The 72,089-nt window shown below is 44.8% G+C and overlaps 1 protein-coding gene across 1 annotated transcript; it reads left to right on the top strand.

The window, feature by feature from the left end:
* The first annotated feature begins 18,839 nt into the window (after positions 1-18,839).
* Positions 18,840-50,807, top strand: SDC1 (syndecan 1). The gene is made up of 5 exons (XM_024210842.2): positions 18,840-19,002; positions 47,027-47,108; positions 48,683-49,191; positions 49,493-49,613; positions 50,438-50,807. Exons 1-5 carry the CDS (start codon positions 18,946-18,948, stop codon positions 50,602-50,604), a joined length of 936 nt encoding a protein of 311 aa, XP_024066610.1. The 5' UTR covers positions 18,840-18,945; the 3' UTR covers positions 50,605-50,807.
* Positions 50,808-72,089: the final 21,282 nt, after the last annotated feature.

The following is a 72,089-nucleotide window of genomic DNA, read 5'->3' as shown; positions in this document are numbered from 1 at the left end:
GACTATTGAATCTGACAGCAGTCAAGACCTCTGCCAACCAGTCATCAGAAAGGATTAGAAGAAGCAAGACTTCCAGAGCAAGACTACTATTAGGTCACCACCTTCAGTGCCTAGTAAATTAAGACAAAAGATCTATCCTGTCAGGACCACTTAGGGCTGGTCTACACCCAGCCGCTAGTTCGGTGGCTGGGGATCGAAGTTCTGGGTTCGACTTATCGCGTCTGGTCTGGACGCGATAAGTCGAACCCGGAAGTGCTCGCCGTCGACTGCGGTACTCCAGCTCGGCGAGAGGAGTACCGCGGAGTCGACGGGGAGCCTGCCTGCCGCGTGTGGACCGCATCTGAACCGCGGTAAGTTCGAACTAAGGTATGTCGACTTCAGCTACGTTATTCACGTAGCTGAAGTTGCGTACCTTACTTCGACTTGGGGGGTTAGTGTAGACCAGGCCTTAGTAATGCTACCATTGAACCAATGAGCTTTCCTGCTCAGGTGAGGAGTGGGATTCGAGGACAGCATACAAGGTAGCTATGGTGCAGGGCGGTGCTGGTGGCCTGTGATATAGAGGAAATCGCGGACTAGATGATCTAGTGGTCTCATCTCGCCTTAAACTCTATGACCGTGACTCTAGCTCCCTGCTTGGAAAAAGTATATTCATTTTCTTTCTTCCCTTCAAAGCAGCACTGGTTTCCCCAATCCATACATCTCACTCTCCTTAAGAGCTGAGAATGGGGAAGAACACCTGCAGAAAATGGAAAACTAATTGATCCAACTGCAATATCTTCCTCCTTCCCCGATGAGACAGTCATCTCTTCTACTACTAGGCAGCCACATGACTTTAAAATCTTCCAAGACTTCTGATACATGGCAGTCACCGTGGAAATTCTGGTGGAGGGTAGTGTAAGAAAAATATAAATCACTGAACGTTCTTTGAGTGCTGGTCCCTCGAGCCGCACATGAGTGTGCATGCATGCCATGCGCCTGAATCTGTAAATTCTAACAAGCTGTGTCCGTTAGCCTTCACATGCGCAGTAGTTCTTCTCATGCCTCGGACCAAAGGCATAAGAGCAGTGTGGGCTGACACCTCTCCAGTTTCTTCTTACCACTGCATGGCCTGAGTCAGAATCCCTGTGTCCACAGATTTCTCCAGCTTTTATCCTTAAGTCTGTAAATGCGTACATAGCTAGCTTCATAGTTTTTATAATCGTATAATTAGAGTTTGCAGTATAAGGAGTTTTTTCCCCGTAACAGGGACTCCCTCCACCCAGACTGGGACTATGCCCAGAGTCCTAGGATTCAAGAACTGCCTCCCCTGCTCTCGCTCCCTCTCTGTGAGCAACAATCACCAATGTTGTTTCTGCTGCTTGGGGGAGATGCACATTGCTGCAAAGTGCAGCATCTGCCACTCATTTCCACCAAGAACACATGAATCTCATGAGCTTCGATTAAGGAAACGCTTTATGGAGAAGGCTATGAGGCCTCATTGATTCAAGATGGGGAGGTTACCCCCACTCATACATCGGCCCAATCAGACAAGCAGCGCTCCTCCAAGCACAAGCTTAGGAGAGGAGTCTACAGCCGGGCTCTTCTTTCCGGGAGCGTAGGGGGCACACTTGTGGTCGTAAGGACAGATCCCTGTCCAGATCTGCACGTAAAAGAAGGGATCCCTCCCTGAGCCCATCCATACCAGGTGAGCCTTTGTGTGTGGATCTGATGGGTCCAGGACTGCAAAAGACCCCCCAGGCTGGAGGGTAAAGCAGGTTGCTGTTTAAAAAAAAAAAAAAAATCACACAAAAAAACCCAGTATCCATTAGTGGCTCTGGCTCCAAAACATGAGGACTGACACCTGCCAGCTCCATCCAGAAGTGTTGGATTGATTCTTCCCTAGCACCAGATGGTCCTTCAAAGAACTGCCCAGCGACAATTTCCTGGGATACATTGGAACCATCGGTCCCAACCGTTGGAACACCTTTAACACCAGGTTGTATGGACATCTACACTACACTAGGGGACATTTTCCTCCTTTACCCTCAGTGGCCTCTGCTCTCCAGCCCAGACCTTCTGAGGGACATTGCCACACTGGAGGATGAAATTGCATCAGTGACACTAGAACTATCCCCTCTCCAAACCTTGGGCAGGAGCATCCACCCACCAGTACCATCAGACCCACCAATAGAGAGAGAGCAGTTCTCAGACTCAGGTGAGTCAGATGCCCCAGTCAGTCCATCTCCTCATAGAAAGCTGAGTCCTGATAGTCAAAGAGATCTGAATGCCTTCCCCAGATATGCCTTCCCCAAGGACCAAGGGTACCCAGTGCAGGGGGGGTCCTTCCTCCCCATCCTGCTGCTGCCTTATTGGGGGTCCCTGGAACCTCTATGAGATGCCCTGGATCCATTCATGAGTCATACCACACCTCTCCTACTTGGCGCCCACCAGATCTGTTGAAATATGAGAAGGAAGACGTTAACCTGGATCTCATGAGAATCTCCTCCTCATCTCTGGATGAAACTGTCACTCCGTCCTCACCATCTCCGCCAGATGAGCACAGTCAGTACCAGGAGCTGCTTCAGACAATAGTTAATGACCTCTACATACCATTGGAGGAGGTCCGAGACTCCCAACACTGGATCCTGGATATTTTGCAGTCTACAGGTCCATGCACAATGGCACTCCCAGTTAATGAGGCCAGCATGGAGCCAGCCAAAGTGATCTGGCATACTCCCACCCTATGTACCCCCTACTACTAAAAGGGCTAAGAGAGGTTATTTCATCACCGACAAAGGGGCTTAATGTCTTTTCTCCCACCCAACTCTCTGATTCTACAAGCAGCCAGAGACAGCTAGTTTGCAGCATTCCAAGACATGCTGGCTGACCAGGACACAAAGAGGGTGGACCTTTTGGGAAGACAGGTCATTTCTTCTACAAGCCTACAATGCTGTATCACTAACTATCAGGTTTTGTTAGCAAAATATGACTTTAACAGTTATTCCAGTCTGTCCAAATTTAAGGAAAAGCTTCTCCCTGACAACAGAGATCCAATTTCACTCTTTCATAGAAAAGGACCTGAGGAACAGCTGGGCGTGCTCTGCCCTTGGACAGGGGACACAAGGACATCCAGGGTGAAGGTGCAGTCCAAATGGATACTATGAGCCAAAAACAATCTGATCTCACATACGTGTGACACTTGCATGTCAGAATTGGAATCCATGTGGACAATGTACCTCGAAAACCCCCAGTTTCTGTAAGGTAAGCAACCATCCTGTGATGAGGCTTATTCCCCACCATCTGCAAGGCAAGGGAAAGAATCCCAATTAGTCATGTGCTGCAGCTGGGGGGTGATAAATAATTGTCTCGTGGCCAGAAGAGGTGGAACTCAGTTGCAGGGAGACTGCAGAGGAGACAGGTCTTCCTGGAGGAGAGATGTCCTGGGATAGAGTTTAACAGACAGGAGCAGGTTAGGCCGCCTGCAGGGGAAGCCTTGAGGTAGGGACAACAAGATGGAGCCTGAGAGGTATTAAGGGGTATTAGTTTGAAGATTGTGTTGCCCTGAAAGGGATTTAGCCTTTCATTTGACTTGGCCAGAGAGCCAAGCTACAGAATACTCTAAGGGGGAGCTGGGAACAGATGAAGGGTGGGAAAGGCCATTGCAGGGATGAAGGAGAGCCCACGAGGGAGTGCCAGAAACAAGAACCCTGTGCAATAGTGTGACTAGAGATGAGGGGTGCCCACGAGTTGAGAACACACTACTGCATATCCTTTTTCAGCACTGCAATTGTATTTATTATTTTACAACACTCATGACCGTGCTTAAGACATTCTTACTCCAACAGGACTTCCAATTATTTGTAGTGCTTGGTTCACAGGTGCAATGTGGAAATTATAGGTTCTTCTGGCTGAGTGAAAAAGGGGCAGAGGATTCATTTCTCCCCTAGTTTCCATGAAGAGCCCCCAGCAGTCAAAAAAAATCGAACAGAATGTTGAGAATTATTAAGAAAGGGATAGATAATAAGACAGAAAATATCATATTGCCTCTATATAAATCCATGGTACGCCCACATCTTGAATACTGTATGCAGGTGTGGTTGCCCCATCTCAAAAAAGATATATTGGAATTGGAAAAGGTTCAGAAAAGGGCAACAAAAATTATTAGGGGTATGAAACGGCTGCCACATGAGGAGAGATTGACTGGGACTTTTCAGCTTGGAAAAGAGACAACTAAGGGGGTATATGATAGAGGTCTATAAAATCATGAGTGGGTGGAAAAAGTAAATAAGGAAGTGTTATTTACTCCTCATAACACAAGAACTAGGGATCACCAAATGAAACTAATAGGCAGCAGGTTTAAAACAAATGAAAGGAAGTATTTTCCCCCACACACACAATGCACAGTCAGTCTGTGGAACTCTTTGCCACAGGATGTTGTGAAGGCCAAGACTAACAGGGTCCAAAAAAGAACTAGATAAGTTCATAGAGGATAGGCCCATCAATAGCCACTACCCAGGATGCGCAGGGATGGTGTCTCTGTTTGCCAGAAGCTGGGAATGGGCAACGGGATGGATCACTTGATGATTACCTGTTCTGTTCATTCCCTGTTGGGCACCTGGCATTGGCCATTGTCGGAAGACAGGATACTGGGCTAGATGGACCTTTGGTCTGACCCAGTATGGCCATTCTTCTGCATACAGCTCAGCTGTTTGGACAATGTATTGATTTATTTGACTGCTTTCAGCTGTAACCTTAATGGAAGTTACCCCAGTTATAGACAGTGTTACAAATTCTACTTATCTGAATGTCTAAGTAGGCTTAGAAGGATTCGATTTTTATTGGAAAATGTCAGTAAATGTCGATTTCACTGTACACACACAAACCCATGAACAAATATTTCCATCGATAATAGAAATTTACATAGACAAAGAAAAATGCTGCTCGAGAACTTATTTGTATATTTTGTCATGTGATGTTGACATTTTGTGTTTTAAAGGTTAAGTCTTTAACTTGTTGAATCTCAATGTTGACTGTAATTAAATAATTGTCTAACACCCTAATTTTCTGAACATTTACACACATGAAAATGTAAATCAATAAAAATAAATACTTAAAATTTAGTTTTGTGCAACTGTAAAAATTCAATAAAAATTAAAAATGCTTAAAAATAAAAATTGATTTCTGCCAAGCCTGTTTAAGTAGTTCTTAGAGAAATGTTTATAGTCATCTGGAATGCAGCTGTCTTTACATGTTGAGCATTTGACCAGTAAAATCTCACTAAGAGTCATTCTTAGGTGCCTTTGCTGCCTCCAGATTATATCCACACAAGCAATTAAAACTTGACGTGCCAAAGTATTACATCAGTGATACAGCGGAAAATAACTGTGCAATTATTTAATAATGTACAGAAACACTGTCTTCAGTTGGCCTACAGAGGGAATTTTAGGTAAACAGATTTAGTTATTATTTAAATTGGAATTTAGCCAGGATCAGTTTTAATACTCTTACACTTGCAAGAAGTGCCATAATTTTAGGAGAAGTAGATAATATGGTGGAGCAGTCACATAAAACCCATAGTTAAGGTTGTGTCAGAGAGTTGAGTTTAATGGGTTATTACTTAACTTGGAATTTAGCAAGGATGCCAGGTTTAGTACTTCTACTGTTGTACAAAGAGCCACAGCATTTTCAGCAAGCACAAGTGATCAGAACCTTGGTTTTAGATCTCATCATGGATCTCCTAAAGAAACTGATCTTGGACTCATTTTAGGTTGTTGTTTTTTTCATCCTTTACTCTTGCTGTTTGATGGTTATTCCCAAAGTCTGGTAAAGCATAATGTTTGTGCATGCTCTCTTCCTAATTATCCTAAATGATGACTCTTACCATAATTATCATACTTCATTTATAATTTGGAAGGCACCTACTCATTTCCTTTACATAGTATTGCATGGTCTGTGTGGTAAATAATGATTTTACTTATATCTTGCCCTAGGGCTGTAGAAATTGTATCCCAGCCCTTTGCTGTTATCATAATGTTGATTCAGATACTGCACATTTGGGCCCCCACCCATCCAGTTTTAGGAAAGTTTTTCTCTGTCAGCTGCTTTCCTTTTTATTAATGCCTGAATTCTGTCACAGCATCCGTTCCTTCTATAAGGATACCTGAAACGTTAAAAGCTAGTCCTGTTCTATCTGATCAACTTCGTTATGGTTGAGAGGAAAGCAGTATAATACAGAGTTTCCTACACTGTGGTCAACACATCACCGATGGTGTGGAGAGCACTTCTAGGAGATCCCTGTGGAATCTGCTTTCATAAGGGTAAGGTAATCATCAGTCACCAGAAAGGGATAGTTGCCACTAACTATGGGCCTAATCCTGGCAAGAGCTGAACACCTCCTATACCCATGAAAGTCACTAGCACTCAGCACCTTTCAAGATTGATGCGTGAACACTGCCCTGATATTACTACTTCATCTCACCAAGCACTCAGGTTGCCACTGAGACTGGTAAAGTGGGAGGGGGGAATCTTGCAAGTATGAAAAGGTTTGAGCCCCACTAATATAATGTATAAAAGGAGAGGAAAACAATTTTGAAATAAAGCAACACTTTGTACTGAGACAGTGGCCCAGATTCTGCACACACATGCGTACCTGCTAACTCTAGGTGTGTGAGTCATCCCATTGAAATAAATGGGGCAAATTGGATGTAACCTCAAGAACACATGAGTTTGTGGGACTGGGAGGTGCTGGAGTCTTGGTCAGTGTTTTAATTATGAATCTTATTTTCTAAAGATTTATAATTGTCATAAAAACATGCTCCAGGCTGAAATGTAGCTTATGTAGTTTCTGTATAAAAGTAATTTTTATTTGCATGTTCATAAACAAAATATACACCCACTCCATTTGGCTGTGTAAAACATGACAATGAAAGCACTGACACATTTCTGGAACTGTTGAATTGTTTGTGTTTCTGTGGCTTAAAAAGTAAAGGTTGGTTTGTTTATTATTTAAATCTAGAATTTTGCCTTTGATCAGCTAGTTCTTAGTCAGTAGGTACTACAATTATTAGAGCCATAGAGCTATCAATCAATAAGTCAAATATATTTGCATTTATATAGAGTATTTGATAAGGTTAGGTGTTTGTTACAGCTCTTGCTAATCCCCCCAAAATGGAATGATTAATTAATTATTTGTACTAGAAGTGCCTAGGAGCCCGAGTCATGGAGCAGGACCCCATACTGCTAGGAGCTATACAAACACTGAACAAAAGAATGGTCCCTGCCCCAAAGAGTTTACAATCTAAGTAATAAGTAATCATTACTACCTTGCACCCTAAGGCCCCAATCCTGCAATCAGTTCCCATATAGACATCAGTGAAGTCACTAGGCCTCCATATTGAGGCAGGGATGTGCCCACACAAATCCAGTTATAAGGTCAGGGTTACATAGTACTTTTCATCTAAGAATCACAAAGTGAATATATGCTATTGTCTCTATGTTACAGATAGGGAAACTGAGGCACAGATACCTGAAGTTTCTTGCCCCAAGGTTGTACAGTTGCTGAGTCAGGAACAGAACCCAGGACTCCCATAATCTACCCCCTAGCTAATTAATGACAGAAGCACTGCCCTATTTACTATATAGGATCAGTAGGGGCTAAATCCTCAGCCCAGCCCCCAGCTGCACACTGGACAGATGCATGAGGGGAGGGGCAGATGGTAGAGAACTGTTGAGCCACCCTCTGAAGACTACTGAAGTAGGCCTCCACAGTCCCAGTGTGCCTGCCTTCTGCTCAGTGAAGCCCCTAGCAGCACTGCTCTTGTGCACCTTCTGTGCAAAGCTGAATTGTGCTGTTTCATTTCCTGTGCAAATCCCAGTTTGCACTCATATTTATTTAGAGCAGGGGTTCCCAAACTTGGTTCATGGCTTGTTCAGGGTAAGCCCCTGGTGGGCCGCGAGACGCTTTGTTTACCTGATAGTCTGCAGGTACAGCCGCTCGCAGCTCCCAGTGGCCGCGGGTCACTGTTCCTGGCCAATGGGAGCTGCGGGAAGCATATGGGTATCATATGGGTGTGGAGTGCAGCTGGTCTTCTGTCAAGGAAGTTCTACTGGAATAGGAAGAGAAATGTTTGGCTAATGACATGGGAGCATATCAAAAAGTCACAACTATAATGGGGTTCAAAAAAGAATTAGGTAAGTTCCTGGAGGCTAGGTCCATCAATAGCTATTAGCCAAGATGATCAGGGACACAAGATGGTCTGGGTGGCCCTAGTCTCTGATTGCCAGAAGCTGGGACTAGATGACAGGGGATGGATCACTTGATGATTACCTGTTCTGTTCATTCCCTCTGAAAGCACCTGGCATTGGCCAGTGTCAGAAGACGGGGTAATGGGCTAGATGGACCATTGGTCTGACCCAGTATGGCTGTTCTTATATTCTTTGTCACTAATCTATGTGTCTCTGTACATATGTGATTTTCAGTGTTGACCCAGAAACTTTCTCAGTGCTGAAGGTCTCATCAGCAGGACCCAGATAAAGTCAATGGATACGTCTGAATTATCTTCCTCAGAAGATACAGAATTGACACTGTCAGGATCTGAACTCATAGTACTTAAGGAGCTTAGTTAAGCTACAGCTGAGGCTTAGCTCAGTTCAGTATGTGTAAACTGAGAAGGCTCTTGTGGGGCTTTGCAAGACATCTCTGCTTTGGACAAGAACAAAATTTTCACCATTTTCCACCAGGAAAAAAGGAACAATATTCCATCCTAGAGCTAACTACACATTCAAACCCAGGGGAAAAACCAAACAAACCTGTTTTGCACTCCCAGGAAGTGAAAGACAAGCAAGAGACAGAATTGCTCAAAGAAGTCATGACTCATTGCAAAGAGGGCTGGACAAAACAAGCCAAGGCAGGTATCACTATGGATAGGTCTATACTCCCAGCACAGGAAGACAGACTCACACTAGCTGGCCTCAAGATAGTGTGCTAAAAATAGCTGTGTGGCCATTGCAGTTCTGGCAGAGACTCAAGCTAGAGATGCAAGCTCTAGCCTACGTGGCCCCCGAAGGCTAGCCTGAGTCTCCACGGAAGCCACAATATCCACCCAGCTATTTTTAGCACAGTAGCTCAAGCCTTGCTAGTGTGAGTCTGTCTACCCAGGCTGGGAGGCTTTCTCCCAGCTGCATCATAGACATACCCTATGAAACCATAGTGGGGGGTTTCAGGTGATCTTACCCTAAATTGTGGTCTGCTGTTGAAGGAGTCAGGACTAGTTATATTGACATTACTGCACAATACACAAAAGGACCTCATTGTGCATCATTGCACAAGAGGACATTGTTGATTAACTGAATGAGAGCTGCCAAGGCATTATAAAATGCAGAGAGTGCTTAATAGTCTGTCTGGCAACCCCAACCTTAGCACATAGCTACAATAGAGCCTTGTTGGCCTGCTAAACCCAGCGTTATGAGTTCAATCCTTGAGGGGGCCATTTAGGGAACTGGGGTAAAAATCTGTCTGGGGATTGGTTCTGCTTTGAGCAGGGGGTTGGACTAGATGACCTCCTGAGGTCCCTTCCAACCCTGATATTCTATGATTTGAGAACTGTGATAGCTGCAGTCCCCTAAGAACCAGCTCCGGAACTATTTTTTAACATCCACTTTACTAGAAAGACCATATCAGAAAGTAACTACAGATCTTTTCCAGCTGGATAATGCAATCTAACTTCTAGTGATTGGCAACTTCTCAAGATTCATTGATAAAGATTAGTTGCTGACCACTACATCAAATGGAGTCATTGATAAGATGAAATCCTGGTTTAATCAATATGGAATCCCACTACAAGTCTTCTCTGATAACGGTTCTCAGTTTTCATCAGTGAATTTTGGAAAGTTTGCAAATACCTACAATTTGACCCATGTTGCATCCAGTCCCTGGTTTCCATGGAGCAATGGGGAAGCAGAACGCACAATATAATCAGTGACACAACTTTTTACAAAATCCACAGCTCCTTATCTGGCCCTGCTAGCATCCAGTCAACTTCTCTGACCAATGAATTCCACACGGCTGAGTAGCTGGTGGGTAGAAAGTTACGTCTGTGTCCCCTTCAGTGTTAGACTCTCATTGGCCTGACTTCTTGAAACAACAGAGGAAATAAGAAAAATATCAAAGCCATCTTATGAGAAATTTTGACAGACACCCACAGAATCAAACTATAGCTGAATTGATAGACACATTTGGGTATAAGACTCTCAAGAAAAAGCACAGTACAAGCACAGGCAAATAGCCCGTCATCTTACCAGAAATTGCAGGCTTGATGCAGAAAGTACTGTGTGAAATTCTACGGCATGTGTCATGCAGGAGGTCTGACTCCTGGTCCCTTCTGGACTTAAAGTCTATCAGTCTTACCTTGCTCGAGTGCCTGAGGTATCATCCATCAAAACCTGGTTGTTTCACCAGCTGAAGCATTCAGATCTCTTCCTATGATCAATGCCTCACCAACTCATGTACAGCAACCCACATGTCCTCCAGACTCCATCTGCAAGAGGACATACGCAGCTGGAGAAAGACAGCCCTCCCTGTTTCTAAAAGCTTATATCAGACCTTGAGAAATCAAATAATTCAGTTTAGCAGCTGAGATCCAGATCCATAAAAGGACAGGTGCCTAAGTCCAAAATTTAGGCACCACTGAGTTCCTCAAAACTCCTGCTCAGCTGCTACATAAACCTGTAGGTGCCTATTATCCCTTGGCACCTAAATTTTTACTCTAAAAGTCCCCTAGGTGCTTCAGTTTCTGCCTCTGGGCATGCACACTTCTGCCTCACTCCAAGTATGGGTATGCCCATCTCACACCTAAGTCCGAGCAGGATCCTCAAAGCAGTGCAGAAAGTCATTCTCCTGTGGGGCCTGATCCAGTAGGTGTGTTCAGGGCATGCCTACCAGATCAGGGCCCATTCAAAATCCAGCTGCAGGAGAAATCACCTCCCTTATAGTTTGTAGGCCAGCAATAAACCAGGATGTAGGAGACCAAGGTTCAATTCTCCTGTCTGCCTAATGGGGACAAAAGATGTGCACAGGGGTTTTCTAGCTCTCAAGACGGACCACTGAGCTATGGGATAGTTTGATGTATGTGAAAAGGCTGGAGAGGAGGTCTCTCAGTCACTCCTGTTGAAGCTGTTCCACTTTAGATAAATACTTAAACAGTCAGTGGGCTGGCGATAGAGTGAGCATGATTCTACAGTCTGGTGGTTAGAGCACCCATATAGGAGACCCAGCGTCAAGTCCCTCACCTCCAATCACTATTTAATTATTTATAAAAATGGAACAACCTCAACAGGAAAGGCAGAGCCCCACATCAGAATACCCCAGAGCCCAGGCATGCTCCGGGGAGGTGGGAGACCTCAGTTCAAATATTTTCTCCCATCAGGCAAATGGGGAAATTGAACCCCTCTTTCCCACCTGCTGCATGAGTGTTGGGCTAAGTTATATATATATATATATAAAACTTCCTCCTTTATTAGTTGCAGAAAACATCTTAGACACTTGATACCAGGAGAGACTTCATGGCTGTCAATCCCAAGCAGAGGGAGGTGCCTATGTCCAACCCAGATATAGGTGCCTAAATACCAGAGGGGGATTCGTGCTTAGGACAGACCCTCACATCAGTATCTCCCATTGGCCAGCTCTGGGGGCTCCCCACTTAGCATGCTGGTTCCCATTCTAAGGCGATCATCTCTCCCCACTCACTGTACAGGGAGCATGGGTGCCTAACTCAGGCTTTGTGGATCCCAATGGTTTTCTAGGCATCCAAGTCCCTTTGTGCATCTGTGCCCCAGTGTTTTACTGAGGCAGAATAGTCCCCTGAGACAATACCAAAGGTTTGGGCAGGCTCCTTCCTAGCCTTGTTTGTTTATATTTTGTGTTGATGGTTAATGACTGGTTGGATTAGTGTTTTATTGCTGTTGACTTCAAAAGGGAGGATGTGGTTTTTGTGGTTGCCCCAAGCCACAAGAGAGGCCACTAGGGGGCCCGAAAAGGAGAAGTATAAAAGCTCAAGGCTAGCAAAAAATAAAGTTTGCTCAGCTATAAACCCTCACCCTGATCTCCTGAGTCTCTTTATTCAACAGCTGCTACCCACACCAGTCCCAGCCCCCTCTCACTCCATCCTACCCCACCCCCACAACTCTCCCAGTGCTCCAGCCCACCCAAACTCTGGGTCATAGGAGACCACCTTCGAGCACACCGTCTTGTGGCCCGTTAAGTGCGCTGCCCTCAGCTCCCTCTGGGTTCTTTCAATCATTTACTCAGACCTGAGCACTTCAGATACCCCTGTTCGTGGGGGTCTGATGTATTAACTCTGACAGAGTGCAAACACCTCTTCTTTAGCCCCTCAAGTCCCAGCCCTTCTGGCAGGGCCCCCAGGGGGAACGATTGTAAAAGACAGGAGCGGGATCAGTCCCCAGAGCAAGGCAAGGGCCAGGGGCAAGCATAGCAAGGTGTGCGGGGAAGTCAGTCCTTGAGTGAGGCAGGGGCTGGGGCAAGCACAGTGGGGTGGGGTGGGGTGGGAGGATGGGTCTCCAGAGTGAGGCAGAGGCCAGGGACAAGCACAGCAGGGCAGGGTGGGGGATAGGTCCCTGAAGCAAGGCAGGGGCCAGGGGGCAAGCACAGAGGGGCAGGGGGTGGAGGCATACAGCATCCACCCCCCACCCTCCCGCCGGGGCAGTGTGGAGCCGGTACCTACCTCTCTCCGCTGGAGCCAGGTCCTTGGGAGCCAGTTCTCTCTCTCTCCAGCTGAGCTGCAGCACCTCTAGGCAGCAGCAGCTGCTCTTCCTGCCCTCATGGTGGGGAGGCTGATTGCGGTTACCCCTGTGACCAGACATTGCCAGGTCCACTTTTCAACCGAACTTTCCAGTCGAAAACTGGACAACTGGCAACAGGGGAGCCGGAATGCGGGGCGGGGGGCAGCGGGCCATGGTCCCTTCATTTCCCCCTGCCTTAAGGGTGAGCAACGGGGGGAGGCAGCGGAGAGGAGCAAGCGGTGGGGAGGGCTTCGGAAGGAGCGGCAGGGTGAGGGCGGGGCCTCAGAGTGGGAGGGGCAGAGCAGGGGGTGGGGCCATGGTCCAGGCACCGATTCTCCCCACCCCTCCTCCCCCATTCTAGGGAGCTTCTGGCACTCCTGCCTGGCAACCTTCCGAGTGTGGGCCTGGCACGATGGCACCATTGGCAACCCAGTACCGCCTTCTGGGGTATGTATAAGAGTTCAAGTAGGTTTTATCTCCAACATTCAGGTGTCCCCAGCCCAGCCCAGCCCAGCTCCTAGAGCTGAGTTGTAATTCAGGACAGCTAATAGCTGTGACAGATTAACACACGGGCCCATGAGGCCCAGGCCCACGGGCCCCAGCCAATTTGAGGGCCCTGGTAGGAGCACCAGAACCAGGAGCACCCGAAGTGAGGGGCCCCACCAGTGCCAGAACTGTGGGACCACCCATGCTCCTCCTCTTCCCACTGGGCCCTGCTCCTGCTCTTCTCCCCGAGTCCCCGCCCCTTGGCCAGGTGGGAAATTGGAGCCAGGCCATAGTAAGAACTGCCCAGGGAGCCCGGGCTGCTGTGGAGAGCCCTCGACTCTCCATTGGCACTGGGCAGAGGGCCGGGGGGCCTGAGAGCAGCCCCAGACCTGGGTCCCTACCCTCCCAGGCCATGCTGCCCAGGGCACGCAGAGGGTCCAGGGCTCCCCACAGCAGCCCAGGCTCCCTAGGTGATTCTGACCATGGACCGGCTTCAGCTTCCAGCCTGGCCAGGGAGTGGGGCCTCAGGGGGCAGAGGAGGAGCAGGGGTGGGGCCCATGGCAAGGGGGAGCTAAGGTCCACCCTCAGCCCCCCCACCCTGGGAGGAGGCTGGTGCCGCTAGTAGGAGCTGTGCTTCATGGTGAGGAGCTGATCACCGCCACGAAGCACAACCCCTGCCCCTGCCCCCGCCGCTCTGTGTCTGCCCGAGGCTACTATGCCCATGTAGGGCTGCCAACCCTCCCGGATTGGCCGGAAGTCTCCCAGAATCAGCCTCAATCTGCTGGTTGCTATTGAAATCAATCCAGGAGATTTAATAGGCCAAAAGTCCAGTCGGCAGCAATGCGGGGTTAAGGCAGGCTCCCTACCTGCCCTGGCTCTGTGCGACTCCCAGAAGCGGCCGGCAAGTCCGGTTCCTAGGTGCAGGGGCAGCCAGGGGGTCTCTGAGTGACCCAGGAACCATGGCCAATGGGAGCTGTGGGGCGTTGCCAGTGGTGGAGCCTCGGAGAAAGGGAGGGGCAGCAGTGCGGCCTTGGGAAAGGGGCAGGGAAAGGGCAGAGCATCGGGGAAGGGGGCAAGAGTGTTCGGTTTTGTGCAATTAGAAAGTTTGCAACCCTACCCGACTCCCCACTGTGCTTCAGGCCATCCACCCCGACTCCTCACCGTGCTCCAAGCCACCCAACCCAACCCAAACCACCCCCCACCGACTCCTCACCGTGCTCCAGGCCACCCAACGCTTCCCCCCTGTCCCCGTGCTCCAGTTCCACCCAGGTAGTTGGTGGCCATCTTTTTAGGGCAGTCTCATTTCCACATACAGAGGGTGTAGGGAAATTGTGGCCATCTGGCCTGGCTTCAGCTTCATTGTTGGCAGTCTGACTAAGGGGAATACAACAAGATTGAAGCCAGGAATAGGAAGGGCATGTGAAAGTTTGTTTTGTTTTTTAAAGAAACAAACATTTTGCAAGACTTACAACAAAATCATAGAAATGTAGGGTTGGAAGGGACCTCGATATGTCATCTAGTCCAGTCTCCTGCACTAAGGCAGGACTAAGTATTATCCCTGGCACATGTTTGCCTAACCTGTTCATAAAAACCTCCAATAATGGAGATTCCACAACCTCCTGAGGCAATTTATTCCAGTGCTTAACCACCCTGACAGGAAGCTTGTCCTAATGTCCAACCTAAACCTGCCTTGCTGCAATATAAGCCCATTGCTTCTTATCCTGTCCTCAGTGGTTAAGGGAAACAATTTATCACTCTCCTCTTTATAAAAAAACTTTTACATACTTAAAGACTATTATCATGTCCCCGCCTCAGTCTTCTCTTCTCCAGATTAAACAAACCCAGTTTTTTTCAATCTTCCCTAATAGGTCATGTTTACTAGACCTTTAATCATTTTCGTTGCTCTCCTCTGGACTTTCTCCAATTTGTCCACATCTTTCCCAAAGTGCGGTGCCCCAAACCGGGGACGCTACTCCAGCTGAGCCCTTATCAGTGCTGAGTAGAATGGAAGAATTACTTCTCCTGTCTTGCTTACAACTCTCCTGCTAATATATCCCAGATGTTTGCTTCTTTTGCAACAGTATTCCATTGTTGACTCACATTTAGTTTGTGATCCACTATAACCCCCAAATCCTTTTCTGCAGTACTCCTTCCTAGGCAGTTGTTTCCCTTTTTGTATTTGTGCAATTGATTATTCTGTCCTAAGTGTACTACTTTGCATCTGTCCTTATTGATTTTCATCCTATTTATTTCAGACCATTTCTCCAATTTGTCAAGATCATTTTGAATTCTAATCCTGTCCTCTGAAGTGCTCACAAGCCCTCCAAGCTTGGTATTGTCTACAAAGTTTAAGTGTACTCTCTATGCCATATTCAAATCATTTATGAAGATACTGAACAGAACCAAAACAAGGAAAGATCCCTGGGGGACCCCACTTGATATGCCCTTCCAGCTTGGTTGTGAACCACTGATAACTACTCTCTGAGTATGCTTTTCCAACCAGTTTTGCACCCACCTTATAGTAGGTTTGTCTAAGCTATTTTTCTCTAGTTCTCTTATGAGAAGGTCACGTGAGACTTTCAGTTTCGGCAACACTGAAATATACTCATGGGTCTATTAAGCTTTTGGATGACAGTTGTGGAAGCAGATTCTCTTTCTGTAGCAGGATACTTTTAAGAATGGACCTATTGGGTCAGACCACTGGTCTGTCTAGCCAAGTATCCAGTCTTCCAACAGTGGCCAATGTCAGATGCTTCAGAGGGAATTAACAGAATAAGGCAAATTATCAAATGATCCATCCCCTGTTATCCAATCCCAGCTTCTGACAGTCAGAGGTTTAGGGACACCCAGTGCATGCAGTTGTGTCCCTGACTATCTTATGTAATGGCCATTGATGGATCTATCCTCCATGAATTTATCCAGTTCTTTTTTGAACCCAGTTATACTTTTGGCCTTCATAACATCCCCTGGCAGCAAGTTCCAGAGGTTGACTGTGGATTGTGGGAAGAAGTACTTCTTTATATTGTTTTAAACTTGCTGCCTATTAATTTCATTGGGTGACCCTTAGTTTGTGTGTTATTTGTTTATCCCTTTCTGAAAATCAACCTCAGAGCTGATCTAAGTTGTTGCAGGCATGGCTGGGAGACTAGCCCCCAGCCCAGTCCACCCCTTCTGCCTGAGGCCCCACCCCACCCCTCTCACCCCCTTCCCCTGCTGAAGCCTAGAGCTCCCCCACACGGCCCCCAGCCCCAGAGCACCAGGCAGGCGGGTGGCGCAGCCCCAAACTCCGGAGTGCTGGGTGGGTGGTGCAGCCCCCACCCCCAGAGCACCGTGTGGGCGGGTGGCATGGCCTCTAGCCCCAGAACGCCAGCTCCAGCCGTCCGGAGTCCCTGACTGCAGGCCAGCCCCCACTAGCCCCAGCCCCAGCCACAAGGGAAGAGCCGCAGAGCACCGGTGGGAAGCAGGAGGGGGTCTGGAGGCAGTGTGTGGGCAGGGTAATGGAGGGCTGTTTGGGGAGGCTCAGCCTCCCCCAGTCTTTGATACCTGCCCAGGGCTGCAAGGGTAATTTCTCCAGCCAGGGATCCCCAGATCACAGCAATATTTCCTCCACATCCCCTTTTTCTGGCTACCCTTCGTACACACCTCCTATGCTGGGGACTGTGGATGGCAAGGGTGAGGAATTCCCCTCCTCAGTGCTATTGCCCTACCATCTCATTTAGCTTCACTTTACCTTACTGTAATATAAAATGTGGTTGTTGTGGGACCAAATTACCCTCCTTGAAATCAGTGAGTGTTTTGTTAACTTCAGTGGTAGCAGAATATTCCCCCCCCCCCACACTTGTAAATTCCTTTAAGATGCTCAGCTGAAGGTTAAAAGTATTCTGTAAAGAGACACCATCATAGCACAGTAGTAGGTTTTGGAAAAACAAGCTTTTACAAAAGCTTAATTCAGTAGAAATATTGTCATGGTTAAAAAAAAAAATCAAATGGGAAATAGGCTCTTTGAAAACATAAACATTCCCTTGCTATGTTTATGACCAAACTCTGCAATACGGTGCAGTAAACCGGTGCAGTAAACGTGACAGGGAAATTGACTAGAAACAAACTGAAACTGACTAAGGCTCCAGTCCTGCAAACACAAATAGTAAGATTAACCATGTGCAGGATTGTTTGCTGGAACCAAACCTTCTTTATTTTAGCTGTCCAAGCTCAGAAAAGTGCAATAAAATAAAATAAAAAAATACAAACAGCAAAATTAGTGACAAAATAAATTTGATTTAAAAGTTAATATTTAATAATGTACAGTTCTCGTCTTACACAGACCACTTTTTAAATATAGTTTTTGACCTGGCATTTTTGTCACAAATCTAGTATGATTTTATTATTTAAGCACAATTTTAAAATGTATTAAAAACACAAAGTGCAGCCGCACAGTTTAAAATAAATCAAACTGATGAGACTACCTAATGAAAAGATGGTAAGAGAAGACTGTCCTGGGCAAACAGTGAAAGGCAACAGGTAGTCCTCTGAAGAGCACTGTATAAAAAACATGACTTAATGAAGAGTTCTATGTGAGCTGGAAAGCTTGGCTCTCTCACCAGCAGAAGTTAGTCCAATAAAAGAGATTACTTCACCCATTGTCTCACTAGTAAAAAACAATGCAGTAGTGGCTCTCAGTTTTCGTAGGAGGAAAAAAAATGATTTCAGTTCAGCAGGTTTGTAATATCATTCGATCACATGATGTGGGAGCGACCATATATAATGACTGTTCACAATTAGATCTAAGGGAGGGGGAGGGAATTGCGGCTAAAATAAATAATTAAATTAAAACAACACATGGTAAAAGGATGATTAAATTCACTTCCAAGTTCTTAAACAGGAAATGCAAGATTCAAAATGCACATTTTAAGAGGGAGGAAGGAAATAATATTTTATTAGACTAACTTCTGTTGGTGAGAGAGACAAGCTTTTGAGCCGCACAGGGCTTTCGCAGGTACTTTCCCTCCATCCCTTGCATTAGTGTGTTGTTTCAGGCTTTGCTTCCCTATTGTTACCATGTGTCAGCTTTTTAAAAATATTCCCTAGTGTAGCATTTAAAAAGAAAAGGGAAAAAATGGGGGGGGGGGGTCCTGGAGCGTGCTGGGATTTTCCAGATTAGGTCTGAGAAACTGGGTGTGTTTGTTTTTGTATCTAGAGAATGAAATGTTTGGGGGAGAAATTATTCTTATGCAAAGTAAAGCTGGGAATGAAATAACAGGCTAACTGGGAGAACAATGCAAACGCCGATTGCCCGCAGCTAAAAGGACGTGTGAAATTAGAGGGTTGAGCAAGATCTTGCGTAGGTGATGCAGGTAATGATGAGGCAGTGATTTCGTTAGGAAACAGCCCTTGAGGAAGCGCGATTAAGCGCTGATTGCTTAAAGGTGGTGGAGCGGGGAGCGGGGAGGGGCGTGGCAGGAGTGGGCGGTGCTCGCCCTGAGAGCGGTGCCTGGAGGGGGCGGGGCTCCGGAAGAGGGCGGTGGATGGTGATAGGTGAAGGTTGTTACATTGGCCGTATTAGAAGCCAGGGCTGGGCTAGGTCGGCTCTTTGCAGCTGCGGGCGGCTGAGCGAGCACGTGAAGCGGAGAACCCGGGAGCGCCCAGCCCAGGCTCCAGAGCAGCGGCGCCCGCCAAGGAGGGAGGATGATAAACGTGTCGGCAGTGTGGTTGTTAGCCCTCTTCTTGCAGGCAGCGTGCTCGGTGAGTCCGAGGCCTGGGATGCTGGCCGGGGGGGCGGGGGGTTATTTGTTGTGCCCGATCGCTGTGCCGGGGGGGAAGGGAATGGATGTGCAGAGGAGCAACAGGAGCTGGACAATCTCTCCCCCAACTCCTCTGGGGAGGGTCAGCCCTTTTACACCCTCCGAAGCCCCCCCCGGGCCAGAGCCAGGCGCAGCTTTGGCGCTTGGTGGGGGAGCAGAGGCTGTGAGCGGGGTGGGCTCTTGGTGCTCCAGGCCCCTGGAAGCGGGCTGGGGGGGAGGGGAGGGCTGCTTGCTTCACTTCACCCCCTGCATTCAATTACCCAAAGCGGCTCCATATGTTGCGAGGCTCCCAGTCCCGCGCTGGCAGGAAGCGCTCTCCGGCTGCCTTGGCAGGAGCTGCTGAGTCTGACACCGCTGCCTCCTTTCAACAGGTTATTAGCGCCGCGCCGCACCCTCCCCTGCCCCGCTCTGCTGGCTGACACCCAGGGCTTCCAGAGCCTGCTGCAGCCCGCCCCGCCGGGCTCCGTTCAAAGCCGCCCCCTGCGCCCGCGTCGCCTGGCTGGAAGCTGCCCGCGCCGGAGCCCTTCGCTCCCCGGGTCCTGCCCCGCCTCCCGCTGGCTGGATCTTTGCTCTGGCCTCTGTTCCGCGGCGGTGACAGGCTCCCGCTGGTCCCGAGGTGGCGAAAATGCCCCCGAGCGCTAAGCCGTGCGCTCTCCGCCGCCGGGCGTGGGGCTCGACTAGCAGATGTAGGCGGCTGTAGGCTCCCCGCACGAGGAGAGACCTTGTTAACAGACCCCTCAAGCAGCTGCCCAGTTAAAAATCAAACGGAGGGGGGGAAAGCTCCGCTCCCTGCTCCCATGGGCTGGGCTAAGCGATAACCTAGTTTAGATCCTTGCTCTGAAATGGCCACTTACAGCTAGCGTGCCGGTGGGAAAACGTTCAAGAGTGCTCCCAAATCAAGTCTTTCTGTCGTGTCCTTGTGCTCATGCTGTGGCGCTAAAACAGAAAATCATGTGGCTGTGGCTTGTTCCCATGCCTAGACCTTCTTGCGTGGGTGTCTTTCTCATTAATTTTAAATAAAATACTTAGTGGCTAACATGCCTATTTAAAAAAAAAAAAAAACTTTCCCTAATCCTCACTGCTTCAGTCAATGGCCTAGTTATAGTAAACGCTCCTTCTGTAGTTCCTTGCTGACTTCAGCTTCTGCAGAAGGCTTAAATCAGGTTTCTACAGCAGTGAGTGTAGAGTTTATTTCGTTGAGTTGATAGTGCTAATCTCTATATAGATCATCTTCAATTTATCTGGGCACCGAGTATGTGCCTTCCCAATGGTGGATTAATGAAGCCGTTTTAACTAGGCTCTCCAAGTCAACACTCTCCTTACTACCCCAGTCAAAGCTTTATTTGGCGGTCAAAGAATTTTTTTAAATCTTCCCAAAAAACCTCACTACAGCCTTAAAAAGATTTTCAAAGTGGGCTCCAAATTTGAGTGGATTGGTGTAGCCACTTAGGTTCTCCTTCAGATGGCTACCCATTGTAGCCACCAGATGTCAGCACTGAATAGCAAGTTCACTTCAGTGCTGTTCAGTCTCTAGTTGGCAAAATAGTCATACAAAGCAGTTTTAAAAAGTTAAGTTTTGCGCCTGTGATGATTGCATAAGCCATTCCATAGTACACTCTGTTGGTCTAACTTGAATGAAATGGAAAAGCACTGACTCCTTTCATTAAAGTGATTGTAAACACTCACTAATCCATAAAATCCACCTCTCAGGCATGTGTACCCACTTCATAAAAGTCACTCGAGGTGACACAGCGAGTTAGTGGCAGAGATAGGACTAGAATTAAGCAATACCCGGCTCCCAGGCGCATACGTAGTCAATTATGCCTTGTATGACTTGTGTGAACAAGTGCATTATTTATTGAGCATGACCAAGCCTATGTAGTGCCCACTTTCTCCCATCCTATAAACACACGGTATCTGAATCTGCACTATTTGTGTAGTCTGTTCCTCCCCTTGGATATGCCATGAGGGGAAGGAAAGTGTAACTTTCCCTACCAGGACAGAGCAGTGTCCTTAGCTAAATGGCCTGTCCTGAAAACCAAACTGTCCCTCCCTGGTTGAATTTCAAATGTTCCAGAAATAATAATATTAATAATAAATAAATCCAGAAAGGGAAGGGAAATCTACAGTAAGGGGGTGCTACAGAAATCGTGAAATGGGTGTTTGAAAGCCCTTCAGGGTAGGAGAAATCAGAGTACACTTATGTACAGGCAAAGTACTACAGAGTTCTCTTGATTATCATTAGCAATCAAAAACAAAAGGTGGTGGTGAAGAGACCCCAGGAGCTTTTTCAAATTTAGATAGGGACAATCTCTGTAGTCCAGCTGCTGCTGCTTCATATCCGTTAACTTATGTGACTTGAACTCTAGAAATCTAATATCTGTATTAGGCCTCAGAACAGTGGATGGGCCCAAACTTTGGAAACTAAAACACTGCACTTTATTCCTGGGAATAACCAATCCTGTCCTGGCAGAGATGGCCTGGTAGAAGTGACCGGCATGACACCTCTTAACAGCACTTTTACTGTCAGACAAAGTACAGTTGGGGTCTATCCAGCTTTTGGGCCACCGTTGTTGGCGTAGGTTCTCCCTTACCACCAGGCCCTTATCTGTTTATGCATATCTGCAGATCATAGACATCTAGCATTAACCTGATAACAGGAATACTCTAAACTAGAAGACACTCAGCGTTTAAAGACAATTCACCAATAGGCAGAATCAATGAATAAATTAAGCAAAAAGCCTCAGGCAACACATTGGTGACTCAGTACCTAAATAACTTCCCTTGTAACTGTTGGCCCATGCTTGCATTTATTCTGTTTAAATTAATGCTGCTTAGAACCACAGATCAAAGCTGGCTTTCCTCTCAAGCTGCCCTTGACTCAGAAGATGAAGTTTACTGATTTGATAAGATTACCTCAGGTAATGGGTGTAGAAAGCACAGCGTTGCTGTGTAGGCCTCTGCCCGCTTGGGATCCCATCCGACATGCTTGTTGCTAGCAGTGTTCTAGCTAGTTCCCTCACCCGCTAGTCTGAGGAGTGGGTTGTGAAACATGCTTGTTGTTCACCTGATACAACTGTGCAGCCATGCAAACTGCTTGACAACTTGTCTCCTTGCCATGTTGCTGCATGAAGCCACAGAAATTCATTTCCTGTTCCTCAGCTTGTCCTGTTGGTATGTTGCCTGCTTTTTTTTTTGAGCTCTGCCCACAAGGGGAGAGCAGGGAGTTTTCCGCTGTCCTTGGAGGAGGCCGTGGTTTATTCAGGACAGTAAAATATGAGCACAACCTTCCCTGCTCACTCTCTGAAGTGATGGGGTGGAAAGTGAGAAGGGCCTGAAACTTAGGGGGACTATGGAGATTGGTACCTTCCTGGGTTCCTAAGCTCTGCAGAAGTAGAAGACTGTTCCTGGCATTGCTTAAGGGGACTTGGGCAGTAACTGTCTCTTGCTGTAGGAATGGACATGTCTGTACATGGCTCAAGAACCCAGGATGGGTCCATCTCCCCATTGGCTTTCTGAGACTGTGCTTCATGTTACTGCATGGCCTTTGCTCTGCTTTGCCTGGCCACACATTTGGGAAAAGACTCCCCTCTGATAGAGCACATGATCACAGCTGTGGTGTTCCTGTCCCGCATGCATGGGTTGTGGTCATCCAGGGTTGTTTGGGTTATTTCAATGAAGTTGGTAGCCTATGATATTTTAGCTGGTTAACATCGCCACGTGGCTACTAATCTTTAGAACTGCTGCATGAACAGTGTATCCTTACAGTGTAATACGCTTCATAGAACCTTAGCAAATCTATAGCTGTGGCTCCAGGAGGGCATGGTGCAAGCTCTCCCCAGCCTAGTTAGGGGAAACTGCATTAGCAATGTCCATTGTCTAAAAACCATGGCTTCTAAAGATGGATAGCTAGTTTTGATTGGGTCTCCGGTACAGACATGCTGAATGCTACAGTGGAAGCTAGCAAAAGACTGGTAGGGGCTGGCAATGAGCCTGGCTTTGCTTTGTATTCAGTGTTGAAAACCATTTCAAAGGTGAGATCATTCTGAGCTGCATGTCAGCTAATGTCTTATAAGGAAACTAGCTAGTCCAGCTTTCCCATTAAATCTCTGTGTATAAGGAGGAATCTCTGTTACACAAACTACCCATCGTAAATGGGGCTTTTCCATGTGAAGGTCCAGCTGCTGATGTACAACAGGTGTAAAATGTTGGGCCTTCAGTGGTCTCAAGCTCTTCCCAGGTGAGGGACACCAATGTAAGCATAGTTCTTAGTCTTTTTGTTCTAGGATGACTTACCTAGTACTACTGAATAATTAACACTTCTAATGGCAACCCTGGGAAGCTGCTGGAAGCTCAACAGTTCTCTAACAGCCTGAGACAAGTTACAGCAAGTGTAACAAACCTGTAAATCTTCTAAAATATGAAGCTGAAATTCTGTGCTTTTAAGTGCACTAACCTGAATTCTAGCTAGAACAAGGCTTGTATATAGTCCACATTAAGCATGTCTTTCAGTGTGTGGGACTCATTACTATTGAAATAATTGTCCTTAACTAAATGCTGTAGGGACTCCTCCCATACAAACCTAGCTTGATGTGACTCCTGGTGTCAAAGTGGACACTTTCCTCTCAGAGGACACTAACATTAATGGACTCCAATATTCCCTCCCTATGTGTTAAGCCTTCATTCTAGTTTAATTCAAACATTACTTTGTGACTAAGTTTTCTAGAAAAAGGCTGATGTAGGTTTCTGTAAGAGTTCCATGATAATGAACACTCTCCTATGAATGGAACATCAAATGAAACTTTCAGATTACTTCTGTGCAGAAAAGCCTAATCTGAGCTGTAAACATAGCAGTTCCCAACCATAATTAAAACACTGTTCCATCTTAATGTACACAGGACCTAACGCTAGCAAACAATGCTAGGTCTTGTAGCATGACTTCAGGAATGTGGTTGTCGTGTCTATGCACCCAGCTGGAACAGTGTTCTGTGTTGGGAACTACAGAGTACCTAACCATCCTACCCACATAATTAATATGCCGTATAGGCCAGGTCACAACTCTTCTATATCACTGAACAATCCAGTTGCAGATAAAACTTGGAGAGAATAAAGTTGACACATGAGCATTTCGCTTTCTATCATCTATCATCTGAGTCCTGGTCATAAAACTTGCCTTCATCAGAGACATATAACAAAGTAGTCAAACTTTTCCGGTACTACATGCTAACCTAACCTTTTTCAATAAAGCCTTGTGTTGACCTATTTTTTTTAATATTAGATTTGAGAGCCTCATCCACTGTAGAGCTTCCTTGATTTAAATTTAACAGTCAGTGACCAAAACTTTCAGTTGTAAGTGGTGAACACTAGGCTCTGAAGTAAGTGATCTATGATGCCTTTTGAAGTTGAGCATTCTGAATGCTGAGCACTTCTGGATATTGGGCTACCTACTTGGTGTGTAATACGGATTCCAGTAGCAACTCTTGGCCTACTGTAGAAGCACATTGTTTCCTCAATATGTTTGGTATCTGGACTGGCTAGTCAATCTGGAAAGCTATCTGGATATGCGGAGTTAATCTTTATCTGAAAAGCTAAAATGTGGCTTCTATGTGTAGCAAGATCAGCACAGATCTCTCATTACCAAGTTCAGAAGCAAAGTGGTGGAGGCAAACATTTGACTAAACTCAGAACTACAGCTGAATTTCAAAGTTCTGAAATTGACTATTGGGGTCTGAAGTGCTTACATTTACACCCCCCCCCCCCACCCCAGGATAACCTTTCCTAGTGGAATCTCTGGCTCATTGGATCAATGTGTAGTTGGGAATGTAACTTCCTGTTGAGTCACTGAAACTCTAGTCACAACTGAATCCTCAATGTTACACTTTTATGGCTCTTCATCCTCTGTCTAAAACCTGGAAACCCCTCTGGGGCTGTCCTGGCTTAAATGAAGCAATAAAAACTACTTGCCTGACTTAACATCTGGGTGTGCTGCTCTTAGTAACGTCAGTCTCCCCCCTTCTGCTTTGCAAAGTGATTCACTTATATCAAATGGATGGCTGTGTTCCCATGGCACATCATATCTTCCACTGTTATCTTCTGGTCTGTGGTGTCTGAAAGCTTTCCAGAATGAAACTGATTATATCAAAATTTACAAGAGGAACAGGACACAGCTCTGCAGTTGATGCACTGGCCATCTTCCAGTCAATGCTGGGTTTTTTGTTTCCCTTTTTAAAAAGGGTTCCAGAGGTCATCCTAACTTTAGTAGTAGGCAATTGGGAAGAAACTATAGCAAGGAACAGCATTGTGAGCAAAATCTAATTTGGGGAAGAATCAACACTGATTTTGTAAATAGTGAGGAATTCTTTGAGGGTGTCAATCGTGGATCAGGGTGATCCAATTGATTTAATGTACTTTTTTTAAGAAAGCCTTTGACATTGTCCCTCACCAAAGGCTCTTACAGAAACTCAGGTGTCATGGGATAACGGGAGTCATCTCCTGGATCAGTAACTGGTTTAAAAGACGGGGAAACAAAGGGTAGGAATAAATGGCTCATTCTTAGAATGGGGAGAGATGAACAGCTGGGGTCCCCCAAGGATCTGTGCTGTGGTCAGTGCTGTTCAACATATTTATTAATCTGCTGGAAGGGTAAACAGTGAGGTGGCAAAATTAGCAGATGGCAAAGTCCAAAACTGACTGAAGAGTTATGGGGATCTCACAAAACTGGGTGACTGGGCAAAAAAAGGCAGATAAAATTAAACATGAAGTACAAAGTAATGCATGCTGGGAAAAAATCCTAGTATACATGTATCATGGGTTCTAAATTACCACTCAAGAAAGATATAGGAGCCACTGTGGAGTGTTCTGAAAAAGTCAGCCCAATGCACAGCAGTGGTCAAAAGGCTAACCTTATTAGGAACTATTACGAAAAAGAGAGAAAATAGGACAGAAAAATATCATAATGCCACTATATCAGGGTAGTCAATGGGCAGACCATGGGCCAAATCCAGACCACCAGATGCTTTTGAACAGACCGCAACATTTTTTTATTTACTTAATATTGTTGGTTGTGGGGGGCAGGGAGGGCATCTTTCTCTGGAGTTTGGATCTTGACAATACCTTGACCAAGAAATTTGGACCCTGAAAAAAAATAGATTACTTCTGCACTATATAAATCCATGGTCCACCCACTCCTTGGGTTCTGGACCCGTTCTGGTTGCCCCATCTCAGAAAGGAAATAATGGAACTACAGAAGGTTTAGAGAAGGGCAACAAAAGATGGTCAGAGATATGGAACAGCTTCTGTATGAGGGACTAAAAAGAATATGGCTGCTTAGCTTAAGAGACTATTAAGGAGAGAGGTGATAGAGATCTATAAAATCATGAATGGTGTGGAAACAGTGAGTAGAGAAGTGATTACCCTTCTCGCCATACAAGAACCAGGGATCACATAATGTAACTAATAGGCAGCAGGTTTAATACAAACAAGAGAATAGTTTTCATAATGCACAATTAACCTGTGGAACTCATTGCCATGGGATGCTGTGATGGCCGAAAGTATAACTGTTAAAAGCTGGATAAGTTAATGGAGGATAGGTCCATCAATGACTATTAGCAAAGATGGTCAGGGATGCAACCCCATACTCAGGACCCTAAACCTCTGCCTGCCAGAAGTTGGGAGAGGAAGACAGAGTAGCTCTCTCCATAATTGCCATGTTCTGAACACTCCCCCATAAGCTCTAGTAATGACTACAGCTGGAGATGGGGTACTTGGCTGGGTGGGCATTGGTCTGACTTGGCATGGAAGTTCTAATGCTTCATCTCTTGTGGCTCCCTTTATTACTGAAACTTCTGTCTCTTTTTGAGGAGAGGGGAAAAGACTGTCGGATCAATTGGTTTTAAGTGATCTTGGTCCTAGTACACCAACTTAAGGCACTGGTGAAAGGTGGGGTACAAGCTATCTGACAGCAGTGGCTCGCTAGCAGGCTTGTAATACTCTACAAATCTATCTTTGCCTTTCACTGAGGCTCTGTCCTCTGTCAAATGCCACTCATTGCCTTAAGTGCTTAATGGCAGAAACAGCTGTCTTGAATTCTTTATGAATTAACTCCTGGGGAAGCTAAGGTGGTTCTGGATTCATTGCATGATTATGGCATGTCTACAATGCCCTGCTGTGGAAAAACTTACACTACAGATCTTGGCTCAGATTTTTGGACCAGGTGATGTCTGCATTAGATACTGCATGTTGCTCTACCAACCACCTCTCTGAAATATACTAGCCTACCCATAGCACAAAGCAGTAACTTCTCTTTAGTGGACTAGCTTTTTCTCATCCGTTCTTGGAAACCACACTTTGGCACATGGTTTTTATAAACAGGCAAAAACTGACAAAGGACCGTGTCTCCTAGACAGAGAATAGAATTTGAATTTTTTCTCTGAGGATATGCAGAACATGATTGTTTTAATGACCCCTGATTTTCCTTTCCCCACCAACTGAATTTGCACTAAGTTCAGAGGCTGCATTAGCTTTCTCTGACTTAGCTCAGAAAGCCTACTGTGGGAAAGGCTGTCCCAACTGACAGACTAATAGCCCAAGCAGCAATACACATACCAGTTAGAGCCAGGCAGTAGCACTAACTCCAGTTGCATCCAGAGATTACTGGAGGAACAGGCTATATAGAGGTCTGGGGGTGGGTAGGGAAGAACGGAGGCAGTTTACCATATGGAGAGCAAATGACTGTTCATCTGGAAACTGTTAGTGCAAGGTCTCTTGTAATGCTGCTACTTACAAAACTACAGTGACTTTGCTGGTGTCTGCATGAACTCCCCTGGGATTGTGTGTGGTTGCTAGTCCTTAGAAGAAAAATAACCTGGTTCTTTTTGGTCTCAAAGCAAATTCATAACCTACTATCTCTACTTCAGGCAAAGTAGCGTCTAAATGAGGCACTAATCTGTCAGTCCAGTGTAGTCTTCCAAAGTGTGTGGAGCAACAGAGCCAGGTTGCAAGCCACATCTCTTACTAAAATAGTGTCAATCCTACATATGAAACCTAATTTTATTAGGATTTTGGGCCATTACTAGTCTCTTCCATTAAGAGATGTAAGATGGTACACGCTGGAAGCATATCTGTTTACAGTTCATCTTGCCTTATTTCTTGTCATACCTCATTAAGTTATACAACATGCATAGGAAGGCAGTTTTAAACTTATTCAGATCTTGTGCCTGCATGATATTTGGAGACTGACACTCTCTAGTTGCAAAATAGGAGCTTGGGTAACTTGCAGCTCTGTGACAGCATATTTCTGTGGTAAGAAACAAGCTAAAAATACTTTTTTCTTTTTTTCCCCAATCTGCTTTGTATTTCTGTAACTAAGGAAGTATGTCCCCATTTCAAGAACAATGGGTCATCACAATTGGGTTTCTGTGCGTTCTTCCTGGTTTCAGTTTGCCTGGGTTAGGGGCAAGTCTCTTCCTAGAGAATAGCACACATGGCACAATTAAGTGTTGGCAGCACATGTAGGAACCTTCTGTCTTTAAAAAGCACTAAGCTATGCCCTTTGACGTCTTAACTGTGGACGCTGCTGCTTCTACACCTGTATGTAGGATGCACAGCAATAATCCAAAAGCTAGTTAGGAATGGGGCAGAAGTGTCTGAAGTGTCCTGGGGTGCCTACCTGGAGCTTAGTGGACTAAAGGGATATGTTGAGTAGGGTCACTCTTGCTGCACTCAACACTATAGTCAGGGTGGCCAAACATTGACTATCTGAGCTGCATATGATGATCTTCAGAAGTTTGAGAGCTGGGGTGTGCCAGCTGGAGTGGGGCTTCAGTCCCATGGGGCATGCCTGCCAGGGCTTCAGCCCCACTCCTGCTGAAGCCCAGCACCCTGGGAGGCATGCCATTTAGGGCAGAAGCCCAAGTTCCCTCATTGCCCCTCCCCACCCCCAGTTTGGTAAGTGAAGAACGGGGGGTGTTTTCAAGCCACACTTTAATTTTAACAGAGCCTCCTGCCAAACCTGCTATAGCCAATAATCTGTCATTGGTAGGCACTTAAATTGATGACCCTATGGGGCTTTTCCACTTAACTATCTACAACAGATCAATGTGCTTAAATGGGGCCTGTGTGAAGTGGGAAAGTATTCTGAGCTTGCATAAAACTCATCGATTAATGTCCAACATGACACCATAGAACACCAGCTTTTTAATTTACAGAAGTGGGAATGGCAAGCTTGCCAGCTGTCTGAATATCAAAACAGTTGAGCCAAAGGCTGATTCAAGATAAACCTAAATCTCTTGGGTTTTTCCATTAGAGTAGGACAATTGTATTTTGGCTACTCTTTCCACCTGAGTATGGAGGCTCAAACAAGAGGGCTGTATCCTGGAAAGCTTGGGCAGGGATGAGTGGTCTTCTAGCTCACTCTTGCATCAACTGAGTCATGGCCTTTAACAGAATAGCTGATAGGCTAGGTTTTTTTAAGCATTAAGCTCAATTATTCTTCCCACATAGAACTCAACTATGTGGTCATACCTTTCAGACCCTCTTTACAGTTTCTATTTTTAAACATTTAAACAAACTCCTTGTGCTCAATCCCCATGTCCTATCTAAATCCTGTTCAGTTGTTAGATGGACACTGGTTTTTGGCCTGTACTGTCACATCTATAACTAATAGCCAACCATCTGTGCTGTCTCAAGATGGTTGCTGTATGTAGCCATTCTAAATGACCACATCTAGACTGTGCAATGCTCTTTCTGGGAGCCAAGAATCCCATGTCTAGGCCAACACATTAAAATACTTAACTTTGGTGCTATAACTACAATATTTCATTCTAAGATTCTTGTTAACATGAGATTGAACCAGGGATAGCAATTTAATAGTGATTATGGACCTTGCTGTACTTCCAGAGCACTGACTTAATTACTGAGATGCTTGGATCTTAATTAGTCAAGCCTTGCAAATGCCTCTGGAAATTGCTTGATTGAAGCTTATAGTGTGGTCTGTTTGTGGGGCTGTGTGCTGAGCCTAGCAGCCTGCTAGGCAAGGCTGAGAGCTTAGCCTGCCATCCTTTGATCCCTAATCCTTTTAGGATCCTTGACAAGGGAGCAGAGCTAACTCCTGGAAAACAGGGATTTAAAAAGCCAGCTCCTAAGTGACCTGAGGTGCTAGCGAATAAGGGAGTCTTTTGAGGGAGTTTAGCAAGGGTACATGAGAGCCAGGTACTTAATAAACATGCTCTAAAATTAGGCCAATAAACTCCCCCTCAAAAAAACCAAACCAACAAAACCCCCAGTAAGAATGTTGCTGGACTTCTGCCTCCATTATTTTTTTCAGAGTGGTGGCTATCCAATCTAATGCACTGAATGCTGCATGTATGATTGATTACTTGTGGTGTGGGCAAGTAGTGTGTGTGGATTTGGTTCAAGCAGCTCATGGCCCTCAGATGGCATACAGGCTCTTGAGACCAGAGTGCAGAGACAGAGGTATGTAGAGACTTTCTGGGGCACAGTAGAACAGTGCCACACCCAGTCTGACAACCTCTGTGCTGTTGAGGAAAGTCTGAGGGAAGGAGAAAATCAAGCTGTAGTGGAGGGAAACTGTTATGGTATCCCTTATTGCAATAAGGACACCTCTCTGGGGGAAGGACCCCTGTTAATAGGAAGACCGTAATGGAGGATTTGATTATTAGAAACAGATAGCCAGGTTTGACTGGGAGAACTGCATGGTGAATTGCCTGCTGAAGTCAAAGCTTGTGGACTTGTCAAGACATCTTGACAGACTTGCGTGCAATGCTGGCAAGGAGCTAGTGGGTGTTACATGTAGGTATAAGTGATATAGGGAGAGGTAGGAGAGAGGTCCTGGAGGCCAAATTGGGGCTGCTAGGTCAGAGATTAAAGTCCAGGACCTCCGTGGTAGCATTCTCTGAAATGCTTCTAGTTCCACACGCAAGGCCATTTACAGGCAGAACTGCAGGGTCTAAATGCATGGATGAGGTGGTGATATTCAGAGGAGGGATTTAGGTTTATTAGGAACTGGGGAACCTTTTGGGAAAGGAGGAGCCAGTACAGGAAGGATGAGCTCCACCTAAACCAAAGTGGAACCAGATTTCTGGCATGTAAAATTAAAAATCTGACCTTTTTAAACTAAGAGCTGGGGGAAGGCTGACAGGTGTGTAGGAGTTTGTCCAAACTATATGCTCCTACCTTAGAGGGGGGGATTTATTATAGGGGATACTGTATATCGTAAGGAGGAGGGGTAGGGTGACCAGATAGCAACTGTGGGGAAAAAACTGGATGGGGGGTAATAGGTGCCTGCATAAGTCCCAAAAAACAGGACTGTCCCTTTAAAAACAGGACATCTGGTCACCCCAAGAGGGGAGAAGTTAACCTTCAAATGAGTCCTATTCAACTACATCACATGAAGACAGACCACTAAATATTGATACATTTTAGAAGTGCTAGAGTACAAATGCTAAGTCTAAATGCAAAGATGGGTGAACTTGAGTACCTAGTATTAAATGAGGATATTGATACAATAGGCCTCACAGAAACTTGGAGTGATAGTGGGACATGGCAATACCAGGTCATAAAATATATAGGAATGATAGAAGGCTGGACTGGTGGGGAAGTGGCACTATGTGAAAAGTCCTAATCAAATACAGTAATCTTAAATTAATCAAAGCCTACCATAGAATCTCTAGGGATAGAAATTCCATGTTTGAACCGTGAGTGTAGAAGTAGGAATATACTACCACCCAGCTGACTAGGACGGTGATTGATTTGTGAAATGCTCAGGGAGATCAGAAGCTACAACAACAGAACCTGATAATGGGGGATTTCAATTCCCTATATTGACTGGGAACATGTTCCCTCAGGGTGGGATGCGGAGAAAATGTCTGGACACTATAAATGACTGCTTCTTGGAGCAGCTAGTTCTGGAACCTACAAGGGGAGAGGCAACTCCTGACTTAGTCCTAAGGGGTACACAAGATGTGGTCCAAGAGGTGAATGTAGCTGAACTGCTGAGTAAAAGCAACCGTCATGTAATATCCTTTGGGGGAGGGGAATACCAAAGAAACCCACCACAGTAGCATTTAACTTCAAAAAGGGGAATTACACAAAGAGGAGGCTGGTTAACTGGAAATTAAGAGGAACAGTCACAAATGAAATGTCTGGAAGCTGCATGGAAACTTTAAAAAAAACCACCCGACAGGCTCAGATTAAATGTGTGCCCAACATAAAGTAAGAGAACCAAAAAGGCACCAAGGCTAAACAGTAAGAGGCAGTTAAAGACTTCCTTTCTATTTTCCTCAGTAGGATTTGACTTCCAATTTTTAAAGGAACATAAACTTAGGCAAGTCAAGTGTAAATGTATAATTAGGCAGGCCAAAAAACTTGAAGAGCAACAAGCAAATAACACATACTAACAGCAAAAAGGTTAAATATATCAGAAGCAGTAAGCCTGCCAAACTGGGGCCACTAGACAGATGAGAAGCAAAACAAGAACTTGAGGGGGGGGGGGGGGAGCTAAATGAATTCTTTGCATCTTCACTGTGGAGAATGTGAGGGAAATCCCCACACCAGAGCCATTCTTTTTAGGTGACAAATCTGAGGAACGGTTCCAGATTAAGGTGTTAGAGGGAGGTTTTGGAACAAATTTGTAAACTACACAGATGGTAAACTGTTTAGTCTGTTTAGTTTACCAATTTGTTGGTATTCACTCGAGTTCTAAAGGAACTTAAATATGAAATTGCAGAACTACTAACTGTGATATGTAACCTCTCACTTAAATCAACCTCTGTACCAGATGACTGGAGGATAGCTAATGTAATGCCTTTTTAAAAAAAAAGAGCCTTTAGAGCCTATCCTGGAAATTATAGGTCAGTAAGCTTAACTTCAGTACCAGGCAAATTGGTTGAAACTGTAGTAAAGAACAGAATTCAGACACCGAGAAACATGTTCTATCAACATGGCTTTTGTAAAGAGAGATTATGCCTTTGAAGGGGATCCCAAACACGTGGACGGGGGAGTGGATATAGTGTACTTGGACTTTTAGAATACCTTTTGACACATTTTTCACCAAAGGCTGTTAAGCAAACCAGTCATGGGATAAGAGGGAAGATCCGCATGGATCAGTAACTGGTTAAGACAGGAACCAAAGGGTAGGAAGGGTTTTCACAGTGGAGAGAAGTAAATAGTGGGGTCCCCTAAGGATCCATATTAGAAGCAATGCTGTTCAACATGTTCATAAATGATCTGAGAAAAGGGGTAAACAGTGAGATTGTATTGCCTGCAAATTTTGCAAAATTACTCAGTCCAAAGCTGACTACAAAGTTACAAAGATCTCACAAAAGCAAGTGAGTGGGCAAGAAAATAGCAGATGAAATTCAATGTTAAGTGCATAGTACTGTACTTTGGGGAAAAAAAATCCCAGTTCTACATACAAAATGGTGGGCTCTAAATTAGCCATTTCTACTCAAGAAAGCTGTCTTGGAGTCATAATGGATAATTCTCTGAGAACATCTGCTCATTTTGCCACAGCAGTCAAAACCACTAACTATTTGGAACCATTAGGAAAGGGATAGATAATAAAACAGTAAATATGTCAGTATATAAATCCATGATATGCTTACACCTCAAATGATGCATCCGATTCTGGTCCCCCATCTCAAACATGATAGATATTGGAATTCAAAAATACAGAGATTTGGGGGGGGGGGAATTTGTGGTATGGAACCTCTTTCATATGAAGAGGAAAAAGACTAGGCTGTCTCCTCAGAAAAGAGATGACTAAGGGGAAATATGATGGAGGTCTATAAAATTTTGAATGCTATAGAGAAAGTGAATAGGGAAATATTATTTTTCCCCTTTGCATAATACAAGAACCAGGGTAATCTGATAAAATTAATAGGCAGCAGGTTTAAAACAAAATACAGGGAAGTGTTGCTTCACACAATGTGCAGTCAACCTGTGGAACTCATTGCCAGCGGCTGTCTTGAAGGCCAAAAGTATAGCTGGGTTCAAAAAAAGTATTTAAGTTCATGGAGGCTAGGTCCATCAATGGCTATTGGCTAAAATGGTCAAGGATGCAATGCCATGCTCTGGGTGTCCCATAACCTGACTGTCAGAAGCTGGGACTAGATGACAGAATGGATCACTCAACAATTGCCTTATTCTGTTCATTCCCTCTGAAGCATCTGGCACTAACCATTGTTGAAAGACCAGATACTGGGATAGATGGACCACTGGTCCAGCCCAGTATGGCCATTCTTATAAGTGGGTTTGAAACAGTACTTTTCAGTGAAACAGCACTCTGTCAGCTAGTCTGACTAGCTTGAGTACTCTTATGCCATAGAGTTGCTTTAAAGGTAAACTATGCGAAGAGAGACCTGCACATGAGATTCTATAGTAGTAAGTAAGCCTGGTACTGATTGTGCTTAGCTGTGAATGAAAACTGAAATGGGAAAGGAATATTCCTTACCAAGATCTGGAAAAATGGTACAGTGAGCCCTGGTCTATGTACACCTTGTCCCAGTATGACTCATGCTTACAGGCGTGACTAATTCTTACACTGGTACAATATGCATCCTGATATAGGTGCCATTATACCAAAGTTCATGTTATAGCTTATTCCCATAGTGGAAGGGGAATAGTCTATACTGTAGAAGCACCTTATAATTGGGCTACATGGCAGGGTGGATACAATGGTACAATTATGTGTTGGTATCCCGTTGGCTATGTCTAGTGGCATGGGGAAAGGCTTCCTATCTTGTGTGTTCCGTCAACTACTTTATTGTAGCACATCTAAGCCTCTTTCAGCTGCACTCGTTGCCTTAGTTAAGCTAACATTTTAATTATGTAATGGAAATGCATCAAACATGGCTGTATTGGGAATTTTCAGAAAGATTAACACGTCCTTGTCAGGAGGTTAGTAGCTGCGGTATGGGATACTGAGATGAAACTGTAGGCACTGCTTTTGTTTTTTTGCAGACTTTAGCTTGTACTTCCCAGGTAACTAGTGAGATCAGTAAGATTCTGAAAATAGAGTTCTTAAAACTCTGTATAGGACTGGTAGTGGTCCCAAATCCTGCTGTGTAAGAGCAGTAGGACTTCTTCCTGTAATCAGGAAAGCCTTCCTTGTAGCCTTCCTTGTAGCTGACTGCAAACAAATTGGTTTCTCAAATGCTAGACTTTGCTTCCTCCATTTTCTTGAAGCTAATCATGGTGGAAATCTGGATAGCCGGCCTTTGCTATTGCAGCCTGGCAACTAACCGCATTCATGATCAGGTGGTTGAGTGCAAACAGTTGTCCCACAAGCCTGCATGTAAATATGATATTGTGAGGGCAATACCTTGCCTGGGTGATAATCTGAGATGCCTAAATAAACAGCTATTCTTTGAGGCTATTTGGAATGGGGCTGTGGAGGAGGTGAGGCAGGCATTGTCAAAAGACAGTGACAGTGCAAGCTGGAACTATTCTTCAGTTAAAGGCCACTGACACTTGGGTTGTATATTCAGAGATGAGGAAGTACCAAAAGGTGGCTTACCAAGCATTGGAATACAGCACTTCACTTAATCTAGAAACACTTCAACAAACTGGATTGCAAAAGCACTGGGAAGTGTTCTAAGGCACTCTAATATTGCATGTGGGCCTTGGTTAAGGGGCCTGAAGGACCCTTTATATTGGACACGGTTGGGTTACCCTAGAGCAGTGGCTCTCAACCAGAGGTATGCATACCTCAGGGGGTACACAGAGGTCACTCCTCTAGATATTTGCCTAGTTTTACAACAGACTACGTAAAATGCACTAGCGAATACATACAAACTAAAATTTCATACAGATACAATGAGAAAGTAAGCATATTTTCAGTAACATACATAAATGCTGTGACACTTTTTTGTTTTTTTTGTAAGCTAATACTTTTAAGTGCAATGAAACTTGGGATACACAAGTCAAATTAGACTCCTGAAAGGGGGACAGTAGTCTGGAAAGTTTGAGAGCCATTGCCCTAGAGATCATGATGAAACTGAAGGGAAGACTTAAGATCAGGAAATTCTTAAGATGTACTGTTGTAGCTGATGGGTAGGGCTACAGTTTTGTCACAGAATCCATGATTTCCAGAGACCTCCGTGACTTGAGCCCACAGCGCCTGAGAGCTGCAGGGTCCCGCCATTGCCCATTGTGGCAAGGAACTGCAGGGCCCTAAGCTCCCAGCTACCTCAGGCAGGGGAGGGAGTGCCCTGGGCACCCCCAGACAGCATGGGTGGCCCTCAAGGTTACCCATTTTGTCATGCATGTTTTTAGTAAGTCATGGATAGGTCACAGGGCTTCCATGAGTGGTGTGTTTTTGTTTTTTTCCTTGCCCATGACCTCTGTCACTTTGTGGATTTTTTTAACTAAATCTTAAGTCCACCCCATAAGTGAAGCTATGATGTCCCACTGCTTGAGTAACTTAGAACTAAACTTGATACTTAACTGGACAAAACACTCAACATACAATAAGTAACAGTGCTGCACGTGTAGGCTTAGATGGCACATCCATAACATTAGTGACTGAAGTTGTCTTTGGGGGGTGAAATTCTAGAATGCAGATTTAACTATATGCAAAGTTAAGTAAATTACTGGTTATATATGCAGTCTTTTAACTATGGAAACTTAAACTGATGCAGGATATCTAAGTCCTTTACAAGAAAGGTAACTACCAAAACAGTGGCTGACTTGGTTGAAGACCTCCATGGTAAACCTCACTGGCTGAGAATTTTGACAGTGTCCCTGAGGCTCAGAACTGATTAAAGGTCCTGTCTGTCACTGAATACTCTAATATACCCATTGTACAAAAATCTAAAAATAGCCTTAAAATGGTTATTTATAATCAAATGACCTGCTAGATGACTGGCAGTGAGTAAAGTAAAGGGCAGGTGAAGAGTTTGCTATAAGGTGAATTTGCCCAGAGGCTTGATAAATGCTAGAGGACCTAGAACACCCAGGTAGCCCATTTTCTCCCCCCCCCCCCCCCCCGAAGGTTACTGGCATGCGTTCCTTTTGATCTGGAGAGTGTCTCTTGATAGATTCTCTCTGCTGCCAGCTGCAGAGAGAAAGTTAGCAAGAAGAGACAGATACTGAGTCAATACTTCTAGGACCAGAAGGGACCACTAAGTTCACCAAAACTGGCCAGCTGCCTAGCACAGGCCAGAGAATGTCACCTAGTAACTCCTACAGTGAAGGGGACTTGCATGGCTGTGGCTTTTGGGATGTGTACATGGTTTCCAGCAAGGAACCAGCCTGAGACTTCAGTTCACACCTGACAGGCTACATGAAGTGATCAGGGTTTGCTACCAAGTGGACCCCAGCCTGAATTTGAAGAAATGGAGAAACTCTAGCTACTTTACCATAGACCCCTGAGATAGGAGGTCTCTGAGCGTCATGATCAGCTAAGTAGGGTAAGAGATTGGGTTAGATGGAAAAGTCTTCCACAGTATTAAATGATCGAATTCTCTGAATGTGGGTGACTCACAGCATGACTCATCAGTAGCAGTGACGCATGAATTGCACTGCAGTTGACCTAGCTGTGAGTAGACACTGTTTGCTAGGACAGACTTTCCGGGTTCTGCAATGACTAGCAAATATTGGTGGTCCTCTCGTGCTGGACATGGCATGCAGGAAGCATGGGCTGCTGGCAGCAGGAGAACAAAGAGGCACAACATTATTTGAAAGGCTGATGAATTGAGCAAAGTTGTCTAATGAATGCCTGTAAAAGTAATCTCCTAATGGCTGTAGTCCTGGATCAGGGCCCCCATTATGCTAGGCATTGTACAAACATGTAAGGCATGCCATATGTAAATTAGAGTACCTTAAATAACTCTTTCTGATGCAAATGTTACAGCTTGTGCCCATTTCAGATGGTCTCTCCCTAGGCAAGCCAGGGATGAAATAAATCCTTACAAGTCATCTTGGTCACCTTCCTCGTGCAATCTCTTGCTCGTGTCCAAGCTAGATAAATAAAAATATATTCTGCTCTAGCACTGGTAGTCTGCATGGTCTACTCTCCCTCCCCAGGGTGATAGGTAGGGGTAGTGCACTTCCTTGAGGACTTCTCGCCACTCTCCAGGGGAGAGGATGGTTTCTACGAGTAGCAGTAGCCTAACTGCAGAGACTTGATGCATCAAGGTGCGGCTTGTATGACTTGACCTGACTTATTTCACCTATTCTGTAGAAGGGGCACTGGATTAAACTTGGGTTTGGCATAAAGGTGGCATAACTCCCACCAATTTCAACAGATGCTGCAGCCATTTCAGCCAAGGCCAAGCTTGCTCTCGTTCAGAGACGCGTGAAAACCCTGTATGGGAGGGAGAACTGCAAACCTACTCCAGTTCAGCACCTGTAACTTAATGTACATCCCCTATCTGAGGGGTGGGAGTGTCTTGCAGTCCCAAAGCATGCACACTATAGTTTCAAACTTCCTAATTGCACAAAACCAAACTTCCTTGCCCTGCCCCCTTCTCTGAGGCCCTGCCCCCACTCACTCTATCCTCCCTCCCTCCCTCTGTCACTCGCTCTCCCCCACCCTCACTCACTTTCACTAGGCTGGGGCAAGGGGTTGGGGTGAGGGCTTCAGCTGGGAGTGCAGGCTCTAGGTGGGGTAGGGGGTGAGGGGTTTGGGGTGCATAAGCAGGCTCAGGGCTGGGGCAAGGGCTTGAGGGGCAGGGTCCAGGTTGGGACTCAGGGCTGGGGCAGGGGGTTGGGGTGTGGGCTCTTGAAGAGAGGGTAACAGTTTAACTGGTGCAACATGCAGTGTGAACACTGCTCTCTGGCATTTGTGGCTTATTCTGGTTTAGCTAAACCTCTTCCTAATTAACTTGTACTAAATTGAAATGAGCCATTCTTACACCAAGTCAAACTGGTGCTAAAAGCCATGTGGACATTCTGAACTCCATTGGTTTAAGTATACACTTGCAGTTATACTGATGTGGCTTTCTCATCCTATCCGAACAACCTACTAATAGGAAAAGTGAGCCAGAGGGTTATAAGAGGTACAATCGAAAGATAAAACACACTGTATGAAAGATGCTGCTGGTACTCTGGGGATGTCTTTCTAGAAAGACGTTCTGATTTCTCTTCCTTCTGAGCTACTTAAGTCTCCATGTTGCAGACACAGTTTCTCGTTCTAGTTCATTCTTAAACATGCAGGCTCTGCTGCTTGAATCTGGCAGTAAAAGGCAGCCTGCATGTCCCAACCATAACAAAGAGCAGTCCACGCCCTTCTCCTGCAACTAGGAACAATTTGGCGCCTCGTCAGCTTCGAGGGCAGAGCTAGCTCAGGCTCTTGGGTGTTGCCTCAATCCTCCCCATCTACTCTCACAACTCTCTCATATCCAAGTTTGTTGCTCTTACCCAGGCTAGCTGGCCCAACTGGGGGTATATAGGTTAAAGCCTGGGGGCTGCTTTCCCTCAGGTTGGTGACCTCCTCATTGTAGTGAGGACACAGGTTTAATTACTCAATGATGATGCTAAAATGCCTTCCTCACAATCTTGCCCACCCACCCGCCCAGGACAGAAGTTCTCCTAGAACTCACAGAGCAACTCAGCATACTGCAGCTCAGAGAACCCTGGGATGCACTCAGAAGTCCAGGTGACACACATGGGAGCATGGCACCATGAAGACAGTAACTAGGGTAGGATTTTGCATTATAGCTGCAGTCACCAGGCTAATCTGAATGCCAGTCACCCCAGTTACTCCTGTAGTGAAGGCGTACCACAAAGAAAGGCAGCGTTTCAATCACCCTTTCTGAATTAAGGGAGCAAAAATTAAAAGGTGTGTCTGTAACACAGCTGCATCCACATTTGACCTCTAAAATCCAAGAGGAATGAGCTGGGGGTGGGGTGGGTGGGAATAGCCTGTATGTGACTAAGTAGCTCTGGTTGGCTGGAAAGCCACAGAGGATCTAAAGGCAGTGTCTGGATTATGTTTATCTTGTGTGTGCTGGATTGAGGATTTAGTTTTTTATTAAAAGAGAATTCTGCCCTTGGAATCCCTCTGCTCACTGTTTTGTGTAAAGCCATGTGCCCCTGAAATAGCTACTGACTCATATGTAATGATTTGTCCGCTGGTCTGACCACCTCTGATATTGGTGCATGCTATGTAGTGTGCCACAAGTTAATCTATCTTGCGACCTAACGGCTCAGCAGTTAAACATTAAACTGGCTAGTTCTTGGCTCACTGATAATTTCCAGTAGGTAAACGTAATGCTGATCAGACCACAATGTCACGTGTAACCACTGAAGTACGATTCTGCAAATGCTGACAACCAGCTAGAAAGAGTATTTCTATTATAAGCAGAGAAGAACTGGATGGCCGGCCCATAACATCAGTTTTAGAAGCCATAGCTCATCAATTCATACCAAACTGGATGATGTGGAAAACATGACACTTTCCCTTTGCACTGCCTCTTGTTTGTAAGGCAAGCCAAATCCTACTCTCCTCTCACCATGCAACTGCAATTACTTGGGTGTCACTAGTATAAATGAAGGCAGCCTGACCCCTTTTTAGGATTAAATCACTGGTGGGCTGGCCTGCCTACATTGGAATAGGTCCTAGATCCTCTTTGCTGTCTTAGCAAGACAAAGACCACAAACCCATGCTGTCTTCTCACTGACAGAGTTGGAATAGTGAGTATATTGATGGAAACACCCCCCCCCAAAAAAAAATCAACACTGCTCACAGCCACAAACCTGAAACATGAGATGTTACTTTAAATAAGAACCTCCCCTCAATGGAAAGGGAACAGTTCCTACTGGAAGGCCACTATCAAAAATGGAGATGGGGAGTGAGGAGTTAAGTGTTTATCTGCCAGTGCAGGGGGAGGATCCAACCCTTATGCAGGGATTTCTTGGGTGACTTCCTGTTCCCAAAGCAAACAGATAAACTGCTTCATGTGGCAGTGTTCTTTTTTGGTTTGGTTTTTCCTTGTGTATTGTACAGGATAGTGACCCAAAAGAGACCTTGTCAGCCCTGGAGCACTACAGGTAAAAGTTGATGTGACCTAAAGCAGAATGACCAGGGACTCTGCAGAGGGCAGACTCTCTCCAGAGACCCAAGTCAGTAAACCTGTCTCCCTGCCCTATTGATTCCTGGCCCCATTTACAGACTCTTTACATCCACATCTTGACAGTGAAGATGCTGGGATTGTCTTCAAGAGCTTTACTGGCTTCAGCACTCAAAACTAGCTAGTACTAAATCAAGTTCTGGAGCCAAGACTTCTTATCCAGCACTTAAAGGCTTTGATTCTTCCAAAGAGCTCTTAATGCTTCTAGAATGGACTTGTACTTAACTTTTGGAAACTGAGCAGGCTCATAGATTTTATTTACTTAAGGCCAGCAGGGACATGGGCTCATCTAGGCAGACCTGCATAACACAAGCCATAGAATCTCATGGTTAAAGCATTTCTTGAAGAAAGGCATCCAGTCTTGATTTGAGATCTGTTAAGTAATGGAGAATTGCCACTTCCCTTGGTAGCTTGTTCTAATAGTTACCCTCACTGTCCAAAGTGTACTGCCATACCTGCTGTGAAACTGAATGTATGCACTATCTAGACACTTACTTCACTGTTCTCCAGTGCAAGTGTTTGTACACTCTAACTTTTTCATGGTGAGCTAAAGAGCAGCTCTGCCTTCCCCAGTAGCCAAAGTAATAAGGGGCACAGGGAGAGCTGCATGACGCCTGCCCCATTCTCCCTCCCACAACAACCCCAAAAGCAACCACCCATGGGAGCCTTGGCCTTGCCTACATGTAGGAAACTTGTAATCCATTGGTGCTAGTAGTGGTGGAGGTGCTTGGGTAGCCCAGGCATTTTTAACCTGTCTGTTGCATTATTTGGATGGTCCCCCTCCAAATGCATCTTGCTCGCTTTATAGTAGTTGGTAGAGACAAGACAAAGTGCTACAGTTGCACATGGGTTGCCTCTGAAATGCTCTTCCGCTTTTTTCTTGGGAAAACCGACTGGATTGCTAATGCAGCTCCCTTTAACCTTTTGGCTGGCCCAGATTTGGGTGTTTTCCAAAGGAGCAAACTCATAGTTATTACTACATTCACTTGCTACTAGGTCAGTCAGATTTATGACATTCATACCCCATATTGGCACTCACGTACCATCAAGCCTGTGCCATGTTGGAGCAGTCTGGCTAAAGCAACCACAAACTGGTGCAGCAAGATCACAAAATGGCCAAAACTGTCTGATTTAGACACATACCTTCACTATTATAAGTAATGACTGCACACAGACCGCCCTTAACCCCTGTGGGAATAACTTCAGTGCATAACTTTGTGTACCTTCAAATAAGCCTGAAGGTGGCTGACAGTGTTAGATGGCAGAAAAATAATCTGAAATCTCCCCATACCCATCTGAGCATCCTGCAGGCCTGTGGCTCTGAGCAGCAGGGGGTGGAGTTGGTCTCACCTGGGATATTAATTCTAACATCCACTGTCTCTAACAAACTCACACTTCTCTTAGGGTATGTCTACACTACAGGATTAATCCGAATTTAGATAATTCGAATTTGGGAAACAGGTTGTATAAATTCGATTGTGCGTGGCCACACTAAGCACCTTAATTCGGTTTTAAACCACATTAATTCGGTGGTGTGCGGCCACACTACCCCATTAACTTAAACACAGTAATTCGGTGGTGTGCGTCCACACTAACCCTAATTCGAATTAACAAAATCGATTTAGGCTCTACTCCGTTCGTCGAGGTGGAGTACAGAAATCGATTTAAAGGGCCCTTTAATTCGAATTAACTGGCTCTGTAGTGTGGACGGGTGAAGGGTTAATTCGGATTAAGGCAGCTAAATCCGAATTAAAGTCCTAGTGTAGACCAGGCCCAAGTGAGTGGGGTGAAGATAGTCTTCCACTAGTATCCATGTCAAGCTAAAAAGCTTTTCAAATGGCTGTCGTACAAAGCCAATCCTTCCAATGAAGTTATTGCCCCCAGCATTTGCGGAGGAATGACTGATCCACTCTTACTTTCATGCAAGTCAACTATTTTTGTGAGTTATCTGGAATAGATTGAACAGTTAACTCCTTTGTGATTAATGTCCAGTGTGCAAACTGGAAACAGCTAATAGCAAATGTTCCTGTCTGTTTCCTCTAGCCTGTCTGATAAGATAGGAATTAATGGTCTTTGTGTCAGTAATAGACTAGCTGGGTTTTTCAGAATACAGTGGGTGCAAATGGGACCGCAAGGTGGGAAGCCACAGTATGCAGCAGAATTATAAATTGGGAGAAACAAACATGTCAACATAGCAGCATTACTCCAGGTAATTAGGCCTGGCATAATTTATCTTTTTGTAGTTGACAGATATTAAAAATAAGCATTAATGTCTTATTAATGTAAACTTTCACAGTTGTAGGAAATTATGGGGAGTGTCAAATTTAATGACAGATGTTGAGATTCAATTTAACTGTAAAACATTTCAACCTCATGTCAAAAGATCACTACATTCTCAGGCAGCACTTTTCTTTCTTTGCCTGTCTGCAAATTTGGACTCTAAAAATATTTTTCCTTGGCTTGTGTATGGTGGAATTGACAATTATTGGCATTTAACAATTAAATGTAATCCTTCCATGCCGACAGACAGTGATTGGATCTTTAGTGCTCCAGTAAGGCTTACTCTGAAGAGTAACTTTACCAGACTGCTATAATACTGATCTCCACTAGGGCATTATAAGAATGGGATACAAATAATCCTTAATCTAGTTAAAGGACTTCTGTGAAAACTTGACTCCACCATAGGCTGCTACAACTAGTAAAAATCATTGTTACTGCACCCCCAAAAGCCTCCTTTTTGCTTCTGCATGTGTAAAATCCTCACTTTCCCTGAAGTGTGGGTGGGGTGAGTTCACCAACTGTCTCCGGAACTCTAGCCTCTACTTCTCACAATTCATTTTAAGTCGAAAGTCTGTATTCTGGCAGGTATGAAGAACTCTGTAGCTGCAACTTGCAAGTGTCTTTGGCATAATGGTGTGAAAGGGAACAGTAATAAGCACTGTCTATTTATCAAGACAAGATGTACTCAATTTTAAGGTACTCTATTGGGCAAGCAATATTCTGACCCTTAAAGGCACTAGGGTGCTTGGGTTTGTGTAAGATTGGGGTGCTTTGCTCACAAACTAATGTGAGCTAGTGCCATGTGTGTTCAAAACAAGTATATAGCCACTTGGAAAGATAGTTACAAGCTATTTGCTACTGGTCTCTTCCGTGACACTGAATCATGACATCTCTCAAAGACAATAGCTTATGCAACTACTTCATTGTAAACTGTATTAATGGGGCTACAACTGTGGCAATCCCACTACCAAAAACATGCATGCATTCAAGATGAATAGCAAAAGATCACTTCCGCAGGATATCGTGCACACTAATGGATCAGTGTTATGATCATAAGCTTCCGTCATGTGGTTCGTCAAAGGCTGTATTAGGTACTTTTGAAGCACAGTGGTGCCATGTGAGTTCTGACAGTAACTGTACTACACTTTGGCTAGAACTCTTCCGGTGGGGAAGGAGACTATAACGCTTGTGCCCAGCCTGTCTCTGGCTCCAACTGTAGCTGAATAGCAAGCAGTGTCTGTAATGACTGATGGGAAGTACTCAAATAGTAACGTTCATGATCAAGTACTTCTACTGTGGCTGCCAGAAAGCAGTGTCCTGTGCTGCTTCAGTACACAGATGGCCCCACTATCTGTTAGTAACTTACTTTCAACCTTCAAGTACAGCCGCGTAACTCCAACTACGTTGTGCTACTCTGATTAGTCAGTGGGATTAAAGGCTTTCTGTTTGGGTATAATCTAACTGCAATTAAAAGGTCATGGAGAAACCTTGACCATGAGGTGTGCACAGTGTCTGAACAGTGTAATCCCTTTTCTTGATCAAAAACTGAACTAGTCAATGTCTACAGACAGACTCTTTGAATCAACATGCAGATTAAATGTCTAGTTAGACTTTGCTGTGTCTGAAAAGGCTGGCAATTCCTCGGGTAGCACAGCAGTACAGAAACCTGGCTTTGCTATTTGTGCTACTTGTCTTGTGTTCCAAGGATGGCCATTGTCTAACCAGATCTACTGAAAGGCCTGGTCTACACTACCCCCCGACTTCGGACTAAGGTATGCAAATTCAGCTACGTTAATAACGTAGCTGAATTCGAAGTACCTTAGTCCGAACTTACCGCGGGTCCAGACGCGGCAGGAAGGCTCCCCCGTCGATGCCGCGTACTCCGCTCGCCGAGCTGGAGTACCGGCGTCGACGGCGAGCACTTCCGGGATTGATCCGGGGCACTTCCGGGATCGATTTTATCGCGTCTTAACCAGACGCGATAAATCGATCCCAGAACATCGATTGCCTGCCGCCGGACCCTACGGTAAGTGTAGACGTACCCAAACATTATGGTCATACTTGAGGGTGGGAATGTCAACTGGGATACCCTCATATATATATCTCCTGCTCTTGTAATAAATTGTTCCTTGTTTAGTTTTGCTCTCAGGTAAACTCTTGGCTGTGCTTTAAGAAGCTTTCATGTTAACTTCATGGTGTCATAAGTTTTTTAAAAAGTGACCAAAATTCACTAGTCACCTTTGCCACAACTGCCTGTATGCCACAGATACATATCTCTACCTGCATACTGAGCCTTCTGTAGGAAGGTGACCTCTGAACACCTGTCTGGGCCAAAACTCTCCTCCAATACATTCAATAGTCTGCATCCTAGTAGTCTGCTATTGTCTGAGGGAGACTGGGCAGACTGGTACTTTCAAAGCATCCAGGGTGGGTTGATTTAATTCAAGGCAATTTAAATCACCAAGTGGGAAGCCTCAATAAAAAAAATCTATTTTAATTAACTTTTCCATTTGTACTCTTTTTCTAAAGAGGTGCAGTAAAGCATATTGACTTACAACTAATAGAGCCTTTACACTAGATTTGGCACATCTTGCTACCTAGGAGGGCCAATTGTAATTATAAATGTTTACTTAAGCAATTTTAGCTTAATGTTTTCATATTCCTGTACGCTTAATATGTTAGAAAATGGTGAATATTGCTTATTCACTAAATCAACTTTTTGCTCACAATTTGTCAAGTTGCATTAGGATGGTAATTGGAATTTAATTAAACAGCATATACATTGTTTTGTTTAATAAAATAAAACCTTAAGTATGTTCAGTACATAAGTGCTCATCAAAACATGCTTCACATTTACAACTATTTATAACAAGCTTAGGCCTTAACATATTGTATTAAATTTTAGATTTCATTTTCAACAGGTTTATTTAAAAAACATGCAGAATCCAATTTTTTTCAAAACTTTTGTCCATCTGGCAAAGCATGGTGGGAGTAGTGAGTGATATAAGGGAGATCTCATCAAAGAATAAGTAGGTGAGATCTTGCATGGAAATCACAAACTACATTCTCAATGAACAGCATTCATTTAAACAAGTCTGCCTTGCCTAGCAAATGTTTTCCCTGTCTTCTGGAAGGCAGCTCAAAGGGCTAGTTGATGTTCCTCAAATTAGTCCATTTCTCTTGGGTTGGAAACCAAGCACTCTGCTGCATTTGCAGGGTAACTATTGTACAGCAATCCACCTAGATCAAGAGTAGTGGACTGATGGATCTGGTTTTGATTGTCCAAGAAGAATGGAATCTTCATTCAGGATGCATATTGCACTTGACTTGCCTCTAGTCTGATGGGCTCCTTCATGTAAGCACCTGCAACTGAATAAAACCCAGAACTAAAGAGGCTGTTTTCAGTCTGACTATATGTAGTAAATCAACCCAGAAAGTGTGGCCATTCTTATGTACTGAATGGCAACAAATGCTTGCTTTTTGGGGGTGGGAGGTCCTAATGGTGGTGCACTTTTTTGTGTGTGGAGTATCTTTTATTTTTATTAATCACTCTTGTGCTACTCTGTTCACTAATGTGGTCCTTTCTCTTTAAAGCAAACTACAAATCTCAACCTTCCTCCTGAAGACCTGGACTCATCTGGCGATGATGAGGATGCTTTCTCTGGCTCTGGCGCTGGTGAGTGGACTTGTATTGCTGCTCGGTTGTCATAAATTCTTTAAGGTCATGACTCTTGGTGCACAGCTTAGCAAAGATGTGTCCTGGCTGCTGTTTCCCTAGAGCAAGGTAACTTGAAGTGTCCAGTATCTTTCCCTTCAGGAGCACTGTGCTCCTGACAGTCATTTTAGGCTGTTTTACCTCTTAAGCACAAGCAGAGAATTGAGAATTGAAGTGGGCTTCCAAAAAAGTATCTGTTCCTGGTGGAAATAAACGGGATCCCAGAGATGTCTACAAAGACCTCCTACCCATATCTGACTTGTAAGGTCACTAATGTGAAACCACTGTAGTTGCTCATGCATTCATGGAGCAAGTGAAGGAAACAAAGTAGGGGTGTTAAAGAAGTTATCCCATCGATCTGTTTTGGATTATGAGGGAGGGAAGGAGCTGGATGAGAACTCCTACGTCACAATTCCTCTGCCATAACTCACTCAGGCTGCCTGGCTCTGGGCTCCTGACAGACCTCACTAGACTATCAACTTCTAGTAGTGACTTCCCATGGGAGGCAGGACTAACTATATACCCCATAGTGTCAAAGGAGGCCTTCAGTGGAATTGGACTCTGGTAGGCATCCCCCATGCTGGGTTCTGTTTCTATTGTAGCAGCTCCTAGATGCCCAATGAGGATCTCCATTTATGCTAGACTTATCCAAATAGGGCAGTCCATGTCCCAGAAGACTTATGATCTAGGTATTAAGCAATGGTTAAACTTGCTGTACAGTGATACAGGTCATAGAAAACGGCTAGAGACCGTAACTGGGTGCAATTTTCTATATACCACTAATGCCTATTTAATCTGATCCAGACTTTGGCTCCCCCAAAAGAAATAAAACTTCCTCAAACTGGCCCATGAGGATAAAATGACTTTTCATCCTTCTGGTATGAAATGCTAATCCCTTTCCTAAATTAAGATTAATCTTCAGTATTAACTTCTGATGTCTGGCTACTCTGTCAAATTTGGTGTTCCTGCCTATACTATTTCTCCCTTTACCCTTCTTCCCATTCCCAGCTACCTGCTTTAGATGGGATATCCTCACTGGTAGGGTTGAGGGTAGGAGAAAGGTGGGAAGCAGTGCTGAACAGTCTTCTGCCGTTGAGTATTGGGATCAGTTTAATGATGGGTAAAATTAGTTGGGTTTTATCAGACTTGCATTTGACTCCTTGCCCCACAGGGCAATTCTAAGTTACTAGCAGATCAAAAGTAGTTAACACTTGTGAACTTACAGGTCAGTGTGTTACAAAAAGGAATGTTTGGCCTTGATAAGTGGGCTGCTCTCCCTCCTTGGCAGGAGTTCTAACAACGAATAGTGTACTGACTTGGCAGTACTTGAGTAACCAGCACATCCAATCTTGGGGTGATTTTGGGGGTGATAGGGCACTGTGAAGCAATCTAATTGCTTTTGGGTCTAATCCAGGCCCTACAGTAAGTTGCCTTTTAATAATAAGGCTAGCACACCACACCACTTACTGAGCTGCTTGTACTTGTCTGCTATTGAATCATCTGTACATCAGTTAATGCTTAACATTCTTGTGTAGGTCCCTTGACCGACCATCCTGTGGTTGCCTTGAATATCCCCTTAGAACATGCAAATTCGTCATCAAGGTCAACTATGTCTACTGGAGCAACTGTTCACCAACCTGCAGTTCATGGCACGGAAAACCCAGCTGAAAAGGAAACTGTATCATCCCCCACTAGTGATATGGTGCCAGATGAGGCTGTCCTTTCAGATAAGGATGAAACTCACAAACTGGGCTCAGCTGCAGAGAAACCTACAACAAATGAGGCAGCCCTAACAACAAGTCCAACTACTCACAGTCCTACTGTCAGAGTAACCACTGCACAAGCCTCAAGCACAGTCCACGTAATTGAACCTAGTATCCATAGCTCTAGTTCATCTGGTGTCTCTAAAGAAATATTTGATCCCAACTTCACCACTATTAGTGAGGAAGATGTTCACTCCCCAACTACAGCAATTCTACCCAGGGGCATATACCCTATAGATGAGAAGGAAGCTCCATTTCCTGAAGAAAGCTCTGGGGATCAGGTAAGAATTAAGTTTCAATCTCAAATGTAGATCTTTGCCATATCCAATGCTAAAGCCATACAACAGTGCTGGAATGTAGTAACTTTGTGCCACTCCACATATGAAGCTAGTTTCTTTTCTTCCACACTATTATGATGCATCATAAGCTGTTAACTGCTGGGTGTGGGGAAAATTCTTGTGCTATCAGTTGAAGGGAAATATTAAAAACTACTAATATAACAAAACAAGGTCAATGTAAAGTTTCCAGTAACTCCATCAGTGAGCTGAAATGTGACTGACTTGCACTGTATCTTTCCCACAGGGAGACTTTATCTTTAGTGAAGAACGAATACCATCGGAATCTGAACTGGTTGACTCTTCAAGAGATGCTGAAGCTGCTGGAACTTCCCAGGGGTTAATGGACAGGAAAGAAGTTCTAGGAGGTATTTCAAAATACACTGAATGCTATAGAAGGTCCTGTGTAGTCCTCCTAATCGGTGGCTGCCTAATCTGCTATAGGATCCACCCAATACTGCAGAACCTCGACTCTCTAGTTATCAGAGCTCAAGATATGTTTGGAAACCTGAAAACACTAAATCAAGGCAGTATTGCACAATATGTAGATGCCAGATCCTCAAGCTTCTTCTAGTCAATATCTAGATTAATGCATTGCTAATAAAAACAGGCATGTTGCAAATTGAACGTGGGAACAATGTAAAATCAAACCTGATCTAGTATGTAGAGACTGTCCTTGGTAAAGTAAATGAAGCTGCTGCAGAACTGCTCTAGCATCAGAATGCTGCAGAGTTTCAATCCAGTTACTCTAAGGTACATGTTCAAGTGGGTGGTAATACACTGAGGGAAAACTTCTACTCCCAAGCAAGGATGGAGTAAAAACCTCTTGCAGTACTAGAGCATAGCCTGTTTGGTAGGAGTCCTGGCTTAGGTACAGTGGGCTCCAGGTAATGGAGGAAGGAACATGGATGACTGTATCTTCAAACTTTCATTTTTGGGAAGGAATTGAAAGCCTCTGTAGGGGAGGCTTTCAGAGGACCGCTAGGTGCTCAGTTCCCATTGAAAGCTTAAAAAGTGAAGTACCCAATTCCCATTTGACTTTGAAAACTCTCTGGATCCTATTAAATCACTTGATTATGAAATGCCTTTATAGTACTGGTCTCTGCTCCTACTAGTTAACTCTGGAATAAATTTCAGTCAGAATGTCTCTCTCCTGCATAGTGTCTAATGTGACTTTTCCCCCCCCACACAGGTGTCATTGCTGGAGGACTAGTAGGCCTGCTCTTTGCAGTGTTCCTAGTTGGATTTATGCTGTACAGAATGAAGAAAAAAGATGAAGGCAGCTATTCATTGGATGAACCAAAACAATCAAATGGAGGATACCAAAAACCACAGAAACAAGAAGAATTCTATGCATAAACACTAGTCTTCAGAACACTTCCCCTCTCTCTTGAACTCTTCTCCTGTCCCTGCATACAACCTGCTTGTGGTTTTTCTGCATTAAACTCAAGCCATACAATCGTCAGATATAACCCCTGCCACCTTGCCACTGGAAACTAACTACAAATTACATCTGGATTCCTGGAACCTAGCCAGCTTTCTTGCACAAATGTATATTTCTTTTTTAAAAAAGGAAGTGGAACATGGGACTGCAAGCCACTAAGCTTGCTTTGGCTTATCTAAGGACTCCTGGGAGGGAAGGAGATGAGGGAGAGCTGGAATGTATGTATATAACTGACCTTTAGGAGAACAGCAGGAATTAACAGCTAACAAGGCTTAAATTATCCGTACTAAAGATCCTTGTTAAACTCTCATGGCCTCCACTGTGTGTATAGTGTATTAGAAAGTCTCTACTGCATTTGACCGACCAACAGCTGGTACCTCATGGTTCTTGCACTCTTTCTAGTTGCCATGATCATAGCACTTAATAGTGGCCATAAGATGCCAACTGGGAAAAGGAGTGGAGGGGCGAGGCAAGCAAGTATTTGATCACTGGGTTTGGGATTTTTAAGAGTACTAGGAATGAGCTCCTTTAACAGTGGGATGCATGTACTGTTAATTTTAACCTAGAATTTAAATGGCATCTGAGCATCATATCCCCACTCTGCTCCTTTTGAAGTTAAACCAAGAAATGACTTTTGGGAACAAACCATTATCTAAACCATCCACATAAGTGCCAAGTCAAGACTAGTCTTACTGGCTCAAATATGTTCAAGTCTTTATATGAGAAATACCTTACTGTGTTCCACACCACTGTGGGACTCTGATGGGCAACTGGTGCCATATCCTAGCTATCTACCTCTCTGCATTGTCCGTTTGTAGTGGTGACTTTGAACTAGGTCTGCTATGAGTGCCATCAGACCTTGTGTACAGTACATGGCACATAAGGTACGAAAAACCAAGCAAACTAAGTATCTCTGGCTTCTTGTACTGCCAAAGACCAAGGAGCAGAGAAGCATATTAACTAAACTAATCCTTTCTTGCAGCTTAGAATGGTTGGTTGTGGTGTTTTATTGGCTCTCACTAATATCTACTATATAAGTGCTTAGGTCTTTAACTTCAGACCCAATTATGTCAGGATATTTTCAGTTTTCGTATAGAGGTGAGCATTAGCAATGGATAATTGTCATCTCCACAGTATCACCCGGCTAGCCTATGGAGCCAAGTCATTAGGTTGCTTACTGATTAGAATAGGCCTAAGAACAGGAACACTTCCCAAAAGTCTCTTGTTTGGATAAAAGTACAGTTTTGTGAATGGGTTTTTCAAATACAATAGTCCTTAATGACATATACTAAGAGTAGATGCATTCAGTTGTAGCTTGTACAGGATAATTCACTTCAGTGTCTATCTTACACCACAAATTTTTAAGAACTTTGAAGGAAATCTTAATTTCAACACAGACCTTGCCTCTGCTTTGCCAACTAGATTGTGGTTTTTTTTTTTTTTTATTTCTTGTTTTAATTTTTTAACTCTTTTTCTGCTCATAGTGAAGGTATAGGGGAGGGAGAGAGTGTTTACGATGTAAATATTTATATTGCCAAGCCAAAGAAAGTGATCCAAGAACACTTGCTGACAGAGGCACATGTGTTGCATGTTCAATTTGGATTATTTTTCAAAAACTTAAATGGTGTAGGTCATTCCTGAATTGCTAATTGAGTAAATTGGTGCCTTCTCAATTTCTCAATAAAACCAAGAAAATACTTGCTTCATTTCAAACTCTCTGGACAAGAGATTGCCTTGATGTATGAATGTAGCTGTGTTAACCTTCTTAAAGACAAAACTGAGATGTCCATTACTGCCTTTATTTTTACACTGAATTTTTATAAATTAATGCAACAACCAGCCTGTGTTAATTATAGCTGTAATTCTTTGCTTTGTATAGGAATGTAGAAATGCTGTTAACAGGCTTTTCTATGAGAATTCTTCTCATAAACCACAGGAAACTATATTTAAAAGGGCAACTTCAGTTGTACTGCCAACCTTTCTACAGGCCAAGAATAACTGTATATTTTGGTAATCTAAATGGATAACTAGAGTTATTGACATACAGGAAGTTTTGTATTTAAGTGGTGCAATTAAATATAATTTTAATGGAATATACTTCAGTTGGTTATCTGTACACATGCAATAAATGGCGTTTTGGCAAATAACTTGTGATCTACTGTGTCAGCCTACCTGGGAGCTCTCCTATTTTCCCAGAATGTCACACGTAACCATAAATCCTGGAGTTCTTTGAAGCTTGTTCAAGGGCATAGAGCTACACAAGCAGCTTCAGCCCTGAAAGAGCATTTGAAGAGTAGGCCCTGGAAGTCTAGCATGTTCTCACTTCATACTAGCAGGGAGAAGCACTTTCTTAACCAGAAACACAGTTCAGAGGCAGAGCAGTTTAAGTACTGAGCAGAAGTTGGAACAGAGCCACCTGAATCTCTGTGGCTGTCAAAGGTCTGAGCAGCTGTTGGCAACCAACCTGCTGTTTCAGATTCCTTCTCCCTATTCTGAGAGTTGTGCTTTTCTATTGGTTTCTGGATTTTTGGGCCGCAGACATAGTGCCAGACATTTTGAGGTTTCAAATAGGCTGCTCTTGCCTGAGTGGTGCTAGTGCACAGGAACTGGCTTGGATTTGAGGATGGTGATAAGTACTTGGCTTTAGGAGCAGAGGGAGTTGAATGGGTTTCTACATGTGACTCTACACTGGGGGAGTTTTTACAGCGCTGTAACTCGCAAGTTAGCCAAGGCCTATGTCTACGCTAGCAGTTTGTCTCTGATCAGGGGTGTGAAAATAACCCCCTGACTGACATAAGTTTCACTGATCTAAGTGCTGGTGTAGACAGGACTATGGCAGTGGGAGATGCTCTCCTGCTGACATGGCTACCGCCACTCATGGGGGGTGGTTTAATTATGCCAACAAGAAAGCTCTTTCCCATTGTCATTGGCTACACAGGAGACCTTATAGTGGCACAGCTCCAGCAAGATCTGTAGTATAGACACAGCAAAATTATGAATTTTCTCCTAGGCTCCACTTCTGAAAGTGGTATACTAGTTCCCCTTGAGGATGAGGACTGAGAGCGATTGCTTTGTGAAAAGTGTTTGCCAACAGGTGTTTGCTCTTGAACAAACTCATGATAAAAGACAGTGATTATCTGGTTTCACCCACACAGTTGCTATATGAATAGAGATGCTGAATTTATGGCTTATTACAACAATCTATAATCCATTTAAAAAGCTCAGTTGCTTCCCTCCATCCCCCCTTCCTTTCCTACCTATGACTGGAGAGGCATTAATGGGCCACTTCACCTTGAATAGTCCCTTGCACCTGGAATGATCCCTTGTAAAGTGTTAAGTACTTGTGCTAAACAATCTGTCCCACCTTGTATTTAGCAGTGACTTTGAGTTAGGTCATGTCTACACTACCACTTACATTGGCAAAAACTTATGTCACTCAGGAGTGTGAAAAAACACCTCCCTGAGTGACATAAGTTTCACTGGCATAAGTCAATGCAGTAATGTCGCATGAGGCATCATCGATGTATGATGGAACTTGCAAGCCTATTGCTGATGTCTGTGGTGTCTTAGCCAGAACCAGTAGGTTTACAGCCTAAAGGCTTAGCACAAAGTGATACACTACAGGTAAAGAGAGGCATGGGCTGCCTGGTTAAGACTAAGGAGGAGGTGGTGTAATCCCATTTTGCTCAAGTTGCTTATTCACTGTCTTGGGGTGCATCCATCTCAGCAAATGGCATCATTGACCATGGGGATTGTTAGAGAAGAGGTCATAGTATCTATCTCTGAGATTTGAGTTTGGGTCACATGCCTTATTCAATCAAAAATTTCTCTCCCCCCCCCCCCCCCCCCCCCCCAAAAAAATCCTCAGCCATTCTAACTATGTATTCTAGATCTTCTGGCATGAAGAAAAGGATCAGGGTTTCTCTATCTTTATAAGTTTCAAAGTAGCAGCCATTTTAGTCTGTATCCGCAAAAAGAACAGGAGTACTTGTGGCACCTTAGAGACTAACAAATTTATTTCAGCATAAGCTTTCATGGGCTACAGATCACTTCTTCAGATGCATAGAGTGAAACACAGACAGAAGATATTTATACATACAGAGAACATGAAAAGGTGGAAGTACGCATACCAATTGTAAGAGGACAATCAACTGAGATGAGCTATCAGTAGCCGCAGAAGAAAAAACTTTGAAGTGATAATCAAGATGACCCATAGAAGGTGTGAGGAGAACTTAACATGGGGGGAAAAAAAATTCAATTAGTGTAATGACCCAACCATTCCCAGTCTCAGTTTAGAAGTAAGTTAATTGTGTCTAATTTGCATATTAATTCGAGTTCAGCAGTCTCTCTTTGGAGTCTGTTTTTGAACAGTTTTTTTGTTGCAAAACTGACACCTTCAAGTCTGTCACTGAGTGATTAGAGAGGTTGAAGTGTTCTCCCACTGGTTTTTGAATGTTATGAGTCCTGATGTCAGATCTGTGTCCATTTATTCTTTTGCGTAGACTGGCCAGTTTGGCCAATGTACATGGCAGAGGGGCATTGCTGGCACATGATGGCATCTATCACATTGGTAGATGGGCAGGTGAACGAGCCCCTGATGGTGTGGCCGATGTGGTTAGGTGCTATGATGGTGTCACGTGAATAGATATGTGGACAGAGCTGGCATCGGGCTTTGTTGCAAGGATAGGTTCCTGGGTTAGTGTTTTTGTTGTATGGTGTACAGTTGCTGGTGAGTATTTGCTTAAGGGTGGGAGGCTGTCTGTAAGCGAGGACTGGTCTGTCTCCCAAGATCTGTGAGAGTGAGGGATCATCTTTCAGGATAGGTTGTAGATCTTTGATGCGCTGGAGAGGTTTCAGTTGGGGGCTGAAGGTGGCGGCGAGAGGCGTTCTGTTTTCTTTGGTGGGCCTGTCCTGTAGTAGGTGGCTTCTGGGTACTCTTCTGGCTTTACAGCATGAACACAGCTCCTGGACCAGAAGATCTTATCCTAAATTCAAACAGGTGATAATCTCACAACAGGGAGGGCATGGTGTAGGTACTGTGCCTAGCACAATGGTGAGCTGGTCCACAACTGGGGCTCCTAGGTACTATGATTATACACATAATAAAAGACAGTCACTAGGAAGAGATGACCTTTTGGTGGATGCTAAAGACAGCAGGATTAAGAAATGCTTTCCTACCTTGTGAACAGGTGCCCGGTACTAGTGGGTTGGTCTCACTTTCACATACTGATTCATTCTATTCTGTTTTCCCACTCTACTTCCTCTAACTTTTTAGCACAGGCACTGCAGATGTGCCACTGCTTGGAGCCATGCTTCAGGAGTCGGTAATCCAGCAACTTGGGTCTTTGTTTGTCTGTGTACATAATGTAGTGGTAACACATGCAGGCCCCAGCATGATATGATAGCTAGATATAGATATACATACACATATATCAGGCCTGATATGATCTGTACCACTATATAAATATTTATACACACATGCTGTATATATGTTTAAGATCAACCAAAACAGAAAATAGACCAGGGCAATCATTTTTTAAAATCAGAAAATGTACAATGGTTCAAAAAGCAGAAAAATAGAAATTAAAGGTCATGAGTCTGAGCAAAATAAAAAGTAATAAATAGCTAAGGATTAGAAATAAACTAAAATTAGTAAATTGCAAAGGTGCATAATGAAAAGTATCTCTTATATCAGCAACTATCTTGCTTATTATTAGTAATCATGGTTATTCTGGTACTGCCTAAGGGCCACTCAAGAATGAGGCCCCATTGTGCTAGGCACTGTACACACACAATAGTAGTTGGTTTCTGCCTCAAAGGGTTTACAGTCTAAATAGACAAGACAGACACTGGGTTCATACAAACTGCATGAACAATGTCATGCAGAAAACAGCATGTTTGTTTTTTGCAGTGGGGGAGGGGAGGAATCACTTAGGTGGGGATAATCTAAATAGAAAGAAATGGGTAGGGAAGAATAGGGTGAAAGAGACAGGTGTGGAATGAAGCTGAGGTGAAGAGATTGTGAGGCAGGAAGAGGGTTGGAGCAAACAGCCAATCAGAGCAGGGCAGTGAAAGTCTAGTCAAAAAGTATAGAAAGTATTCTGAATGTCCAAAGGTCCCTGCTTCGGCTGCCTCTGTCCTATTGGTTTATTGCCTCCTCTCTGCCATTTTTCCTGTCTCTTGCCATTTTAGATTGCAAGCTCTTTTGGACAAGGATTTGTCTTTCTCATATATCCCCAGCACAATGTTTGTAGTGTGTATGTGTTACCATAGTATATACATACATAAACAACACCCCATCAACACAGCATCTCAGCTGTGAGTCTCAGGTCTCGTCTGCATGAGAAAGTTACAACAATTTAACTAAATAGGTCTAAAAACTGATTTGAACATAAGAACAGCCGTACTGGGTCAGACTAAAGGTCCATCCAGCCCAGTATCCTGTCTACCAACAGTGGCCGATGCCAGGTGCCCCAGAGGGAGTGAACCCAACCGGCAATTATCAAGTGATCTCTCTCCTGCCATCCATCTCCACCCTCTGACAAACAGAGGCTAGGGACACCATTCCTTACCCATCCTGGCTAATAGCCATTAATAGACTTAACTTCCATGAATTTATCCAGTTCTCTTTTAAACCCTGTTATAGTTCTAGCTTCACAACTTCCTCAGGCAAGGAGTTCCACATGTTGACTGTACACTGTGTGAAGAAGAACTTTCTTTTATTTGTTTTAAACCTGCTGCCCATTAATTTCATTTGGTGGCCCCTAGTTCTTATATTATGGGAACAAGTACATTTGGGTAAATCACCACAACAAGGGGTTGTTCCAATTTACCTAAATCAGTACAACTCTCTTGTATAGACAAGGCCTCAGAGAGAAGGCCTACTAGACCAAGAGAGACAGCCATCAAGGTCGCCCACATATTCCAGTTAGTAGAGAGCTGCACTGTGAGATGAGCCATTAAGCTAGCTATATTTGTGATTTGAAATACACCTCTACCTTGATATAACGCTGTCCTCGGGAGCCAAAAAATCTTACCGCGTTATAGGTGAAAGCGCGTTATATCAAACTTGCTTTGATCCACCGGAGTGCGCAGCCCCGCCCCCCCGCAGCGCTGCTTTACTGTGTTATATCCGAATTTGTGTTATATTGGGTCGCGTTATATCGGGGTAGAGGTGTAATTTAATACTTTTCTGTTCTTCAAATGTAAAACAAAGATCCTGACCACCTGTGGGCATTAACTTTTAAGGCACTTTTCCTGTAGAGGTGTTAGCCCTGATTTTCTGGCCAAATTCCAGTGCAGGAAATAATATTCTGCCTTCCTACATTCTCCCTGATGTGTCCATTGGATATGGGATCTTTTCCACATTTTTTTGTAGACTGTTGTTGATGTTGCTGTGCAGTGCAAATAGGAAGCATGTATTACCAAAAAGATGACTGCATTTCTGAGGAGGATAGGATGGTTTTAGTATTTTACTTACTTCACAAACACGTGGTGAGGCAAATGTTTTGGCATGGGGGCAGGGGTGTAAAATAGTAATTAGCTAAATATTGGAAGTATAAATACCAAACCAAGGAAGACCATGCATTTAAAAATATACACCCTCATTATATACCCTGTTCAATGTGTGACTGCTCCAGCGTGCACCTGTCAGATGGCCACATACTTTGTAAGGCTGCATGGTGCAATATGTACTTTGCACAATGTTTATTGCTCAGATGCAAACGGCCATGGTAGGGAAGCACCTGGCCAGGAGTAACATGTGGAACAGGTGGGTTTGGTCTTTGAAGGAACAGAAGGAAATTTACCTGCAAGGCAAGAGGTCTGGTACAGGGAAAGGGAGCGAAGAAGCCACCTATGGAGATGGGAAACAACGGGGTCCATTCCTGCATATAGTACAGGTGCTTCCAGCATTCCAATTCCTTACAAGGCCCACAGAGACTCCTATCACTGAGCAATTTTTTTTTAAAGACCTAAGGAAATTCCCATGCAAAAAATTAAACTGGAATGAAGGTTAATGTAATTTCAGCCAAGAAAATCCTCAAGAGAATGTTGTAATTTTCTCGTAACAACCACAAACAATAGAAAATCTGGACATTCCAATTTAAGGGTGCACTTTACTTTCTGTCCTCTATTTGGTAAAAAACAGGTGATGTGGTTATATCAGATGATACCACTCCAGAAGACTGGAAGAAAGCTAACGTTGTGCCACTATATAAAAAGGGTAAATGGGATGACGCGGGTAATTACAGGTCTGTCAGTCTAACGATCCCAGGTAAGATAATGGAGTAGCTGATATGGGACTCAAATAATAAAGAATTAAAGAGGGTAATATAATTAGTGCCAATCAACATGGGTTTATGAAAAATAGATCCTGTCAGACTACCTGATAACTTTTCTGATGAGATTACAAGTTTGCCTGATAAAGGTAATAGTGTTGATGTAATATACTTAGACGGTATTTGACTTGGTACCACATGCCATTTTGATTAACAAACTAGAATGATATAAAATTAACGTGACACACCATTAAATAAAATAAAAGCTGGCTGGTAGGTCTCAATATGTAATTGTAAATGGGAAAACATCAAATGGATGTGTTTCTTGTGGAATCCTGCAGGGATCGGTCCTTGGCCCCATCTATTTAACATTTTTATTAATGTTCCAGAAGTAAACATAATATCATCACTGATAAAGGATGATACAAAAATTGGGGGAGTGGTAAATAATGAAGAGGCCAGGTCACTGATACAGCGTGATCTGGATTGCTTGGTAAGATGGGTGCAAGCAAACAATATGCATTTTGATATGGCTAAATGTACATCTAGGAACAAGGACTGTAGGCCATACTTACAGGATGGGGGCTTCTGTCCTGGGAAGCAGTGACTGAAAAAGATTTGGAGGTTGTGGTGGATAATCAGCTGAACATGAGCTCCCAATGTGATACTGCAGCCAGAATGATCAAGACAATTCTTGGATGCATAAACAGAGGAATCTTCAAGTAGGAGTAGAGAGGTTATTCCACCTCTGTATTGGTACTGGTGTGACTGCTGCTAGAATAGTGTGTCCAGTTCTGGTGTCCATGATTCAAGAAGGATGTTGCTAAATTGGAGAGGGTACAGAGAAGAGCCATAAGAATGATTAAAGGATTAGAAAACCTGCCTTATAGAATCAAAGAGCTCAGTCTATCTCGCTTAACCAAGAGAAGGTTAAGGGGTGACTTGATTACAATCTATAAATACCTACCTGCGGAACAAATATTTAATAACGGGCTCTTCAGTCTAGCAGAGAAAGCTGTAACACAATCCTAAGGCTGGAAGTTGAAGGTGGGCAAATTCAAACTGGAAATAAGGTGTAAATTTTTAAAAGTGAGAGTAATTATCCATTGGAACAACTTACTATGGGTTATGGTGGATTCTCCATCATTGACCATTTTAAAACCAAGATGGGATGATTTTCTAAGAGATATGCTCTAGGAATGATTTTGGGGACGTTCTATGCCCTGTATTATACAGGCATTCAGACTAGAGGACCACAGTGGTCCCTTCTGGCCTTGGAATCTATGAATCTATTAAAATAAAAGTATTTTAAAAGTGTGCAAATACACAGTTAGGGTCACCCACTCAACCATACCTATTTGCCTACATATATCCCCTCACTAAAGGATTTGAGCATCGGAAAAGCCACTATGAGGCCAGTAGGAAGTCTGAGACAACCTTATCCATCCATCACACATGCATTTCATGAGTGATCAAACATCAATTGTACTTGAGTCTTAATAATCTTATCTGATGGATAAGGTTTCCTTAGAGTTTCTGATTGTCCTCAGGACAACACTGCAGAGAGCAGAATTAAAGTGGTCTGGCTGCCCTTAACTGCCCTTCTACAGACTTTTGAACATGTGGTGTGGTTTGTTATTATTAATTATTATTTTTATGATTATTTATTATTGTTTGTTATTTATTTATTACACTGGATGAAATGTTAATTTGCATACAGCTGATGGAGACTTTAGTAGGGACTGCTCTTACTGCTGAAATATTGCAGTTAATATTTGATGGCAGCTGCCTACAATCAGAAGCCTTTGACCTGTTTACTGGTCTTGTCAGGTGATTTGTCTTAGTTATTTTAAAATATGAATTGAAGTCTAATTGCAGCAGTTTGCACATTCACAATGGGCCAGTGCACAAACTTTCAGAGGAGTTTTGAAAAGCATTGTTGTTAATCTTTTTCTGCAGTCACCATTTGTACTTTAAAACAAACCCCTACTAATGAAGTTAAGTTCCATTCTGTATCACAGCTCTAAGGAGTGGTTGTGTGGTTACTCCACAGTAAGCATTAGTCACACATTAACCACCACTGTAAAAACATGTCTATGGGAAAATCTCCTAGAACCCACGGCCTTTGATTCTGCAGCTTGTTACCTGAAGAGGCGGCTTTCCACATCAATTGCACAACGTTTTGGAAAAATAATCTGCCTGACTTGTTTGCCTTGTTATCTTGCTGCATTATGGCTTTTCCTTTGCCGATCATTTGTTTCCAGATATATGGCACATATTGTTTTATAGGCAGTGCTGATTCAGTCCAAGTTTCCAAGCATGCAGATGCCAGGGGTATCCATGTTTCTTTGATACTTGAGGTGGAGCAGGAGGTACTAGGTGATGACTTAGAGCTCTGTAGTGATAATCATTTGAAGCCCCTGAGGAATTAGGACATCTGCCCTCTTTATCAAGTTTCTGGTTAAAACATAAAGCAAGTTCCCTCACTTCTTATTTAATAGGAAACCTCTACCCTTCTCCCCCTAATTCCCTCTACAAACACCCACATCACTTCCATATAATCCTTTATCTAGGGATTACCTTTGCTCACATTTCAGAGCATAGGCGCTGACTATGTGGGTCCTCTGGGGCTGGAGCACCCATGGAAAAAAAATAGTGGGTGCTCAGCACCCACGAGCCACAGCTGTTTGGCGGCTTGGGGAAGGGCTTGGTGGAGGGTGGACAGCGGGGGCCTCGGGGAGGGGGTAGATTGGGTGCGGGAAGAAGCAGAGTGAGGGCGGGGCTTCAGGGGAGAGAGCAGAGTGGGGATGGGAAGAGGCAGAGCGAGGGCAGGGCCTTGGGAGAAGGGGTGGAGTGGGGGTGGGGCCTCGGGGAAGAGCGGGGGTGGAAAACTAGGGAAAACTAGGAGTTGGCACCTATGTTTCACAGTTCTATTCCCCCCCCCCCCCCGGACCTCCTAGAAGCTGGCAAAGCACAAGACTTTGGAGCACAAAGGGGAAGAAGGTTGGGCATTGAATCAGGGACCTTTCAACTGGGGGAAAGGCAGTAGAAGAGAGAAAATACACAAATGAAAAAAAAGAACGAGTAGTACTTGTGGCACCTTAGAGACTAACAAATTAATTTGGGCATAAGCTTTCGTGGGCTAAAACCCACTTCATCAGATGCATGTAGTGGAAAATCCAGTAGGAAGATATATATATATATACAGAGAACATGAAAAAATGGGGGTTGCCATACCAACTCTAACTAGACTAATCAATTAAGGTGGGCTGATATTGATTAGTCTTAATTGATTAGTCTCATTAGAGTTGGTATGGCAACCCCCATTTTTTCATGTTCTCTGTGTATATATATATCTTCCTACTGGATTTTTCATTGCATGCATCTGATGAAGTGGGTTTTAGCCCATGAAAGCTTATGCCCAAATTAATTTGTTAGTCTCTAAGGTGCCACAAGTACTCCTCGTTCTTTTTGCTGATACAGACTAACACAGCTACCACTCTGAAACCTGTCACAAATGAGAAAGTTTCTCCAAAGTTGCCTTGGGGAAAGACAGAAACCCAGCAATCATGAAGTGTGTGTAATTAACACATACTCTTGCCTTCTCAAGAGAAAATTATATTTGTAGAGGTTACTCAGACTTTTGAATGTATTGGTCGGCTTCAGGCCCATGTCACATGACCTGTTGCAACACACAGTTGACAAAGCTTCTTTTATATAAACAAGAGCAAGATTCTCTTAGAAACAAATATTTTTTTGTACCTGAAGGACAAATCTAAGCCTTTGGAATAAGGATGTGCATCACATCTCCCCTGGACTTCATGGGAAGTCATGCCCACTTACTGCAGGACTGAATGTGGATCTATAGCCAACCTTCCCCAGTATTCAGATTCAGGGATTCAGTTCCTCCTGCTCTAGGAGCAATCACTGATTTCCTGGTCTAGGTCTGGATCCAAACTTCACATTTTGGGGGCAATTTGGGTCTGGGGTTTTGTGTCATGTGAGAGTCAAACTGAATTGGATTAGTACAGAGATTCTCAACCTGGGAGTATGTGTACAGCACACAAAGGGTCATGACTACCCTGCTCATCCCATATTGCTAAATAGGGGAAGATCCCAACGAGGCAGGACTGGACAGGACAGGGAGAGGCCGGTGTCAGGAAGAAAGGTCCTCTAGTGTATTCAGTTTGAAAAAGGCCAAGAACCAATGCATTAGGCAGGGCTGGCCTCAGATACATAATAAGTGTGAGACCACGCATTTTTTGTGGAGGCTTAGGATGGGCCATGTTCTGTTGCTCATTTGCTCTCTCACCATGCACCACAACCTTCACAGCCTGCTGCAAGCCACCATGACACATGAATTTGGTGTTCAGGGGTCTTTCAGCTTAGAGTGACAACTTCTAAATTCAGTGTCCTCTCAAAGCTTCTTCCTGTAATTCCTAGAATCTTGAATACCCCTCCCCCAGTCTGCTCCAGTCTGTCACTCCTGTGGTACTGGGGATTGTATCTTTAAGGGTTGAGCGTCCCAGACGGAAGTGGTGTTGGATGCTGTGAAGTTCTTGTCAGCCAGTTGCAATCAGACTCAGAACAAAGCAGAGCTCTTCCAAGCACCGTGATCACTGGACAACACAACTCACACTCTTCCACCTGTAGTTTGGGGGTTATGGAAGCTTGCCTCAGGCTCTTCATGTCCTACTTCGCATGGGACACCCAGCTGTGGACCTGAACAAGAAGTAAATGTTCACTATCTGGAGCACCATCTATGGAATCAGAGATGCTAAGTAATTTGGTGCTCCAAAACATGTAAATGCTGTTACTGTAAAGTAACAACTCAGTGGTAGTTGAGGCCACTTTCAGAGTTAACAGGGTTGCGAGTTGGCATTGCTCATCTGGAATATTGCAAAGCTGGCTTTGCCTTGTACTATAAAGGTAGGGTTACCATCCGTCCGTATTTCCCCGGACATGTCCGGCTTTTGCGTCTCTAAATAGCCGTCCGGGAGGAATTGGTAACAAGGTTAAAAGGTCCGGGATTTTTCCCCTCCCCTCTCTCCCTCCCTCCCTTCCATGCAGAGTGCGGCTGCTGATTGGGCGGCTGGGCCGACTGACCCACTCCCATTGGCCTCCAGCAGCCAGAGCCCTCCCCTGCTCCCCCCTGCTGCCTGCAGCCGTGTTTTGCCTACACGTGGACATGAGCATGGTAAGGGGAGTCCCAGGGGGCAGTCAGGGAGCGGGGGAGTGTTGGATGGGTCCCCGGCCCCTCCACCTGCCACCCCCCCTCCACGCATCCCCCCCCCGTGAGTTCCCCCCTTTGCCTGCCTCTCCCACGCCTGCTTGTACTGCCAGAGCCAGCAGCAACTGCTGTCTGCTGCCCCCGGGTCCTAGTGCCCCCCATCCACAAATGGCAAGACAGGCTGCCCTTACCCTGCCCTTCCACCCTAGCCCTGAGCCTCTCCAATGCCCCAAACCCCTCATCCCCAGCCCCAACCCTCATCCCCCCGCACCCTAATCCTCTGCTCCATCCATGAGCCCCCTCCTGTATCATGAACCCCTCAGCCCCAACCCTCATCCTCTCGCACCCTAATCCTCTGCCCCAGCCCTGAGCCCCCTCCTGCATCATGAACCCCTCATCCTCAGCCCCAACCCTTATCCCCCTGCACCCTAATCCTCTGCTCCATCCCAGAGCCCCCTCCTGCATCATGAACCCCTCATCCTCAGACCCAACCCTCATCCCCCCACCCCCTATTCCTCTGCCCCAGCCCTGAGCCCCCTCCTGCATCATGAACCCCTCATCCTCAGCCCCACAGCCCTCACCCTTGCACCCCTCCTATCCCCAAACTCCCAAACCCCCTCCCCCTTCCCACACCCCCCCTCCTGCCCTCAAACTCCCTCCCAAAGCCTGCACCCCCTCCCTTTGCACCACCTCCCACCCCCAAACTCCATCCCAGAGTCTGCACTCCTCACCCCCTCCTGCACACCCACCCCCTGCCCCAGCCCAGAGCCTGCACCCAGCACCCAAACTCTATCCCAGAGCCTGCACCCTGCACCCCTCCTGCACCCTAGACTTCCTCCCCCCACCCGGGACCTGCACCCCAGACTTCCTCCCCCCACCCAATCCCCCTCCCAGAGCCTTAGGCAGGTGGGGGGGGGGGGCGGGTTCTGGGCACCACCAAAATTTCTACAACCCTGCCACCCATGCGAGTGGATAAGCGTCGGGGCAGTCAGGGGACAGGTAAGTTCCTAGGGGGGCAGTTAGGGTGGGGGGTTCTCAGCAGGGGGCCGTCAGGGGACAAGAAGCGGGGAGTTGGGGGTTTTGAGGGGGGCAGTCAGGGGGTGGGAAGTGGGAGGGAGTGGATGGGGGTGGGGCTAGGGCGGGGCTCCTCCCCCCCCAGTGTCCTCTTTTTTGATTGTGGAAATATGGTAACCCTAATAAAGGCCATAAATCATTTATAAGAATGTGCGTTTATGAATGCTTGAAGGCACAACTCCAATAAACACTATGCCATTTATTCACAGTGCTGATAGCAAAGTTTTCTCTTAAGTGTTCATAAGTGAGAAGTCCCCGCAGGAATCCTAGAGAGTCCTCTGTGGGCTCATGCATATTATAACTACAGCTTTACAAAATATTTGTAGCAAACCTTGAGCTCACGTGAACAGAGCCTGGGTCTGAGGCCCATGGCATTTTGCACACCCTGGCAGAAGAAGCTAATACATCAGGGACATCCACAAACTTTCTTCTCCCAGCCAGATATCTTCCTGCTCCTGAGTAGCTAACCCATCTCCCACAACTCTGATTTTCACAGGTTTCCTACCCACACAGTTCTTTCTGCTTTCCGGGACTTCTCAGTTTCCCCTTCACTCCACCCCCTCGGGCAACTTTCACTGTCATTTGGCACCTACTCAGTCTGTTGAACTGCTCCTTACTGCTGTCCAGGTTTCCCATGTAAGGTTTCATGAGCCATGGCTGTAAGGGGTATGTCGGGTCTCCCATGATCACTATGAGCATTTCAACATCTCCCAGTGTAATCTCTGGTCTGGAAATAAAGTCCCTGCTTGTAGCTTTCTATACAGGCCGGTGTTCCTGAACATGAGAGCGTCATGTACCTTCCTGGACCACTTTGCATTGATGTCAGTGAAATGCCTATGGTGATCCACAAGCGCCTGCAACACAATGGCGAAGTACCCCTTTCTATTGATGTACTCTGTCACAAGGTGGTCTGGTGCCAAAATTGGAATATGTGTACCATCTATCACCTCTACACATTTAGGGAAACCCATTTCTGCAAAGATGTCCACTATTTCATGCACATTTCCCAGAGTCATGGTCCTTTGTAGTAGAATGTGATTAATTGCCCTTCACACTTGAATTAATGCAGTCCCAACGGTCAACTTCCCGACTCCAAATTGATTCACGATCGACCAGTAGCAGTCTGGAGTTGCCAGCTTCCACACAGCAATTGCCACATGTTTCTCTACCGATAGGGCAGCTCTCATTCTGGTGTCCTTACGCCGTAGTGCTGGGGCGAGCTCCATGCACAGTTCCAGGAAGGTGGCTTTCCACATCCGAAAGTTTGTAGCCACTGCTCATCATCCCACACCTGCATGATGATATGATCCCAACATTCAGTGCTTGTTTCCCAAGCTCAAAAGTGATGGTCCACTGTCTGCAGCTGTTCTGTGAATGCCAAAAGCAATTTAAAGTTGCTCCTATCCATATCACACAGCATGTCAGGCAACTGGGAGTCTTCTTCCGTTAGGAACTTTGTGATTAACTGCACTGCCATCCGTGATGTCCTCATGACAGTTATCAGAGCATAGGAGAGCAGTGAGGGATCCATCCCTTCTCACAAAGATGCCGGAGTGCACAGCAAAAAAGGGCCGTTGAAAAATGCCGTGAAAGAAAGCTGGAAGCCCATGGAATGCTGGGACAGAAAACAATGCCTCATGGGACATTGAGCCCAGTCCCAAGATGCGCGGCGATCCGCTCCACCTTCCCACAAGACCTAGCAACAGAAGGTGTTGAGCTGGCCTGTGGGATAGGTACCCACAGTGCATTGCTCACACTGTCGATGATAGTGCCCCAACTGTGGACGTGCTCTGCCGACAGAGGGCACTAGTGTGAACATGACATACCAATTTTTATTATAGTGATTTTTGAGTGTTGACATCACTTTTGTCAACAAAACTCTGTAGAGTAGACAAGGTCTTAGTAGAGGAGCACATATCTCTGCATGTCAAGTTAAACTGACCGATGTGTATGAAGCAACTTGCTGACCAAGGCTATTAGAATGTGGGACTGAGCCCTGAAATAAGAGTCAGAAGCAGATGCTGCAACACAACAACACTGTATTTATATAATGTACTTCACACACTACATTCAGAAAGTACTGCCGAGTCAGTTTTACGCTATAAAAGACAGGAAGGTCTGGTTTACGTTTATTTAAGATGATGAGGTGGCGCAGTTACTTGAAAGGAGGTAGCGAAACATTTCCAGGTAAATGAGAGAGAACATGTGCAAGAGTCACTCCTTTCACCCTCACGTATGGGGAGTCAAGTGAAGGAGGCCAGGATCATCTCAGGATCATAGGTCCAATGGAGCAGCATTGGCGGTGAGGAGTAGAGTTTTGTGTCACCTACATGCACTGATGTCCAACCGAGGCATGCAAGGAAACGTTTCTAGCTTTCATGGTTGTGGAGAAAAGCTTGGAAATGTGACCCCCCTAAAGAAGATCTATGTAGCAGAAAAAGAGGCTTAGGGACACTTTACTGCCTAGCGTAAAGGATGAGACAGAGCTGTAAAGCCTCCACCCAAGACTCAAAAGGAGAAAATAGGTAGGTAGGATTTCAAACAGGGGAAGTATGAGCTAGAGATAAAAGCTTTGTACTGGAAGAGCTCAGGAGAGAGAGGGTGATCAGCCCCTCCTGAAAAGCCACACTGAGATCAGAGAGCAGGTAGGATGAAAAAACAGGGATGACTCATCAGAGGAAAGTAGGTCAGTTAGTCACATCCTGGGGAAGGGTACTGTAGTACAGGGAAAGGTGAGGAAACAAGCACAGGAGATGACTGTGAGAAAACAGTGAGCGAGGAAGGGCCAAGGGAGTATAAATAAAGGGTTGCAAGATTTGGTTTGCCACAGTGTTTGGTTTGCAAACTAGAGTTCTCATATGAGAAGTTGGCCTTGAACCAGACCCTTCCTGTTTGCTTTAGGGTTTGACTTTGATATATTCAAACTTCCAAGGGAACGAGCATCTGCGAGCATAGGAGCCGGGCTAGAGGCATCATTCAATTTTATACCTCGACCTAACTCTCCACTGAGGACAAGCCCTCAAAGTTTCCAAGCTACTGCAGTAAACCTCCTGGGGTACTCAGCTAAGAGAGAGCCGGTTCACTAAGAGAAGGATCCCCTTTTCCGCTGGGGCCACTTTCTGGCTATCCAAGTGATATGTGAGGGAAAGGAATTCAGTGGCCTTTCCAGGTAGCTTTCCAAAGATAGAAGATGGGCGAGCAGCCTGTGGTATTAGGAACTTGTACCTTGAAGCAGTTTAGCGTCAGAGATGGGATGTCTGTGGGGGTGAGGGTGCTGCAGAAGTCTGTGCTCTGCTATGCAGAGGCAGTTGAAACTGGTCACTGATTAGAAAGATTCTCTTTCATGCTCTGTGGGCTCAGAGTGATCCCTGAACACCACACTGCCTGCCTGTGTATCTGAAGACCCAGGAGCCATGAGACTGGTAGTAAGCCTTGAGAAATCTGCCCATAGGTATCAAAATTCTTACGGCTCAAGTGCAGCTGGGACTGCACAACCTCCTTTCCCCATATACTGAGCAGATCCAGCAGCTCCGCAGTGGTCCAAGCGGGTGAGCGTTTGCTGCGATAAGCCACCATGGTCACCCAGGAAGATGCAATGAGGCCTCTCCATGCTGAGCCAACAGGAAATGGAATTTCAAAAATTCCCGGGTCTTCCAAGGAGAAGGGGTGGATGGTTATTTACCTGGCTGCAGGGCAGTGGAGTTCAAACTGCTGACCAGAGCGGTCAGGATGGGCATTGTGGGACACCTCCTGGAGGCCAATTAAAATGATAAAATCAAGCATGGGGTCTACACTGGCACTTTGTTGACAAAAATTTTGCGCAAAAAGCCTTACGTCTCTCTTTGGGGTGGTTTTATTTTGTCGCCAAAACAGGGAATTTTTGCCACCAAACGTTGCATCGCAGTATGGACGCATTCACTGTTTATCGACAAAAGCTGCCTTTTGTCGACAAAACTCTGTAGTGTAGACAAGGCCTAAGAGTGCAGAAGCTAATCTTTCATGTGCACTTCCGATATTATTAGGCATTTCTTGTGGAAAAGCATTTTCTTTTTGTGTTAAACAACAGAAGTGTGTTGAAATAACATTAAGGTCTGCCTGACATAAAGCTAGTGACGCAGGGGAACTGAGGGGTAAAGCGGTAACTGTGTTCTTGACTCATCTTGCTGGTGCTATTGGGTCTAAGAGACAATTTGCATGTTATGCAGTATGAGTTGCCGTACAACCCAGCAAGGTGGAATTCCAGTCTCAACTACTTGTGGGGTATAGGATAGAGCTGCTTATGGGGCATTCTAAGAAAAGCCAACCCACACGTCCAGTAGTTAACTCTGAGTAGGTTTAAGGCCTGTCTTCACATGCCAAGTCCTGTTTTATCAGAATAATTTTTAAACAGTTAAAAACCAGTTCAAGATAATGCAAGCTAAATGCAGTTTGGCCAGCCACTATGGATAGGGCTGTCACAGATTCTAGTGGACACCCCTTCTTGCCCACCAGTAGGACTGCTGTGAGGGGAATGCAAGCCTCTGTGCTCTGGATCCCTAGGGTCTCTCAACCTTCTAGAGCCTGATTGGCGTCCAGCCACTGCTGCAGTATTGGGGTCCCAAGGTACACGCTCAGAGCGCAGACCTTCTATCTGGAATCCGTTGCCAAGTATTGGAACCCACTGTCCAGCTGCCTAGCCCCTCGGGGAGCAGCGTGGACCCTTGGCCTTCAGAGTCCCCAGTAATAGACCATACCCCTCTCTCAGAACTCCACCCCAAAGATGTGAAGATTCTGGTTTACATTTTAACTGCCTCCAAGGCACGCAGTGGTTGTGAAGCAGTCCATACAACCCCATCCCCCTTAGTACAGTCTAACATCTTTATGGTCTTTATATTTAATCATGTAAAGCCCAGGCAAGTACAGGGCATAACAAACATTCAAACACAGTGTCCCTCCCTCAGTATTGCCAACACCAAATGTTCAAAATTCATCAGTCAGGCTCACCCAAAATCATGAGATTGGCTTTAAAATCATGAGCGTATGTAAAAAATAATAGATTTGGTGTTCTTTTTATTTGCCTTCTGCTTTTTGAGCCTTGAGGGTGCACAGCACTGGGGTCACATTTTGACACTTTCTTCTGATCATCAGTTGGCAAAAAAAATGGGACAAATGCCCAGTTTTGCCCAAAAAGTGTGGTGCTACCCTTAGCGGTACGTGGAGGAACATGTGGGGGGAGGGGAGGCAAGTGACAATGCCAGCCCTGCACAGGAGGGAGGGCTCTGGAGAGAGGGTTGGGCTGGGCCAGCCCCGCGTGGGCGGGTAGCAGGAGGTCTTGGGCTGGCCCCACATACAGGGGGCTGAAGGGGGCCTCAGGCCAGCCCCGCGCAGGTGGGTGGCAGGGGAGGGTCTCGGGCTGGTCCTATGCATCCGGGAAGAACAGGGGGGCCTCAGGCCAGTCCTATGTGGTGTCCCATTTTCCCTTTGGGAAAATATGGTCACCCTACTCATGGGGAATTCATGTTCATGTAGGCTTTCCATGACACAGTGATTTCATGAAAGAATTTCATAAAATCATCCACAATTCAGAAGTGGTACAAACAGAACCTCCAATTTGTCACAGGGGGAAACAGTGTTAAACTTGAATTCAGGGGGCAAATAGTATTAAACTTGAATTCAGAAACCATTTCCCCTTGGGTAGCCACTGAAGGACAGATTTTTAAAGCTAGTTAGGCACTTAAAGATGCAGATTGGTGGTGCCTGTGGGGTTTTCAAATGCAACTGGTGGGGACATCATGTGACCGGTAGAGAAGATGCGGCCTGACTCTTGGTCTCCTCAACCCCCGTGCATGAAGCTTCATCAGTTAAGGGCTCCCAGGTATCTAAATCATACATTTCTGTCAAATGTACTAATCAGATGAGGGGGACACTTTTTATAATGTTGTTATGGATCCTGCTGGGAAAAATAGAAATACCAAATGACCCAACCCTGAATCTCCAAAGAAAGGTAAGGGTAAGGTTGAGGAAACCCAGCAGTCTCTCACTCAGAACTTTGCAGCTATGAAGGACTTTATAACTACCAGATTTGATCTTTCATCTCAAGATATACATAAACTCTTAACAGATGTTGGAGAAATCAAAGCTCATTTGACCTATTTAGATAACAAAATAAAAAAACTGCCATAGAACTGAAGAAGGTTAAAATGGAGAATGCTTCTTTAAGGCAAAGACTAACCAGTCTTGGGGAGAAACAAGAAGATTTTAAAAACAGATCATGCAGGAATAATTTGCAGTTATTGGGGGTCCTGGAAGGGCTGAAAGGAAAAAACACGATTAGCTTTCTCCAGAATACATTCTCTGAGGTACTGGGATTGGATTCCGGTTTGCTTCCCCTGGATTTTGAAAGGGCATACTGAGTGGCAAGGACCAGAAGGAAAGTGATTATGTCAACCCCGGACCCATCATCTTTAAATGGCTCAGGTTTTAGCTGAGGTCTCCTGCTAAGAAAAAATGAATTCTTAAGTATAAGGATTTTAAATTTTCTTGTATCTAGACTTCTCTGTACATTTAAGCAAAAACTGAGCAGTATTTAATGGCATCAAATGAGGTGTCAGAGGATCCTGCAAACTTCATAATGAAGCTGACTGACTGTGAAATAATTCAATACCCCATCATCTGCTTGGCAAGCACAACAGGAATTGAGACCAGATCTCATTAAGGGTAACAGCATGATCTTCTCATAAAGGAAAAGAAAATGAAAATATAAGCCCTGAAGAAAAGGAACTGTGGGAAAACCAGGCAACCCATGTACATATTGTCATACTGTCTGGAGTGGCTCAGG

The sequence above is a fragment of the Terrapene carolina genome, unplaced genomic scaffold (assembly GCF_002925995.2).
Source record: "Terrapene carolina triunguis isolate 2854851 unplaced genomic scaffold, T_m_triunguis-2.0 Scaffold42, whole genome shotgun sequence".
Taxonomy (NCBI): Eukaryota; Metazoa; Chordata; order Testudines; family Emydidae; genus Terrapene; species Terrapene triunguis.
This window is presented reverse-complemented; position numbering and strand designations above follow the sequence as displayed.

Bases quoted from the DNA above. Each gene is read 5' to 3' on its own strand.
- SDC1 (XM_024210842.2), top strand. From the start codon at position 18,946: ATGATAAACGTGTCGGCAGTGTGGTTGTTAGCCCTCTTCTTGCAGGCA. The intron at 49,192-49,492 runs GTAAGAATTAAG...TCTTTCCCACAG, and splicing joins AAGAAAGCTCTGGGGATCAG to GGAGACTTTATCTTTAGTGA. The intron at 49,614-50,437 runs GTATTTCAAAAT...CCCCCCACACAG, and splicing joins CAGGAAAGAAGTTCTAGGAG to GTGTCATTGCTGGAGGACTA.